Here is a 72,089-nt window from a genome sequence, read left to right on the forward strand (position 1 = left end):
CATTGCTGTCACGCCCCAAATCTAGAGCGGCGTGACCTGCACTTGGTGCCAAACTAGGCCCGAGTGAACCACTCTAAATCTAAAACTTTGCTAAGGCCTACCTGCACACCGACAATACCAATAAGCCGGCGAGGCCGTAATCTGGACATACATATATATATATAAATGCTGACTATCTCGTCTGAACTGGGCACATCCATACCCAAAATATATATACATAACTGAGCAAGCCGACAGGGCTGCTATCTAAACTGAACAACAAAACTAAGAGCCAACAAGGCTGCATAACATTCCAACTACATACAACTGGCTACAGACCTCTACGGAACATGGCTTATAGAAAAGACAGGACAAGGGCCTGTCACAGTTATATATACATGTCAAAATAGCATACCACTAAAGGGGTGACCGGTAGCCGCCGGACCAAGCGAGTGCACCGGCCGCGGGCCGAGTGGAAGGCCTCACCGAGCCGGATCGTACGTCCGACTACCCGAACCTGCGGGCATGAACGCGGCGCCCCGGACAAAAGGGACGATCGCACGAATAATGTACTGAATATATAAGGCAAGATAACAACTGAAATGAAATAATAAGCTATACTTTGGACATTTCAAGAAATCACCTTGAGGTACTCTACCTGGGTTGTCTCTCATCTGAGGCAAGATAACATCACCCTATAGGTATAGCTCCGTGACCCGAGGGTTAGGCATAGATAACTCCATGACTCATAAGCCAGGTAATAACTCCATGACTCATAGGCCAGGTAACAACTCCGTGGCTCATAGGCCACGTAATAATCAACTTCATGATCCTCAGGTCAGGTATAATCAACTCTATGACCTTTAGGTCAGGTATGCGTATCTTTGTGACCCGCCGGTCAGGCAACAACTCCATGACCCGTAGGCCAGGCGATAACTCCATGACCCGTAGGCCATGGGTATACATATAATGATAACTCGAAGGCAACATAATTGCCTATAAACAACATATACACTAGTTATACCTTTCTATCATTCTATCTTCTTATATAACTTGACTATTCTTGTACCCGTCCTTAACTTAAGAGAGTTATTGTAATAGGGTTATGGTAACCCAAGTATAATCTTCATGAATAGAACATCTTGGTGCGAATAGTCAAAGGTGGCTCCATAGTAGAAATCATGCCAATGAAAAGAAGGGATAGCCTTAACATACCTAGAAGCTTACTTCTCGACTTTTCCAACTTACTTTCTGTCTTGCAATCTACATAAAATCATTTGTAGTCTCGTAATCTACATATAAAATCATTCATACTATCATTAGGCTCAGTGTCACGTAATTGTCTTAAGCCTTCTAAATAAAATCCCTTTAGAATCTGCCGAAATTCGGGTAGCATCTCCCCTGTTTATATGCTTAGCCCGAAATCATAATATCAATAACCAACAACAACAGCAGCAATACCAACATTAACATCATCATTAATATCAAAATATTTCATAAAACATCCCATATGATACTTATCCGATTTCTCAACCAACAACTTCATTATTCGGCCGTTTAACCGCTCTACCTTCGTGAATAAACCAAAAGTAATATTAATAAGGAGAGATTCATACATTATTCTTGTTAAAATAGCAATATCTTCAATATTCACCTTGAATCCACCGCAAAACCATACTAGAATCGCATCTATGCATTATCCAAGCCTCGATTAATACTCCGCCACTTGAAAATCACTCAAACCCTCAACTTTTTATGACATAATTGCCCTTTATGTTTGCTGAGCTTTAGGGTCTATTTTGGTGAAGGAAAAATGGGGTTTTGACCCTTAAATAGATGGATAAAGTCGGTTCGGGTACTGTAGCACGTCGGTTACTTAGCACCCGTTTCTGCTATGTCAGCCTAACTTGTAACGTCCATAATTCTCTACTCCGATGTTGTATCGACAAGAGATTTGTTGCGTTGGAAACTAGACTCGACGAAATTCATTTTAGGCTTTTGTTTTACTTCAAAACTCCTCATATACCAGCAGATATCCTTTCCTCAAATTGGACCAAAATCATCATACGAAACCTTGCCCATCTTTTCTCCAAAGTCATACTACTCAATTTCTTCCACTCACTTCCTTGTAAGACCTTCCTGTAATCCTTGTATACATACTTTACTTGTAAAATATACGTAATAATGCTTCTCTCCTTATATTCCAAAGTTGTCTTACTCAACCATAGTTCAACATACCTACGCTTAAATTTGACAAGTGCATCTCCAGAAGTACGGGGTGTAACAATTGCTGAAAAGGATGAGGAGACTGGGAAGATCATGGAAAATGAGTACCAATTAACTATGATTTTCTCCCCAAATATTGCAAACAATGTAAATTACAAGGTCGCTCTGAAATAGAGTGTAGGGCTTTGCATCCAGAATTGGAAAAGCAATATAGAGAGTCATTGGGGAAAGACAATAAAAAGGAAGACAATGCAAATGAGAACTTACCAGCAACAAGCAGAAATAATTATGGGGGGGGGGAGACAAGAAATCAGGCAAAGCAGGAGTGGATGCAGAGGAGAAAAAATAAATACATTAAGGATTCTAGTGGTGTCATTTTAGGGGAAATAAGGGAAGGGGAAGAAGCACATGAATTCAATAATTTGGTGCAAACTCACAATGCTTTTGAGTTGCTAACAACTGAAGAGGAAGGAGTGCAAGAAGAGCAAGAGGAGGAACCTATCACAAAAATGAATGAAGATCAATTGGAGATTCAACAGCACCAAAGAGGTTTGGAGCAAGATCAAAGTAGTAGGAGTAATCACAAGGCAACAAGTGAGGAGATAAGTCCTACAACAAGTATTAAATCACAAAAACATGAGCAGTCAGCACAGTCAATAAGTGAAAGCAGCACAAAGATTCAGATATTGGAGGATGAAGAACTCAGCCCAGCTTGTATTACTCCCAACCAAAAGCAGTCAATGGAGAAATCGACCAATAGTATTTCAAACAATGAGGAACAAATGGAGCATCATCAATCAGCTGAGAAGAAAGTACAACGCAGTCCAGTACAATATTTAGCAAAGAGCCAATCTTCAGCAAAGAGTATATCGAATAAAGTACAAGACATTTATAATACTCTAGCACAAGCAGCAGAAAAGAGCACAAAAGGTGGAGGTGACACTCCAAACATGGCAAGTACTAATTCAAATAATAAGAAGGAGGAAAGGGTGATAAGTACAACATTGGAGGTCATAAATACTCAGCATGACCAACCAATAACAGGATTGGAAATGAAGCAGGATCTTGATAAACATTCAATGGAGCAAAACATGCAAGTAGTAGCCAGAGCAGGAGATCTTTCTCCTCAACAGGTTGATAAAGCAATGGGGAGAGGTAAAAGAAAACAGAATGTACTATCAACTGGTGGTTTTCAAACTAGAAAAATTGTACAGAAGCCTAAGTTTTCATTATGAATGCTATAATTTGGAATATCAAATCTATGAATACAATGGAAGTTTATACAAGGCTAATCAAGATGCATCACAAATTTCAATTTGGCTTTATTGGTTTACTAGAGCCTTTTCAGGAGACACACAGAATAGAGGAATATAGAAGAAGAATTGGATTGCAACATGCTTTTGTGAATTGTAAAAATAAAATTTGGGCCTTTATAGATGCTATGTTTGAAGTAAAAATTGTGGTTGATCATCCTCAACTACTAACACTAAACTTAAAGGTTAGAGGACAGACTGAGGAGATGCTGATTTCAATAGTATATGCAACATGCACTCAAACTGTCACGACCCGACTACGGGCCATGACGGGTACCTGGGGCTAACCACTGAGCACCACTCATTCTATTACTCATCATACACATCAAGCATTCATTCGTTAATCTTATACTCAAATCATAGTAAAACCATTTTTCACTTGAAACATATTTACTTTATATACATAGGCCCTTCGGCTATCAAAATAAAAATAATGTATATACATACGAGGAGAAACTGTGAGACCATACTACCCACACATACGTATCTACGAGCCTCTACTAGAGTACTAGACATATGGACGGTACAGGACCCCGTCATGCCCAAAACATATATATATACACAAAAGAATAATCAATGGCACCTCCAGAACAATGGAGTGCTCTTAAGTCAGCTAATAGCTCCTACGAGTCTGGATCACCTCCCTGTCTACCTGTGGGCATGAACACAGCGTCCAAAGAAAACGGACATCAGTACGAACATTGTAGTGAGTATGTAAGGCATAAACAGTAATAATACGTCAATGAAATAAGGAAGCATCAAATGAGGAGCAATCAGAATCGATCGTCAATTATAAAAGAAATAATGGCGTCGGCTTACTTCATAATCATCATCATATCATGTAAGCATATATGTATAAGTCGCCCGACCTTATAGGTACGGTGTGATAATCATTAGCCCGCGTCCAGGCCTCCCGCGTTCGGGGTACATCTCATGCCGCTCACTAGTGGTGTCTGCCCATGCCATTTAGACATGGTGTATATGGTGCCTGCCTTAGCGGTGTCTGTCCGGCCATATAGGTGCGGTGTAATATCATCATCATCTACTCATCATAATGTATGCATAGAAACTCAAAGACAACTATACATTATCGGGGTGACATAAGGTCGTAAACTCCCGATTCCTTTATGGAGCATTTATAAACATCATCTGCCTCACCTTGAAAGAATTAACATATAAGGTGAGTGTATCTAATAAACAACATCATATCATGGACTCTAGAATCTTTAGACTTAAGCTCATCATCATCATTATCGTGCTCATAATGTATCTCTTATCTTTGTCTCATATAACTATTCATAAACATAGACTTTTAGTTTTCCGGAGTGTAGGAAATTCATGGAGAAGGAGGAAAAATCATGCCATAAGATTCATGCCTTAGAAAGAAAGGACTAGCCTCACATAACTTTTCCTTTAGCTATTCTATCACTTGATCGTTCTCCTTCAATGCTCATGTCTTTACCTTCAAGGGAGTTCGTATCAACATTAGCTAAACGATTATAAAAACGTGCGTACTAAAGCTAGGGAAAATTGGGCAGCATTTCCTTTGTTTATACAACTTTCCCCATATTCCATATCAACTCCCAAACATCGATAACAACATTCACAATATCATCAGCAACAATCATCATTCATCTACATTATCCACATTTCACAATTTCATTTCAATTCCTCCATAACCATGGTCATAGTTCATTATTGCATTTTCTCACATATAATACTTATCCCATGTTCTAAATGTCATTCATAACATACTTACAATCACAACATATCAATAATCATGACTCAATCCAAACTACTTCTCAAAATGTCACTATTCTTACATTCATGACCCATTTCCTATTCCCTTCTACAATCCAAGTGCTTCAACTTTTCAATACCTTAAACAACATGGAAATACCATAAAACTCACCTTAGATAATGGTAGAATAAGCCTTGAGTGGAAATACTCTTCTTGCACCAAAACCCTAGATCACTTTCATTGAAATTTCTTGGCTTAAATGAACTTTAATGTGTTTCATACACTTGGTTTTGTTGGTTTGATGAAGTTGATCATCAATTTCTCTTGGGTTCTTGTGGATGAAAAGTGGAGGGGATTATAGAGGGTTCTTGAGGTGTGGAGAGGAGAAATGAAATGAAATAAATGAGAGAGAGGGTCCTTATATCATTTTAAAATCTGACCCGACACGAACATACGGACCAACATACGGTCCGTATATTTTATACTGACCATATGTCTGGACCGTATGTTTGGTCCAGTGAAGACCCTCATTCTGGGCAGAACATAAGGTTGAACATACAGCCCGTATGTTTTATACGGCCAGTATGTTTTATACGGCCAGTATGTTTGGCCGTATAATGCCCAGCTTTCCGAAGTTCGTTCTCGTCGACTCGTTTGATCTCCAATCCTTATGGAACCTTCTGAACACTTGTTTAAAACCTCATTAACAATCTAAGGGATGTTATAGCTCTTCTTCAAAACATCATTAAACTCTCATTAATTCGATGCTCGTAAATATTGCCCGACACACAACACATACCTCGCTTTCCTTAACAACTTTCTTCTCCTACCTCAAATGTCTTTGAAATCTCGATTAGGATCATCAAATGCTATTTCTTACTAATCAAAACATCATATACGTCACGCCCTTCGTTAGTCTTTTCACTGTACGTTAACGGGAAATTTCCAAGGTGTAACATTCTTCCCCCTTTTTAGAACATTCGTCCTCAAATGTTAAGCACTCGGGAATTCTATGAAAATTTCGCCAGAGTTTTCCCTGTAATATGGCACTACCATCCTATCACAACATCTCACAATAACATTGCCTCACAGGGCCATAACACATTAGCAATATACATTGGCTACACATGACCCATATGCATAAAAAGAAAACATACATACCTTATAATTTCGATGTCTCATCATGCATCTCTTCTGGGGGCTGAAATAAGTGCGGGTATGTGAATTTCATCTTCTCTTCTGCCTCCCAAGTCATTTCTTCTTGGTTGTTATTTCTCCATAAGACTTTAACTGAAGCCACTTCCTTGTTTCGAAGTCTCCGTACTTGTCTGTCTAATATGGCAATGGACACTTCTTCATAGACTAGCTTTTCTGTCACTTGAGCATCATCTATTGGAACAATCCTCGTAGAATCTCCAACACACTTATGGAGCATTGAGACATGGAAAACTGGATGGACTGATTCAAATTCTAGAGGCACGTCCAATTCATAAGCTACTTGACCCACTTTGCGGATAATCTTATAGGGTCCAATGTATCGAGGACTTAACTTTCCTTTCTTACCAAATCTCATCACACCCTTCATTGATGATGCCTTTAAGAACACCCAATCATCAACTTGAAATTCTAAGTCTCGCTGGCGGTTGTCCGCTTAAGATTTTTGGCAACTTTGGGCTATCAATAATCGATCTCGGATCACCTTGACTTTTTCTACTATTTGTTGGGTTAACTCAGGGCCTATTAGCTATACTTATCCTATTTCAAACCATCCAATTGGAGACCTGCACTTCCTTCCATATAAAGCTTCATATGGAGCCATTTGGATACTGGAATGGTAGCTATTATTATATGCAAACTCAATTAGAGGTAAGTGGTCATCCCAACTACCCCAAAATCTAGAACACATGCTCTTAGCATATCCTCCAAGGTCTGAATGGTACGTTCGGCTTGCCCATCAGTCTGCGGATGAAATGCCGTGCTGAGCTTTATTTGAGTACCTAGACCTTCTAGGAAAGATTTCCAGAACTTAGCTGTAAATTGTGCCCCTCTATCTGTGATAATGGATATCGGAATACCATGGAGTCGCACAATCTCCTTGAGATACAACCTTGCATAATCTTCTGCTGAGTATGTGGTTCTACTAGAAGGAAATGAGGTGCTTTCGTGAGTCTGTCCACGATCACCCATATGAAATCATATTTACCTAGGGAGCAGGGTAACCCCACAATGAAATCCATGTTGATCACTTCCCATTTCCAAATAGGAATCTCCATTACTTGCAATAATCCTTCTGGCTTTTGATGTTCGATTTTCACTTGCTGGCAATTTGGACATTGAGCTACAAATTCTGCTATGTCCTTCTTCATTCCATCCCACCAATAAATTAACTTGAGATCGTGATACATCTTTGTCGCTCCTGGATGAATAGAATACCGAGAATAATGAGCTTCCTCGAGGATTCGATGACATAATCCTACAACATTCGGAACACATAGCCTGCCTCGGTATCTAAGAATTCCATCTATAGAAGTTTCAAATGGAGACTTCTCTTTTTCATGAAATGTGTCTCTATAGTGGCTCAACTGAGGATCTTCATATTAACGCTCTTTCACTTCCATATTCAAGGACGAAACTGTGGGATTATTAATACCAATTCTTGCACTACCTGAATCAATTAAACGTACTCCAAGATTAGCTAGTTGGTGGGGCTCATGAATCAATTCTTTCTTCTCCGAAGGAACTTCACATAGGCTGCCCATTGATCAGCGGCTAAGCACATCAGCTACTATATTTGCCTTTCCGGGGTGGTATAAAATACTCACATCATAATCTTTCAATAATTCTAATCGCCGCCTCTGCCGCAGATTCAACTCCTTCTGTTTGAAAATATATTGGATACTCTTGTGATCTGTATAGATATCAATATGCACACCATACAAGTAATGTCTCCACATCTTTAATGCATAAATAACTGCAGCCAATTCGAGATCATGAGTTGGGTAGTTCTTTTTATATTTCCGCAGCTGTCTCGAAGCATAAGCGATGACTTCACCGTGATGCATTAACACACATCCTAACCCAACACCCAAAGCATCACAATATACAACATAACCATCTGGCCCTTCTGGGAGTGTCAAGACTGGGGCTGAAGTTAACCTATCTTTCAACTCTTGGAAGCTGCGTTCACAAGCATCATTCCACTGAAATTTGGCTGACTTCTGGGTTAGCTTCGTCAATGGGGCTGAAATAGATGAAATCCCTCTACGAACCTTCTATAGTACCCTGCCAATCCCAGAAAACTACGGACTTCTGTAGGCGTCGTCGGCCTTGGCCAAGTCTTCATAGCTTTAGTTTTCTGAGTATCAACTCGAATGCCATCATTTGAAATAACATGACCTAAGAATATCACAGAATTCAGCCAAAACTCGCACTTTGAAAATTTTGCATACAATTCCCGAGTTCGAAGAATTCTAAGAACAATACGTAAATGGTCTGCATGTTCTGATTGTGTGCGAGAGTATACCAGAATGTCGTCAATGAATACTATTACGAATAGATCCAAGAGAGGCCTGAATACATTATTTATTAAATTCATGAACACTGCCGGGGCATTAGTTAACCCGAATGACATCACCCGAAATTCATAATGGCCATATCTCATTCTAAAAGCTGTTTTGGGAATATCTTCTTCTTTAACCCTCACTTGATGATAACCTAACCTCAAGTCTATTTTAGAGAACCACTTGGCACCTTGTAATTGATCAAACAAATCATCAATCCTGGGGAAAGGATATTTGTTCTTTATCGTCACCTTATTCAACTGCCTATGATCGATGCACATTCGTAGGGAACCATCTTTCTTTCTCACGAATAGGACTGGTGTTCCCCACGGTGATGAACTGGGTCTATTAAACCCCTTCTCAAGCAAATCTTTCAACTGTGCCTTTAACTCTTTCAATTCTGCCGGAGCCATTCGGTAAGGAGGAATAGAAATAGGCTTGGTGTCTGGAAACACATCAATAGCAAAATCAATTTCTCTTTCTGGAGGAGACCTGGAAGTTCATCTGGAAATACATCCGAAAATTCATTCATTACCGGAACGGATTGAAAAGTTGGCAACTTTGCTTCGGTGTCATGAACTCGGACTGAGTGATAAATATAACCCTTAGTTATCATCTTTCTTGCATTAAGGTAGGAAATAAACCTACCTCTTGGAGATGCGGTATTACCCTTCCATTCAAACACGGGCTCTCCCAGAAATTGAAATCGAACTACTTTCATTTGGCAATCAACATTAGCATAACATGAGGCCAACCAATCCATACCCATAATCACATCGAAATCTAACATTTTTCCTCAACTAAATCAACTTTAGTCTCGGGCGGTCGCATATCACAATTACACAATTTTTGTGCACTTGTTTAGCTATCACGGGATCACCAACCAGAGTAGATACCTCAAAAGTTTTAATTGGCTCGGGTTTCACCCTAATACGACCAGTAACATACGGAGTAGTATAATATAGGGTAGAACCCGCATCTATCAATGCATACACATCATAGGAAAATACACATAATGTACCTGTAACTACATCCGGGGAGGACTCAAGATCCTGTCGTCCGGCTAAAGCATACATACCGGGCTGAGTGGCACATGAAGTAGATGCTCCCCCTCGTCCTGCTGGAATCTGGGGAGTCTGCCCTACTGGTCAGACTGAAGAAGAACCAGCGGCTGAACCCCAACTCTACCACTCACAGACGGGCAATCCCGCATCATGTGCCCAACCTGGCCACAGGCATAGCAAGTATCTGAACCTTGGTGACACTATCCGAAATGTAACCTACCGCACTGACTGCATCGTGGTATTGGGGGTCTCCTTTGACTATAATCTCCCCCAAACTGAGAACCTGATGCCCTCGAACTCTGACCCTGTCCTGAACGAAAGGAGCGATCAAATTTTCTACCCGTAAATCGTGAAGGTGTACTAGTCTCCGACTGGCCTGAGCGCCTAAGATGTGACTGCCTTGATCCCCCTCTATAATCACTACCTGCCCCCATAGATCTGGCCCTCTTGCTTTGGCCTCTATCAATATCACGATAACCCCTTTGCGGATATTGTTGTCTTTCTAAATTCTGGGCATGGGCTTGAATGCGGAAAATATCCATCCCATCTTGCAACAAAGCCGTCAAACAATCCTTAAATAAATGTGACCCTAAGCCACTCACAAACCTGTGCACCCTATCTCCCATGTCGGTCATCATAGTCGGGGCATATCTAGCCAATGAATTAAATTGAAGGCTATACTCCCGGGCACTCATATTTCCTTGCTTTAGATTTAAGAACCTATCCGCTCTAGCTCGGCGGACCTCGGGTGGCAAATAGTGGCGGATAAAGACATCTACAAATTCTTGCCAAACGGGAGGAGGCGCGTCCTCTTTTCTCAATCATATCAAATTATTGTACCATAATACCGCCACATCTCGGAGTCTATAAGATGCCAACTCCACAGATTCAGTTTTGGAGGCATGAATAATCTTCAATGTCCTCAACATTTCATCAATAAAACTTTGCGGGTCTTCGTTTTTGACCCGAAAAACTCCTGTGAGGGTTCAAACTCATGAAATCACGGGCTTTTGGTACTACCGACCGATCACTTGGGCCCGCATTCTGCCGCTGTGCCTGGGCCGCAACTAACTACGTCAATAGATGAATAGCTTCGGTCACTTGTTGACCCGAAGTAGCCGGTGGAGGAACTGGAGGCATAGGAGTTGGAGCTGAAGTCCCTTCTTGTTCTTCTATAATAGGCGGAGTGGAAGAAGCATTAGACGGAACCTCATTATGTGATTCTCCCTCTTCTACATTCATTAGTGGCTCTCTTTCTACCCGCCTTTTCATCGTAGTCTTGCCCTTCTGGGCGGCTGTAACTTTTTCTTTTGGCGGCATTTATGAAATCATAGCACACTATTAGGGAGGAGAAAATATTATAACACAGCTCTATCGCACGATCTCTTAAGATGAAAGATGGTCATTTTTCCTAAATGCCCTGTAGCCTCCTGTTTATTAGTGTGGCGCAACACACCATAAACAAGACTCTACTAGACACGGCTCGTAGACACTTCCTAGGACTGAATTGCTCTGATACCACTTTTGTCACGACCCGACTACGGGCCATGACGGCACCGGGGCTAACCACCGAGCACCACTCATTCTATTACTCATCATACACATCAAGCATTCATTCGTTAATCTTATACTCAAATCACAGTAAAACCATTTTTCACTTGAAACATATTTACTTTATATACATAAGCCCTTTGGCTATCAAAATTAAAATAATGTAAATACATACAAGGAGAAACTGTGAGACCATACTACCCAGACATATGCATCTACGAGCCTCTACTAGAGTACTAGACATATAGACGGGACAAGACCCCGTCATTCCAAAAACATATATACACACAAAGAATAATCAATGGCACCTCCGGAATAATGGAGTGCTCTCAAGTCAGCTAATAGCTCCTACGAGTCTGGATCACCTCCCTGTCTACCTGTGGGCATGAACACAGCGTCCAAAGAAAACGGATGTCATGCACGAATATATGTACCGAGTATGTAAGGCATAAACAATAATAATACGTCAATGAAATAAGGAAGCATCAAATGAGGAGCAATCAGAATCGATCGTCAATTATAAAAGAAATAATGCATGCGCTTTTCATAATCATCATCATATCATGTATGCATATACGTATGTTTCCTGCCCGACCTTATAGGTATGGTGTGATAATCATTAGCCCGCGTCCGGGGTACTATCTCATGCCGCCCACTAGTGGTGTCTGCCCATGCCATTTAGACATGGTGTATGCGCTGCCCGCCTTAGCGGTGTCTGCCCGGCCATATAGGCGCGGTGTAACATCATCATCATCTACTCATCATAATGCATGCATAGAAACTCAAAGACAACTATACATTATCGGGGTGACATAAGGTCGTAAACTCCCGATTCCTTTATGGAGCATTTATAAGCATCTGCCTCACCTTGAAAGAATTAACATATAAGGTGAGTGTATCTAATAAACAACATCATATCATGGACTCTAGAATCTTTAGACTTAAGCTCATCATCATCATTATCGTGCTCATAATGTATCTCTTATCTTTGTCTCATATAGCTATTCATGAACATAGACTCTTAGTTTTCCGGAGTGTAGGAAATTCATGGAGAAGGAGGGAAAATCATGCCATAAGATTCATGCCTTAGAAAGAAAGGACTAGCCTCACATACCTTTTCCTTTAGCTATTCTATCACTTGATCGTTCTCCTTCAATGCTCATGTCTTTACCTTCAAGGGAGTTCGTATCAACATTAGCTAAACGATTATAAAAACGTGCGTACTAAAGCTAGGGAAAATTGGGCAGCATTTCCTTTGTTTATACAACTTTCCCTATATTCCATATCAACTCCCAAACATCGATAACAACATTCACAATATCATCGAACAATCATCATTCATCTACATTATCCACATTTCACAATTTCATTTCAATTCCTCCATAACCATGGTCATAGTTCATTATTGCATTTTCTCACATATAATACTTATCCCATGTTCTAAATGTCATTCATAACATACTTACAATCACAACATATCAATAATCATGACTCAATCCAAACTACTTCTCAAAATGTCACTATTCTTAAATTCATGACCCATTTCCTATTCCCTTCTACAATCCAAGTGTTTCAACTTTTCAATACCTTAAACAACATGTAAATACCATAAAACTCACCTTAGATAATGGAAGAATAAGCCTTGATTGGAAATACTCTTCTTGCACCAAAACCCTAGATCACTTTCATTGAAATTTCTTGGCTTGGATGAACTTTAATGTGTTTCATACACTTGGTTTTGTTGGTTTGATAAAGTTGATCGTCAATTTCTCTTGGGTTATTATGGATGAAGAGTGGAGAGGATTCTAGAGGGTTCTTGAGGTGTGGAGAGGAGAAATGAAATGAAATAAATGAGAGAGAGGGTCCTTATATCTTTTTAAAATCTGACCCGACACGAACATACGACCAACATACGGTCCGTATATTTTATACTGACCGTATGTCTGAACCGTAGTTTGGTCCAGTGAAGACCCTCATTCTGGGCAGAACATACGATTGAACATACGGCCCGTATGTTTTATACGGCCAGTATGTTTGGCCGTATAATGCCCAGCTTTCCGAAGTTCGTTCTCGTCGACTCGTTTGATCTCCAATCCTTATGGAACCTTCTTAACACTTGTTTAACACCTCATTAACAATCTAAGGGATGTTATAGCTCTTCTTCAAAACATCACTAAACTCGCATTAATTTGATGCTCGTAAATATTGCCCGACACACAACACATACCTCGCTTTCCTTAACAACTTTCTTCTCCTACCTCGAATGTCTTTGAAATTTCGATTAGGATCATCAAATGCTATTTCTTACTAATCAAAACATCGTATACGTCGCGCCCTTCGTTAGTCTATTCACTGTACGTTAACAAAAAAATTCTAAGGTGTAACACAAGCAGAGAGAATGGAGTTATGGGAGGCTCTGGAAGTTCAGGCTACAACCAATAAAAGGCCATGGATGATTGGTAGGGACTTTAATGTGATCACTTCTGAAGAAGAAAAATATGGTGGATTACCAGTAACTTTGAATGAAGTGCAAGATTTTAATACTTGTATTCAGAATTGTGCTGTAACTGACTTGGGTTTTAAATGAGGGAAGTATACTTAGTGGAATGGGCAAAGTTGAGAGGATTGTATTTTTAAGAGGTTAGACAGATGTTTGGGTAACCAGGCTTTTTAAAATAAGTATGCTGGATTGGAAGTGACTCATCTGATCAGATCAGGATCAGACCATGCCCCTTTGTTAATCACTTATAATGGAGAAGCTGTAAGTTCGAACAAATCTTTTAAGTTTCTCAATTTCTGGGAAAAACATGACACCTTTGTTAATACTGTAAAACAACATGGGCAGGCTGATTTCATGGCAAACCCTTTTAACTTGTTTCATCACAAGTTAAAGAAGGTGAAAAAAGCTTTGGCAACTTGGAGTAAGACCACCTTTAGCAACATTTTCCAGAAGATTGAGATTCTAGAAGAGGTGATTAAGGTGCATGAGATTCAGTTTGAAGTACAACCAACCTCTAATAACAGGGAAAGGCTTCATAAGGCTCATGCTGATCTTAATAGATATCTACATTTGGAAGAGGAATTTTGGAAGCAGAAGGCAGGGATGAATTGATTTAAGGATGGAGATAGAAATACTACCTTTTTCATGCGTATGTTAGAGGTAGGAGGAAGAGGTTACAGTTAAAAAGAATACAGAATCAAGAGGGAAATTGGCTGGAAAATTAGGAGAAGATATCTCTAGAGGCAATTAGATATTTCTCAGCACAATTTACTAAGGATGAAGATCCAATAGATTTTGAAATCTTGGATCATGTACCTTAGATGATTTTTGAGGAGCAGAATACTTGTTTTGGAGAAATCCCATCAGAAGATGAAGTAAAAGTAGTGATATTTAGCCTTAATGGGGAAAGTGCTCCAGGACCAGATGGTTTCATTGGGATTTTCTATCAATCTTGCTGGGAGATTATCAAAGATGATATTATCAATAAGGTTGTAGCATTTTTTTTGTAGAGCTGAGTTACCTAGATTCATCACTCATACTAACTTGGTCTTATTACCTAAAACGAATATAGTCAATGATTTTTCAGACATGAGACCAATTAGTTTGAGTAACTTTAGTAACAACATCTTTTCAAGGCTAATTCATGAGAGATTGATGGGGTGTTTGACTGATATAGTATCTCTTAATTAGGCAGGTTTTGTAAAAGGGAGAAGCATAGTGGAGAATGTTCTCCTTACTCAAGAGATTGTATCAGACATCAGGCTTAGAACTAAATCTGCTAATGTTGTGATGAAACTGGATATGGCAAAGGCTTATGATAGGGTTTCATGGATTTTTCTAATGAAAGTTTTAAGAAAAATTGGTTTTTCAGAGTTGGTGATAGACATGATTTTCAGGCTGGTCAGTAGCAACTGGTATTCAGTATTGTCAATGGACAACAATATGGATTCTTTCAATCTTCTAGGGGGGTTAAACAAGGAGACCCTTTATCTCGTACTTTGTTTATTCTGACTGCAGAAGTTCTCTCCAAGAATCTGAATTCCTTAAATCTAATTCCTCATTTTAAAGGTTGTGGAATGCCTAAATGGAGTCCTAAGGTGAAACATTTGTCATATGCTGATGGCATGATAATATTCTCCTCAGCAGATGTGTTCTCTTTGCAACTTATCATGGAAGTCTTGAGAAAATATGAGAACACATCTGGGCAGAAGATTAATAGGGACAAAAGTGTTGTTTATATGCATAAAAATGTACCTGGGGACGTGAGCATTACTGTTGAAATTGTCACAGGCATTGTGAGGAAGGATTTCCCTTTGATCTATCTAGGGTGTCCTATTTATCATAGTAGGAGAAGAAAGGACTTTTTCACTCATATTCTTATGAAGATTATGAATAGGCTACAAAGCTGGAAAGGGAAACTATTGTCCTTTGGAGGAAGAACTATCTTGATGAAACATGTTTTACAGAGTTTGCCAATTCATCTATTATCTGCAGTTAACCCTCATATAGGTGTTATCAGACAAATGCATAAAATGTTTGCCCAATTTTTTTGGAGTAACACCATAGGGGGTAAAAGCAGACATTGGGCCTCTTGGAATCATTTGTGTCTACCTATAATGGAAGGAGGGATGGGTTTCAGATCACTCCATGATGTTTCTAGTGCCTTATTTTGTAAGTTGTGGTGGAACTTCAGGACTAAGCCTTCTCTATGGAGTGCTTTCATGGTTAACAAGTATTGTAGAAAGGAAAGTACTGTAACTATACAGTGGAAGCATGGTTCTCAAACTTGGAAAAACATGATCCAAGCAAGGGACTTAATAGAACACGGATCGGTGGCGAACACGGTATGGGGAATTCACAGTTTTGGTTTGATAACTGGACAGGAATGGGTGCATTGTATTTTACTGTGGATGGATTTGATGAAAACATTCAAAATATTTTAGATGTAGTGGAGAACGGAAATTGGAACATGACAAAGTTGAATAGTCTGCTTCCTCAGGACATAGTTCAACATATAGTTGATACTATCAGACCCCCGAGGGTGGATAAAGAAATGGATAGAGCATGGTGGATTTTGGACACTAAAGGAGAGTTCTGACAGAAATCGCAGATTATATTAGATTGAGAGGGCAGCCTATGGAGGTATATAGAAATATATGGATTAAAGGCTTACCTTTCAAGATCTCCTTCTTCTTGTGGAGATGCTGGAAATACAAAATCCCCCTAGATGATGTTTTGAAGAGATTGAAGTATAACATAGCATCAAAATGTTGGTGTTGTTCTAACCCCGAGGAGGAAACAGTACAACATGTGTTTGCTAATTCCTACACTGCTAATAGGATCTGGTCCTATTTCTCCTCTTTGCAGGGTTATCTATAGAAGGACTGACTTTACAGCAGATAATTGTGAAATGGTGGACTGCACCAGTTAAAGAAAGAGGGAAGCTTAGTTTTCAAGCTATTCCAGCTATCATCATGTGGGAGATATGGAAAAGAAGAAACACAATAAAACATGGAGGGAAAAGATCAGTTAGGAGAGTCATTTACTTAGTCTATGTTATTATACAAAGACTAGTAATGACAAGGAATCCTTCTATCACTCAAGTACCTCACAAATGGCCAGACTTGATTCAGATGTTAGAGGAAGGGTGTGGAAGATTGAAAGTTACGAAGGTGAGGTGGAATGTTCCTCCAACAGAGTGGCTTTTATGTAATACAGATGGGGCTTCAAGGGGAAATCCTGGTAGGAATGCATATGGATTTTGTTTGAGGAATAGTGAAGGGGGTCTGAGGTATGCTCATACTGCTGAGATTGGCATAACTACTAATATTTATGCTGAGGTAATGACAATACTGCAGGCCATGAGATTTTACAAAAATGAGAATCTTGACAATGTTATAGTTCAAACTGATTGTGAACTAGTGTGTGTACAAGATTTTACAGGAAGGGTGGAAACCTCCTTGGGTGATAGCTATTTGGATAGAGGAGATTTTGGAAATGAAAGATTCTATGATTGTTTAATTTAGTCATATTTTGAGATAAGGGAACAAACTTGCTGATGCTTTGGCTAATCAGGCACTAGATGAAGCTAATTTTGAATGCCATGGATTTCAACAGTTAAGTTCAACATGTAGAAAGATCCTCAACAGTGACAAATCTCAGATTCCTTATATGAGAGTGAGGATAAAGAAATAAAGGGAATAGATACAGACAAAGTAGGACCTAAAAGCAGACATGGAGCAGCAACAGGATTTGACCACATATTCAAGTCCTATGGGAGGAGGACATGGTGGTTTTTTGCTAACAATGTGTGTTTTATTTTGCTGGTACATATCATACAGAAGACACACAATGAAGAATTTCAAGGCACATCTTGCAAGGAAAGCCACAGGACACAAGAATATTAACAGGAAATCCACAACACAGGATAGGTATCACATATACAAGGTAAAGCTAGTGTCATACAGATACAAGAAGCTAAACAGAGGGAAAGAGTACACAATCAAATTCTAAGTCATGACCTATACCAAATGGATGTGATGGATGCCTTATTTGTGGTATTACCATCTTATGATGCTCATTCAAGTGGGCAGAAATTAAATCTACACAAGTATAAGCCATGGCTAGAAGGAAATTTGCAACAGATATAGATACACAAGATACATCAACATGGGGAACAAATAGAGTTTACAAAGGCACTACAGATACAACAGGTTCAACAGAGAGAAAGAGTACACAATAAAATTCTAATCATGTCCTATACCAAATGGATTTCATTGATGCCTTACTTGTGGTATTAGCATTTTATGATGCTCATTCAAGTAGGCAGAAATTAAATCTACATAAGTATAAGTCATGGTTAGAAGGAGATTTACAACAGGTACAGATACACAGGACACATCAAAGAGGGGAACAAATAGATGCTTACAGGAGAAATGAAGCTCAGATTCAGCTGGTTGAGTGAACATGGAGAGACATATCATCAGGAACACGACCACAACAACAGCTTGAAACCTCAACTCGTACAGAGAATGCAATTCAACAGAAAAGAGGTGGATTAATTTGTGTTCAACAGCAAGCAATTAATGGAACAACAAACACCAATGGAACAAAAGGGCCGAAATCGACTCAGAACACTTACCAGGCAAGGAACAAGGAAGAAGAGCAAGAGTATATGGGTAAATCAGAATCATCTTCACCCCATCAGCTTCAGCGAATCGCAACAATTTTCAGACACAACGGCGTGAAAGTAGGGCAACAAATTTCATATATCACCAATTTAGAAATGGGGGACAAATGTAATTTATTTGGACCGGACCCAATTTTGGGCCGGTCTTTTGCTCTTTTTTTTTTTTCTTTTTCTTTATTAGACCTTCTTTTCTTTAAATAAATAAAGAGCCCAATCGGGCATAATTAATTTTTTTTTTTTAAAAAGAGATAACCAATTTCGTGGTTTAAGTCCATTAAGGCCATAATTGCAATCCAAGTCCTTTTTATAAGTTAATTATGCCTTTAATTTAATTAGCCGGTTAATTAGTTAGTTCTTGGTCATAATTAAAGTGTCAAATTGATAGACATTTACAATTGTGGCCATTTTGTTAAGAATTTGTGATTTTTGTCCCTAAGTATACACACGTATACACACATATACATGCATATGCGTGTATACATGTGTATTGTAGCGGGCGTTGGGAATTCTAAGTTTAACCTGCTCGTACATACCTCATAAAAGGAGGGAGGTGTCCCGGGGAAATGCAGGGTTGTGAATGTCTTGGAAAAGTCAAAAAAAATCCGCCAACCACTTAATCTTTGCTCTAAAGGATACATTTTAGAGTCGCCACCTAATTTTTAAGAAATTAGGAAAATCAGTTCGAAAAGGGTTCATTTAAAACAATTATTTTATGATTATTTTAAAAGAAACCTAATCTACACAGAGTCTAGGTAAGGGTTCTGGTGATCCCCTGGGGAAGGTGTTAGGCACCTCGGTATTAAAGATCCGCTCAATCGCGGTTTACCTACGGGTTGTAATAGTGTGCCTTATGATTATAAATTATTTTTTGATAAAATTGCTTAAGTCTAGATTTTTGCAATAAAAGAGTATCATTTACATGCAAAAAATACATTTTTCAAGAAACCATCGAAGTATAATTTTGCTCAAAATTGAGCGCGGGTGTCGGACTTGAACACCTAGGCTAATACTCCAAGGATCTTAGCCTATGGAGGACTCTACGTAAGTCCACCCCAAAAAGGTTTTGAAAAAAGCGTTTTAAGTGTTGAAAAATAGTTTTATGTAAAATAGTTTTGGCATACTATAGTATTCATATATAACCGTGATTTATTTAACTAAATTATCCAATTTTATACAAGTTTTAGTCTATTTTTTACAAGTTTTATAAAAATTTCACACAAGTCTAAATTTTATTAAATCAATCCAGAAAATCCCAAAACAGTCCATATCAGTCCAGTCCCAGAAGTTCCAGGAATGTCAATTTAAGTCCATAGGTTTTCCGAAATCAGGCAGATTTAGTCCTTTAATGGTCCAAAGTAGTCCAGTTCCAATTTTTTACATTGTATTGACGTCGATTAATGTATAAAAAGTATTTTTTGCGACTCAAATACACAGTTCTAAATATAAGGGTCCCAAATTTAAAATTTAAAGCTCATATAATCATGATTTAAAGGCATAAATGTAAAAGTTTGAGGGGACTTGGGCCGACCAAACTTGAAGAGAAATAAAATGCGATTTTTAATCCAACGTATGTTCATATCCATTTGCCCCATCCGTATTTGAAGTTGACTCTATCTAGGAAAGTTGGTGGGCCTCGTTGGGGCCCACCAACGGATTTGGGGTTTACAAATAAAATGGGCATACATTGTATTAGTATTTGACTTAGAGATATAAATTAAGTTACAATGCCAAAAATTAAATTACAACAGAATTGGGCTAGGCCCATAATTTTTAAACAAATAGGGTGGGGTAGTTTATGCAAAGGAGGCATTCCTCTCAAATATATCAGCTAAAACAGCAAATAGGCCCAACTGGCCTAGCTACGATTTTTATCCCAAAATTCTCTAAGTGTCAAGACTATAATATACCGGGTATACAACTGCTATACCTACCTATTTTTCTCTCAAAATCTGTAGTGTTGAGTGTAACACCAAATATACCAACAGTGTACTTCCTAGCCCACTCTTCCAATTTTCTAACTACTGTACTTGTGATACACAGTATACTCACTTATATTTCTGAAATTTTTCTAAGTGTTAAGCTGGCAGTATACATGGTATACAACTTATATACTTCTCAATTTTCCCAAAATTTTCTAAGTGTTGAAACTTTTATATACCAAGACACACATGGTGATATACCACATAGTGGAGAGAGCAAAACCACCCCAAAGGGGCATACCCTCCACACGCCTCAATTTAAGCTCTTAATGCTCAAGTGATCACACAAAACAACATAAGGCAACTCCCAGTAAAACTGCAGCTTATAAGCTTATAAATGGGAGCAAGATCAAAACAACATGGTCACAGAGAAAGATAATATAGCTATAATATCAAATATGGAAAGACTTGGGCAAATAAATGGACGACACATGATCATGACAAAGGCACACAAGCTGTGATACTCGGGGGGGGGGGATCAGTACCAAACATGCCACCATGAGATAACTAGAGCATCTTTGCTTCTTACAAATAAGAAGAGCATATAGAATCAAACAAAGATAGGGCTATGGAAGGGAAAGGGGGCAACTAATGTACTCTCAGGGATAAGTAAACAAAACCAGATAAAGGGAAAGCAAGCAAAATGTGCATCTTTACCTATCCTTCTATCTCTGCCTCTTATTTTTTTTTAACTCATATGCACAACTACTCTTTATTTAGGTCAAAGCCAGAATCAACCATACTAGTTCAATGCTAACTCTAAGCTAGGGGAGGGGAGTCTCACTAATCCTAGGGGGTAGGATCTAGGTGGTTTCCAGAATTCTTGGCAATGAACCTCAGGCCCACAGACCACAGGAGTGCCATGGGGCCTCTTATTTGAAAGAGATTGTTGTGAACTAGGTTGGGACTGACTTTCTTCTTCTCTTTTCCCTAAGGCCCCTTTAAAAGGTCTTTCTTAAGTCATGTGGCTTGGTTCATTTCTAGCCTTCTCTATGGTCACATGGAGTTTTGTTTCTCTCCAGACTTACCTAGCCTAGGACTTGTTATAAAAGGGTTCCAAAATGCACATAATCAAACAGACAGACCTATCCATTTATTAAGGTCCAACCATTTCCCAGAGAAAAATAAGGCATGGTCAAACTAGTTCAAGTGATAGCATACATCTCATCTCAACTAACCTCAAAGGCACACATGACCAAACCAATATCAAAACAAGCACAACATTCTCACAGAAAAGGGCCTAGGGAAGGTCTTACAAACAATCAAGGCTCATGACAGCATTTAGAACTTTAGAGCACATATTCAAAAGCTGGCATCTTTTAAAACTTACCTCTCTTTTATCAACTCAAGCATATAATAGACTGGTCCATTAGTCAGAGTTACTATTTAACAAATAAATGAGCTTTGAAAACCTTTGTTAAGGAAAAGAGATTCCCATAAGGGTAAGTCATATGGGAACTTAGTCAAAAAGCCTTAAAACAATTTTGAATCTTAGAAATGACCTTTCAACATACTTAGACTAACCAGAAGTTTTTCTCAAAAAACAAAAGGAAAGGAACAGAAGGCAAGAATAGATTTATGGCATGATCATAGTTTGGCAAACAAGGGATTCAATCATCACATGCAGGAGCAAGTTTCAATCAATAAACCAAAGTGGAAAAGTCTCAGACATTAGTCATGGATAAACAAGCTAAGAAAAGATGAAAAAAAGACACATGGCCAACAACAAAAGCAAATGGCAAGTAACACAGTTGACATATAGTTTTCTCATGGTCTGGACTCATACTAATATAATACACTCATCAGTCCCACTTTCTTGCACAAAACCAGTTTAAGCAATAGGACTCAAAAAAAAAAAAAAAAAAAAACTCCCCAGATAAAGGAAGTCACACTTTCAAGGGACATGGCAGAAATCACACATACTTGGACTTTTCAGACATTAACATCAGTTCATTTGATTCTAGGTGTATCTTCCCCCATTCCTCCTTTTAGACATAGCTAGGCTATTCTTCCCTACCTAAAGCCTTTGTGAGTCCCACGATCATGAGGAGTAGGTCAAAAAGATAAAAGAAACAGTTTCAGGCCCCTGAAAGGGAAACAGGATAGGGTGGGTTCATCACCTCCCCATCTTTTTTTCCTAAGTCTCCTTTCAGCAAAAAGGAATCCCGGGCCCCACTGATCACTACCTCCAGTTCATGCCCAAGCTCGCCTTTTCCTCTCCTAAAACTCTTTCCCCCATCCTATGGCCTCATCCTAATCTTCCAGTGACAACACTAGAGGTCCTAGGTAGGTTCAAAACTACCTAACTCTATTACAACTCCTACAATAAACCCATGAAACTATGTCCAACTTTTAAAGACTTTTTTTGCCAAATTCAAACATGAAGCACTAGGAACAGACCCACCACGAACATGTAGCAAACAATGACCAACTAGTGTTCCTAAACACTTCAAACCAAAATATAATCAGGAAAGGACCTTTGCCCTTAACCATATTGCATTTTAAATGAAAACACACATTTCCTTTGCCATCGGGATCAAATCTCACAAAGAGAAACAACAACAGACTTCAATCCATTATTCTGGCCTTATCGTCACTCCTTTTAAAAGAACTTAGTTCACAACATCCGAAAGGAAATACAAAAGCATCCAGGGAAGCCACACAAAGACAAAATAAGCAAAAACTTATGTTCAGGTTCCCATTAACCCTTTTCCCTTTTTATCCTTTATCTTTACAGTTATCATAACTAGGTGATCAATCCCAAAGACAAGATTTTTCTATACACCACACATTCATGGCTATTCCCACACATGGTGGGCCAAAGTAGACTCCCACATAAGCACATACTCCTTGTCAAACTATCAATCTTTAAACCCCTTGCCATTTTTCAGATTAGATACATCTCATTATTAGGTTAAGGAAAAACATGACAATTATCTTCTTGACAAGCCTGTTAAACTAAGTGGTTGCCCATTTTAACCAGACATAGACCATCTTAGAGCTGCTCTGAACTCAGTTTATTATAGCAACATTAGAGACCTTTTAGGCTCAACCCAAGCACCTACATATTCCACAAGTTCTACTCAGAGGTAGGTTCAGCAAGTTCCCATACTTACCATAAGCACAACAATCAGTCAAATGCAAGCCAAATAAATACTTTGATCAAGTTTAAATCCCTTCCCCCCAGAATCATTATTCAAGACCTCTATCTTAACATATACCAATGTGATCCAAAATACCAAGTTTCCAGCCAAATAGATTTTACTTAAATAAGACAAACAAAGATCAGACCAACCAAAGCACTTAATCCACTTGTAGCCACCAACACCCCCAAGGCCAAACATATCACCAAGTAGAACAAATAGAATCCCACAAAAAGCTCACAGTATACCTTCAATCTTTAAAACCAAAACACATTATTAAATAGGACAGACATGATCAGACTAGGTCCAATGCATATCAAAACTCCAACGGATGTGATTCTTCGAGTTAACAAAGAACCAATCGACCAGGATCTTGTTCTTGAAGCGATTGATGGACAGAATTCAAGAAACGAACGTAAATTGGGCTATACTTCTCGGAATTATGTGATTTCAAGACGAGGAGAAAGATGACGATTTGAACTATAAAAATGGCTCTTGAATCATTTAAAACAAGTAAATATTGAGGGTACAATGATGGAAAGAAAATTAGGGTTCTAGGTATGAAATAGAACGAAATTGTTTTCAAGAGACGTGTTCTTGAATGATCAAGAGCCAACAAAGTTCCTAAGTCACCACTTGAAATCAACTTACGTGGTAAATAAACACCACACACTATTGAAAGCAAGATAAAGACTATCACCACCTTGTTTAGAACCAAAAACAAGGATAAAGAGCAAGAAATAAAGAAAATAACTCTATTGCAAAATTTAGGTTTATGCTTAAAATGTGAATAGTGTTTAACAAAGAATAAGAACCCTTTATATAGGCCTAGGGTCTCTTCTTTGATGATTACAAATCCCTATTCTACTCTAGAAAGGAAATAGCTAAAAACAAGGAAAGTAAAATCCCTATTCTACAAGGAAAGGGGAAAGTAAAACCTACTAGAAAAAGGAAAACAACTAATCCTAATTTAAGAAGGAAATAATTTTAACTTGGCTTCTTGGGCTTGAAATCATCCTTGGGCTTCTTGAATTTGAAGACAAGTCCACATACCAATTCTTGGGTTCACAAGAGCTTGTTCTTGACGCCCTAAATAACAAAAGCCCAATATAACTTCTTGATTTTCATCACCAACTTCCAAACAAACACAGGATTAAACAGGACAAACCATGATCAGACTAGGTCCAATTCATATCAGACTTTCAACTTCAAAACAAACACATGATTAAGTAGGACAAGTAATGGTCAGACCAGGTCTAATTCATATTAGACTTTCAACATCCAAACAAACATATTACCAAATAAATTAGTCAGCACCAGATCAGACACCTCACTTTAATAAGCCTTTAACCCCTCGCCTTTTTGAGTTAACCTTCAAACCAAGACACATATCCAAATGGACACAACCAAGAATGTAAGTCAAGTAAATCACTTAAAGACCCTGTAACTTCAAAACCAACCCCTGAACCAAACCTATCACATGGGACACATGGGACTAAACCCATCATGATACTGGACAGACCCTTTTGACTCTAATTCAAAGCACAAAACTCATTACATCAGACAAACATCTTAACTTAGGCTACATTCTAGACCCCACATAAAACACTTAGTTATATTTAAACAAGCATGATAAGACAAAAACCTAAATGGAAATCCAAATCAAACAAACATCATCAACTTAAATTGTAGTTTAAGCCACACTTAATACTCTTAATCACAATTAAACAAGCATGATCTAGACAAAAAATCTAAATGGAAATGCCAAATAAAAACAACATATCAACTCAGACTTTATTCCAAACCACACACAGTACAGTTCATCACATTAGACAAACATGATCTAGACAGAAATCCAAGTGAGAAGACCAAATCAAACCAGCATATCAGCTTGAAGCTATATCCTAAACCACACATAAAAAAACCTAATCATATTAAACAAACATGACATAAACAGAAATTCTAAATGGAAATCTAAATCAAAACAAGCCTGTCAGCTTAAACTATATTCTAAGCCCACATAATCCCATTAGATAAGCATAATATAGACAGAAATCTAAATGGAAGCCTCATCAAACAAGCACATTAGCTTAAACTCCATTCTAGACTACATAATCACATAACAAGCATGATACAAACAGAAGTCTAAAAGGGAAGCCACATCAAACAAGCACATTAGCTTCAACTTCATTCTAAACCACACATAATCACATAAATAAGCATAATATAAACAGATCCAAATACAAAGGCAATAAACAAAAAGGTCTTTACCTTTTGCGAGTGCAACTGGGGGCAAACGATGGACTTAGATACTTATATGCTTCCAATGCCCATACTCAAGCCACCAACACCACAAAGCAAATAAAAGACCGAAACTTTAGAACTAAAAAACTAAACCCTTAGGATAAACTTAAAATTTTGACTGATGGAACTCTTAAAACTTTGAACATTGTAATTTTCAAGCCTTTCTCGGTTTCCAACTCTTTTTCTTTGAACAAATGGGGTTCTATTTATAGAACCCCTAAAATACATCTCAGAATTGCAACAAATGATATGGGACTTGCAAATTATACAAGTCTTTACTCACAAATCCAACACACGATCCAGATTCGAGGTAAAAATGAAATCAATGGCTCAAAATGCTTCAGCACTAACAATAATGACGGAAAATATAAAGAAAAGGGGGTTTGTACCTTTAGGGGGCTGTTTGGCCGGGTTTTGTGGAGAGAAGGACGAAACCATTAATGCTTCATCCTCTCCCTCACACTATACACCCACTACGATGGGACACGACCAAAAAAACAAGCGGGTGGTTGAAGGAGCAGTGGGGCGGCCCTAGGGTTTTACCCCTAGCCGCCTCCCCCTCTTCTCTTTTACAAAACGACCCCTAGAGTCTGTAAATGAAATGAGGGGAGGAGTATATTATCCACCCCCCCCCCCCCTTTAATCGATATTGGACCGGGTCTGGTCCTTTTTTGGACTGGCCTGGTCCTTTTTTTTTTAAATTAAAACGATTGGTCCATGGACATATATACATATATGCACCATGTATATTGGTATATACATGATGTGTATATATATATGTAAGGAGGGTCGAGGATAAATATCCCAAATAAAAAATAAATTATTAGCCTATTAGGACTTAATTAATTTAAAACATGACTCATTAAAAATCATTTTGCAGATACTGGTTCTAAATTAATCAATCAGATAATTTACTAATTAAGAAACTACGCAAACACACACGGAATCGAGGTTTAAAGAGTAAAACGGTCAATTCTTTTAATTACTTAAAGTTCCTTGGACAATAAAATGAAATAAATTACTCATTAATATAATTTTTATTGATTTAATTAATTAAGTAAATAATTATTCAGAAGGGTTTTTCCTTTGATTAGTTTTAATAAAAATATTCCTTGAATGTTATAAAAACCCTAATTAATTTCCAAAAAATTTAAAAATATCCTGGAGATTTCTTTATTAATTTAAAGGGGTGAAATATTATCCCAAATAATTTCATGAAAAATTACCTAGACCCTTTAGGGGGCGCATCTGGTTTTATTTATTGTCCAAGGGCTCCGAGCACTTAAAATGAATCGCGGGAGGTCAAAAATTAGGTGTCAACATACACTTTCTTTGTTTTGGGTGTTGACAGAGAAAAATATTGTTTTCACTTCTTAAACTTTCACTAAGCTAAGGGAAAAAGAAGATATTTATATATATAATTCCTCCCCATAGCTGAAACGTGAGATCTACATATATGCCCCTTTAATTTTGCACTTATTTTTACTTCTCAATAGATATACTTCAACCAAAGTGAGACAAGAATCATTTTTTTTTTTTACTATATTAGAAGCATGAGTTGGGGGTGGTTTCGTCGTCCACCTCCAACTCATGTTCTTTTAAAAAAAAAAAAAGTGGACCCCATATTAAAAAAAATCAAGCAATATCAACAAAAAAAAAAAAAACGTGCACTCCATATTAAAAAATCAAACAATATTCATGGAATTCCCAAAGTATCCCCATTCAGTCAATAATGGTGGATTCATTGCCACATGCGTATCAACCCATTAGTGGGAGCAATTAAAATTATTGTACAGCAAAAAACGTGGACCCCATATTATTGCTTTTCTTTAAAAGGTTAAGTAACCAAACCATACAATTTCCTTTCTTTTCTTATATTAGCCTGAGATCTAATCTAGATATTTAAGCGTTGTATTTCCTATTCCGCCATGTCATTTATTTGTTATGTTTACTAAAATAAATATACTTAAAATATTTATATTTTAAAATAAGATAGAATTTAATTACTTTTTCATTTTTATTCTTACTCTAATAAATGTAAAAAGAGATTAATGTCGTAAAAGAAAAAATAATATTAAATGGCGATCAAATAATAAATAAGGTAAATTAGTCAAATTATAATTCTAATTGGCGTTTCCTTAAAAAACGTGCAAAAGACAACATGACAAGTAAAATGACCTAAACCAAGAATATTCACCAAAAATTGAAAAATAGTAGTTCTTCATTTAAATAGAAAATCAAACTTCTACTTTGTTTCGTTTTAAACATGTAAAATTAATTTATAATTTGAATTAGAATTATCCAAATCAAAATTTGATAAAAAAATAATAAGTATTATTTAGGTCCAATCTACATACATTAACAGTAAAATATTTTACACCTTTAAATTAATCGAATTAAAATTCAAAGTATCAACTGATTCTTAAATATTGCTATTGTTTTGTCTCAAAGAGAGGAAAATAGTTTCCTTTTAAACAAGTCTCCTCTTTTAAAAAGTATTAATAAATTTTTGTAAACTTTGTATTCATAGCAAACACTAATATGATAAAGTTTTGGATACGGAGCACAAACTACAATGTTATATTAATCGTGTTTTGAACATAGTATATATATATATATGCATAAAAACAGTGTAAACTTATGTATGTTTATTAGCAATATAAAATATATATATTATCACTATCCAAACACAACTACATATACATAGATACACTATAATCCAAAGTGTGCGGACGGGCATACGCTAGCATGAGTTTGGACGTGGTTTCGTCGTCCAACTCCAACTCATGTAAAAAAAAAATACTACTCATGTGGAAAAAAAATAAGGTGGGGATCCACATGTGTCATGTGGGTGACAAAATATTTACTGAAATGACTCATATTTTTAGTATTACCCAAAATTACCCTTTTATGCATTATTATACACTTTTATATAAGATTGACACATTATTTACAGTAAATGTATAATGTTGTATATCGTGCGTATAAACACTATTGTAAAAAAAAGTTGGCTATACAGATGTATATTTAAAATATAACTACGTGGATGTAATATTTTATGTTGGATTGTATATTATTGAAATATTTAACTATATTACTTTATTACTACTATATTAGAAGCATGAGTTTGGAGGTGGTTTGGTCGTCCACCTCCAACTCATGTAAAAAAAAAAAAAAAAAAAAAAAAAAAGGACCCCATATTAAAAAATCAATTAATATCTAAAAAAAAAAGTGAACCCCATATTAAAAAATCAAGTAATATAAAAAAAAAAGTGGACCCCATATTAAAAAATCAAGTAATATCAAAAAAAGTGGACCCTATATTAAAAAAATCAAGCAATATCCATGTAATTCCCAAAGTATCCCCCATTAAGTCAATAATGGTGGATTCATTCAGTTGGATTTCTATACCACGCGCTGCATTTGCAGCATTTTTGAATGACTGTCCAAAAAAAGTGGCCCCCATTAAACATTAATGTGGCAGGCTCTTACTTATCTCTCCTTCTAATCTTCATAGCTTTTTAGTACTCCTGTAGTACTAATATTCAATAGACAGAGAAAGTACAGGTAAGGATTACTTTTTCAAAAGTATTTCTGAATATATTATTATCAAGCTTCATTTTTTAAAAGTTACTATTACAACTTATTACATTTTGTAGTTCCATGAGTGATATCTTACCTCACCAACTGTAATTCTATAATCAAATTAATTGAATATTGTTACAACTGATAAAATAAATTATTAGGATATTTATTGCAGTACTGTTTAATATCCTAAAATGAAACTAGGATGGGTATTACATTCTCAAAAGACATTTTCCAATGTCTTAAGTTTCTAATTATATATGGAGTACCATAATAGCCAAAATAATTTATTAGTACATACTTATGATAGGTTAAGTAAAAAAAGGGATATAAATCTTATATCGCATCTATGCCCATGTTATATGACACAATATACATAATCACCATATGTATAAAAAGTTTCATGTTTTAGCCTAGGGGAATGGTAGTTCAAATGACGTTTTCGTATTTAGAAGTAGTTAAAAATTCAATAAGTTTTGAAATTCTGATTCAAATTTGATTAACGCGTAGTTTAAAAAGTGTCTATTAGCCTTTTTCTTAAATAAAGTCATATAAACTGAAACAAATAAATAATATCATGGCACAAATTATTGAACTCGTGCTCCCAAAATTTCTATCTTTACATACGTGACTTTCAAAAAATATTGTAAAATATATCAATTCTTTTTATAATTACATAAAAATAAAATTATAAATATATGTTGGGCCCGTGTTGGCACGGGCTCTGGTATCTAGTATAATAAATAGATAGTGGACAGTGGGGTCCTCTCTAGAATAATTATGACTTGCCACCTCACCTTTACAATCTTTAGTCACTAACTTCCCTTACTCCCATGGAAGCCACGTGGAAAGATAACTCTATTTGTTACCTTTCTACTAATTAATGTAGTAGCTTTATCTCTACTGCACTTAACAATAATATTTTTATTTAACACACTTCATATACTCGTTATCATAATCATGTGGTATAATTCTAGTCCATAACCTCTTTATACACATATCAAATATTATTCCCAACCACCATTATCACACTTTTAAGTGCTAAATCATTTCGAGACTTTATCTTTTTATACATCGACCTCTTTGTTTGCATACTTGAATATGACCAACATTCTCCGGGACTCGGGTCTACTCACATATATCGAGCGGTTAAAATCATAGCCCAAAAGTCTGGGGTATTACCTTGATGAACTGATACTCTCCGATTCATTTAACCTCTAACCTTCACGACACTTACTTATCACTTGTTTAACATTACACAAGTACTTATAACCTAAAAAATAATCTTGTCCTTGAACTTATGTCTATTAACTTACAAAAAATCCAACATACAAAAGTACGGGATGTAACATGAGGGATCCTGAACAAATGGCCCCCACCCCTAGAAGACGAACCCCTGAAACTTCCAAACTAACGCATCCTCTTGTTGCTACCCCTACCATGAACCTGGATCCTTACATAATCTACCTCAGTAACATGATCAACCATAGACTGGAATGATGACTCAGAAGCCACTAGCTGCAAGCTAGCCAGCTTCAACGGAAGCACCAACCCATTGACGAACCTCCTCACTCTCTCTACCTCGATGGGAAGTAATTGAACTGCATTACGGGCCAAGGAATAAAATTTGGACTCATATTAAGCGACCGACATCCATCGCTACTCTAGACTGTTGAACTCATCTCTGTGTGTGTCCCTCAAAGTCTGAGGGACGTACTTCTCTAGAAATACCTGATAGAACTGGGTCCAAGTCAAGGGAGGTGACCCAGCTGGTCGACACTCAATAAAGGACCTCCACCACATCTTTGCATCCCCATGCAACTGAAAGGAAACATAACTAACCCCATGAGACTCCACTAAACCCAACTCGTGCAGCCTCTCATGCCTTTCAACAATGAACTAATAAGCAGCCTCTCCAAGGGTACCTTAAAACTCTTGAGGCTTCATCTTGGTAAACCCTGTAAATAGATCGTGCTCCTCATGATTCATAGTCAGGACAACAATGGGCCTAGGAGCAAATACGGGTGTTGGAATATCATCAATACAAGGTGCCATAGCTATGGCAGGCTATGCCCCGTGGGTTCGGTATTGCTCTGAGGTCTGTCCCCCAGCTCTTGTCTGAGACCTATCTGGTGTAGCTGGATGCATGCCCACTTGGGTCAACCTCTCAAGGAAACTCAAGATGCGAGCCATGGCATCTTGAAGAACGAGTGTGGAAATAACCTCTGGCTGAGCCTAGGCTGGTCCCAGCTCATCCTCCTCCATCCGCTAATCATCATGCTGAAACTCTAACTCGAGCGATAGGGATCTAGCTCGGGCCTGGCTAGCCACGGGTGCTCTACCCTAGACCGGTGCTGCCCCACGGCCTCTACCTCTACTATGACCTCTAGCTCGGCCACGAGGTCAGCCTTTAGCGGCCGGTTCTGGTACCTCGTCTCTCGCGACCGTTGTACGTGTCTTCACTATATGTGGGATAATAGGAATAAAAGTCAGATACCAATTTGAATAAAGTAGCATGAAAGGCGTAAATGAAATGGAAATTTCATAAATGTCTTATAGCCTTTCGCAGATAAGTATGGAGCTCGTCGTACCAATTATCAAGACTCTACTAAACATTGTTCTTGTACTTGTAAGACTGATGAACTTAAGGCTCTGATACCAACTTCTCACGACCCAACTCGTAGCTCATGTTGGCACCCACACTATCCCCCTGGTGGGTGAACCCTTCCCTTAAAGCTACCTTATTTTAGTCAACATTCAACAATACAGAAATAAACAAGTATCATACTAACAATCTCAATATATATAAATAGTCTCAGTGTGGAAGTACTAATACATATACCCCAAAACCTGTTCTGAACTCATACAAGAGCTATTAATAATAAATACATAGTCTGACAAAATAATACAAGTCTCAAATACTAAGAATACTGTCTCAGAGTAAGAAAGGATAGATATGTGAAAGAGGAGTCTTCGGGCTACAGATTAGGCAAGTTGCTCACCCTGGAATCCCTGACAAGGGGGCCTCGGATCACTCACGATGTCGGGAAGATGAACCAACGATGAACTTTGCACTCAAGGAAGAGTGCACCAAGAGCAGTATGTGTTGACACCTAATTTTCAACTCATAAGACGCGTATTTTAATTTTTCAAAATTCTCGAGTCAAAGACGGAGTAAGGATGCACACTTAAAAAATTAAAATTTTAAAACTCCCAAGAAAATTGCAAAACTGACGTTTAATTATTATTTCATAAAAATTGACAATTACAAGAAAATTACGAGTTATTTACTTTCAAAAATATGATTTGAAAAGAAGATAAATATTCCGCTCCGTCTAAATCGGGGAAATTATTAATTAAACCAACGTATAAATTACGGCTCATTTTGACCGCATTTTTCACATTTTTAAATATTTCTCGGAACTATGTCAATATTGGGCTCGTATTAAAGCTCGTATTTTAAGACTACATATTATAAATCTTGTTTTCGTCAAAAGTTATTTTACGAGGGAGTTTTAAACGAATACATTTTAAGAGTATGCATTTTTAATTTTTAAAATGGGGTTGTATTCGTCCCTAGGGTTGAGATTTTCACTCTATAAATTGAGAATGTTTGTCATATTTTCAGGGGTCCGAATTTTTTTGAAAATAGCTGGGTTTGGATAATCACATTGATTCTTCCAAATTTTGGTATTATATCTAAAATATACTATATAATATACAAATACTATCACTAATATATTATTATTACTTCAAAAAATACTATACTATACTACAAAATCAAGAACAAAAGGGCTACTTTGAGGATTTGAGTGTTGGTGTTGATTTGTTGACCTAATCCCACATTTTGATCTTTAGATTGCCTTATAAAAAGGTAATATCTCTATTCTATCCTATTTATATCCTACTCTAGTTTAATTCTCTCTCCTCTCTCTGCTTTCTCTCTCCTCTCTCCAACGGTAACATCTCCTCCCTCCTCCCACTCGCCATCCCGTCACCAGCGACGGACCCCGCACCACCGCCGGGTAACTGCGGCGACCGTGTAACGCCGGCCACTTTTCCTAGATCTACTTTTTCCTCTCTCTTTCCTTTTCTTCTTCTCCTCTTCCTCTTCTCTACTCCTTTTCCCCTTTTTTAGTCGCTCCTCGGCTGCCGCGTAACACAATGCGCCATCGCCGGAGATTTTTTTTTTTTCCGGGAGCATTTTTAAACTCTCTCCCTCTCTTCTCTCTCCTTTTTTTCTTTTTTCTTTCTTTTCTTGTTCCCCTCTTTCTGCTCCCCTGTTTCAGTGTCTGCGAGAGAATAATTCGGCAGGAACAAAGGAATAAGAATAACTCCGACAAGGGAACGAGTAAATCCGGCGGTGAACGGTGAATGTACTCGAACGTTGAACGGTGTTTTCGGCGGCGATCGAGGTTCATTTCAAGCTCGGAGTTGGTACCTCCGGTTGCCATATCCATTATTTGTCCATACACTTGTAGTTACATTTTTTGCTACCTTTAGACTTTTGAATAGTTTATTAGTTCATACTCATTTTCGTGGCTTTGCTTAGTGATGGTAGACTAGGGTCATGTTCTCGTTGGGGGACGGGGCGAGGGTTAGGAGGGGGTAAGTGGGTGAAAGGAGCGTCTAGGTTGAGTAGGATCTTGGAACATTGGAACGTTAACGGGGAAGTCCATAGAGCTAGTTAAGATTCTTAAGAAGAGGAAGATTAATATAGCTTGTATCCAAGAGACCAAATGGGTAAGTCCTAAAGCTAAGGAGGTAGACGGGTATAAGCTGTGGCTCTCTGGTAGGTCGAAGTATAGAAACGGGTGGGCATTTTAGTAGATAGTGAATTGAGAGATCAGGTGGTAGAGGTTAGGAGAGTCACTGATAGGATGATGTCGATTAAGGTGGTCGTTGAAGGACTCACTTTGAACATTATTAGTGTATATGCGCCGCAAGCGGGCTTAGGCAATGAGGAGAAGAGGCGCTTTTGGGAGGATTTGGACGAATTAGTGGGAGGCATACCGCCTACTGAGAAGCTATTCGTGGGAGGTGATTTCAATGGACACATCGGACCTATTTCGGGAGGTTATGACGATGTGCATGGAGGCTTTGGCTTAGGAAACAGGAATGGAGGAGGAGTCTCACTTTTGGATTTTGCAAGAGATTTTGGGTTGGTGATAGCCAATTCGAGTTTCTCAAAGAAGGAGGAACACTTGGTAACCTTTCGTAGTTCGGTGGCTAAGACTCAAATAGACTTTTTACTCCTTAGGAAGGATGATAAAGGTCTGTGCAAGGATTGTAAGGTCATACCGAGCGAATATCTTACAACCAGACATAAGCTCTTGGTGATGGATTTAGCGATCAAGATGACGAGGAAGAAGAGGGTCGTGGAGGACCGACCTAGGATCAGATGGGGGAGTTTGACCACTATTAGTGCCCTGGAGATGGGAGAGAAATTGAAGGATATGGGGGCCTGGGATAGTAGTGGGGATGCGAGCAGTATGTGGGATAAGACGGCTAGTTGCATTAGGGTGGTAGCAAGGGAAGTGTTGGGGGTCTCGACGGAGTAGTCGTGGTCAGCATCGAGGGGACTGGTGGTGGAATGGAGAAGTTCAAGGGAAGGTGGAAGCAAAGAAGGTGGCGTATGCGAAGTTGATAGAAAGCAAGGATGAGGTGGAGAAGTGGACGAATACAGAACTTTATAAGATGGCGAGGAAGGAGGCGAAGTTGGCAGTTTCGACGGCAACGGCGGCCCCCGAACGTATGTGTATGTGAACTAGGAAGAGAAAGGAGGGGACCGAAAATTGTTCAGGCTAGCCAAGGCGAGGAGAGAAAGGCACGTGATGTGGATCAAGTAAAAAATGCATCAAGGACGAGCATGGCAAAGTATTGTTAGAGAGACTCATTAGACGGAGATGGCGGTCATACTTCTCCAAACTCTTGAATGAAGAAGGGGACAGAGACATTGTGTTGGGTGATTTAGAACATACAGGAAGGCGTCGCGATTTTGGCTATTGCAGGAGTATTAAGGTTGACGAGGTTAAGGGGGCTGTTCGTAGGATGCGCAGGGGAAGAGCGACCGGACCTGACGAGATTCCGGGGGAATTCTGGAAGAGCGCGGGCCGACAGGTCGGAAAGTGGGCGACTAGGTTGTTTAATGTCATCTTTAAGACGGCATTGATGCCGAAGAATGGAGGGCGAGTGTAATGATCCCTCTATACAAGAATAAGGGAGATATCGAGTTGCAACAACTATAGAGGTATCAAGCTGCTAAGCCATACTATGAAAGTGTGGGAGAGGGTGGTGGAGATGAGGGTGAGGAGAGGTGTGTCTATTTCAGAAAACCAGTTCGGATTCATGCCGGGACGTTCAACTACAGAAGCCATCCATCTTATGAGAAGGATGGTGGAGCAGTATAGGGAGAGGAAGAGGGACTTACACATGGTGTTCATCGACCTAGAAAAGGCTTATGACAAAGTTCCAAGACAGATCCTATGGAAATGCTTGGAGGCTAAAAGTGTACCTGTGGCGTACATTAGGGTGATCAAGGACATGTATGAGGGAGCCAAAACCAGGGTGAGGACAGTAGGAGGAGACTCAGAGCACTTTCCAGTTGTGATGGGGTTGCATCAAGGATCAGCTCTTAGTCCGTTTTTATTTTCCTTGGTGATGGATGGATTGACACGGCAAATTCAAGGTGAGGTGCCATGGTGTATGCTTTTCGCGGACGACATAGTCCTGATTGACGAGACTCGTAGCGGAGTTAACGCTAAGCTGGAGTGTTGGAGACATACTCTGGAGTCTAAAGGGTTTAAGCTGAGTAGGACCAAGACAGTAGTACTTGGAGTGTAAGTTCGGTGAAAGCGCCTCGGGAGGCCGACTTGGAAGTAAGGCTTGGTACCCCGTGCCATCCGGAAGAAAAGTAGTTTCAAGTACCTTGGGTCTATTATGCAAGGCAGCGGGGAGATTGATGATGATGTCACACATCGTATTGGGGCAGGGTGGATGAAATGGAGGCTTGCTTCCGGAGTGCTATGTGACAAGAAGGTGCCACCAAAACTTAAGGGCAAGTTCTACAAAGTAGTGGTTAGGCCGACTATGCTGTATGGGGCGGAGTGTTGGCCAGTTAAGATCTCTCACGTTCAAAAGATGAAAGTTGCCGAGATGAGAATGTTGAGATGGATGTGTGGCCACACCAGGAGTGACAGGATTAGGAATGAGGATATTCGGGATAAGGTGGGGGTGGCCTCGGTGGAAGACAAGATGCGAGAAGCGAGATTGAGATGGTTTGGGCATGTGAAGAGGAGAGACACAGATGCCCCAGTGCGGAGGTGTGAGAGGTTGGCCATGGATGGTTTCGACGACGAGGTAGGGGTAGGCCGAAGAAGTATTGGGAGAGGTAATTAGACACGACATGGCGCAACTACACTACCGGGGACATGACCTTAGATAGGAGGGTTTGGAGGACCCAAATTAAGGTAGAAGGCTAGTAGATAGTCTCGTTATCCGTTCTTATTAGTAGTCGCATTATTGCAATATAATTGTTTGTGCTCCGATTTCGTTATTATACGTTATTTCCTATCTTTGATTATCCCGTGTTCTCTGCTCCGATTTACGCTATTATCTCCGTTATTTCCGTGTTGTGATTATCCCGTGTTATTGTCTTGCTTGCATTATTTCTTCCATATCGCTTTGAATCTCTTTTCCGAATCTCTTAACCTTATCTTACTTCTTTTTATGCTTTTATTGAGCCGAGGGTCTTTCGGAAATGTACCGTCCTACCTTGGTAGGAGTAAGGTCTGCGTACACTCTACCCTCCCCAGACCCCACGATGTGGGATTTCACTGGGTTGTTGTTGTTGTTGTTGTTGATATGTGTTTATGATTGTTTGAAGTTTTTTTGGTTACTATTTTATACAGATATTAAGGCTGATTATGATGTTATGTTGTTGATATTATGAAGATTCAGGGGATTCCGGTGTTGATTAGTTGATGTTATTATTTGAAAATGGTTAAAGAATATAGGAAATGGTTTGTCTTATGTCCACAGTAGACTGTTCCATTGGTTACAACCTGCTTATGAACTGTTGAGTAAGCTATTTGTGTTATAATGTTGTTATTTTGTAGTTTCTAGTGTTAATTGGATGGAATTGATGTTTAAATGATCAAAAGCTGTAAAGAAGGGTCTATTTTAGTTTGTAGATCACTATTACATTGAAATTTCTAAGATAAAAACTGGATATGTGACTTTCTGTTAAGATCTGTGTTTTATTGAAAGTTGTTGAGATATGGTTCTCTCTAGTTCTAGTCACGTTGTTATTGTTTCATTGAATTTTAAAGACTTCTGGTTAGTTGTAGCTCCTTTTGATTTCTTGAAGTTGATTATCTTAGTTGTTTGGACCCTGGTATAAAGAATATGAGTTAAGACCAGCTTGTCATGGTTCAGAGTTTATGAAACGTGTTTCAAAGGTTCTCAAGTTTTTTTTTATTTTTTTTATTTTAAAAATGGTTCTAAAAGTGGTTGTTTTCATTTCTTGCCTAAAACCGTTCTGAGATTAAAATGAGATGGTTTTCCTTTCACTTGTTTCTAGTGATTAAAATAAGGCCAAGGATGGCTTAAAATATTCTGAAATGTGTCTTGTTTGATTCTGTGTAGTCTACCTATCTTAAACTAGAAGATGTCTAAGGTTAATATTTGCTTGTGTTGTTTATGATAAACCTGTTATCACACCTTTAAGACTGCTATATTTAAAACCTGTCAAGTAGTCTTGTAGAAAAATGATTTTTTCAAACTCCCTTAAAACTGGCTTATTGAAGATCTTTCTTTAAAGGATTTGTTAGTTGGATTTTGTTTGCTATGGAAATAGTGAACTTTGCTAATTCTGAAAACCTTTAAAATGAATCTTGGTTTCCTGTTTTGGCTATATAACTTTTAAAACCATAAGAGGAATTCTTGTGTGTTTTATGACTATTTTTCTTTGACTGGTGCCTTGTTTTGTCACTTCTGAATCTTGCAAAGTATATGAAGATAAAAATGATTTTCTTGAACTTGTTTAGTGAGTTCTGAGACTGTCTAGATTGAGAATTTGCTAAAAATAAGAACCTGAAAGACTTGTAGCTTATCTTGTTGATCTTTGAAGAGTTTAAGTATTCTAAACCTTGTGTACATTGTGTGCATTTGTTGATCTTGTTTTTGGGAACTATTAAGAGAGATAGAAGATAGGAAAGTGTAAGGAACTTGGTTTCTTGTCTTAAAATTGGAATAAGAGGGACTGGGAATGGCTAATAAGTTGATTGCTTTAATCTTGTCTCTGAATGCTTGATAATTCTCCTGTGTTCTACTTGCTTGTAGTATTCATGAAGTCTGCTCTTTGTGACATCTGCTCTTTACACTAGTGTAAAGTCACGCTTTTTTTTGGGGATTCTTGTTTCACATAGGTCACTATAACTAAGTATGGGAAGGATATGACAAGATTAAAACTGCTTTAGAGAGACTAAGTATGATACTTATTTTGCGATATCTCATCCCTTTACTGTTTGCCTAATTAATTTGAATACTGTCTCATGTGTTGTTTGTCCCTATTTGCTCATTGAAACTGAACCATGTCTATTGTTTCCATTGTTGAGCCTAGGATTGAGTATCATGACCCTTGTAGCTCAGAACTAGCTTGGTCCTTCACTTTGCCTTACTGGTTTTTGATTTCTAAAACTGGGAACCAGAATAGGATCTATGCCCTGTCTTGGCTTGGTTTGACATGACCTTACCCCAATTTTTCCCTGTATTGTTATTGTTTGCCCCTATCACCATGAATCCTCTATTGTTTCTATGTTCCTGCTGTTGTGGCTTCTGCGTTACTTGCAACTTTCTACTACCTTGCCTTACTTGACTTGGTAACTTGACACCTCTCTAGACCTCTGTTTGCATCCTGGGATTAGTGTTGAGACCCTAAATTGAATCTAAATGAATTATAGTAGCTCCTTTGGGTGTTGTGGATCACTGATCTTGTTGACATTCAGAAACCTCTTATGCCTTTAAAACTAATTAGAAATCTAAAGTTTTGGTTAAAAGTGAAATTTTTGGGGGTCCTGTTCTAGTTTTCGTTTCCAGGAACTAAAGTGATTAAGTTGAGGTGTATATTGAGTGTATATGGAGGGTATGCCACTATGGTTTTGCTCTCCATTAGGTGTATATTGGGTATATATAATGTATATAATGACTTTTGACACTTAGAAAATTTTAGGTATTTCCTCTTGGGCCATTGTCATTACTGTTTTGGGCCTGCATCTCATTTCTCACATCTGGGCCATCTCATTATTTCTCTTAGTTGATGCTGTTAGTTATTATCTATGGGCTTGGCCCAATAATGTTATAATTTAATTTTTGGCATTGTAATAATTATTGTAGCTTTTTAATTCTTGTACTTAGTTTAATATATGGATGTATTCTAAGGTCTTGTATACCCGTTTGCATCTTTGTCCACCCAAACCCGTTAGGGCCCACTAACGTAGCTAGAACGAGTCTACCCACCTTGGAGCAAAAATGGAGCATACGTATTTGGATTGGATGTCACCCTGAATGCATACCTTCTTATTGGGCTTGGTCGGCCCAATTCCTTACGTTTTATTTGTGTATTTAAATTCTATACTTGTGTATTTATTTATAAATTGGACCCTTAAAGATTATCACGTAATTAGCGTCGCCAAACTTGATTTTTAACAACTAATAAAATTGATTTTTTTTTTGGGATTAAAATGACTTGTAAATCTTTTAGATTAATTGGACTGTTTCGGTGAATTTGGACAAAAAATGATCAATTTTCATACATTATGGGACTGATTTGAACATTTTTGAAACCTATAGACTGATATGAACCTATGGACTATATGGACTGATTTAAGACTTGTGGACTGATTTGGACTTCCCAAAAACTTAGACTATCTAAAAAAAGACTAAAATTGGATTAAAATTGATAAAAATGTAAATATAGTTGACAAATGGACAATAATAGTATGCCTTAAACTATTTTCTACACTTAAATAAAAACTCTTTAAAAACTTAAACTAAAAACCTTTTTCTAAACTCGGGTGGGCTTACGTGGTGTTCTACTTAGGTTAACGCCTTCAGGTTTTAACCTAGGTGTTCTAGTCCGAAATCCTTTTTTTTTCCAGCGTTCTAGTCCGAAATCCAAAACGCCCAATTTTGGGCAAAACTCTAACATTTTTATTTCTTGAAAATGAGTAGTTTTTGCATGAATGACTAACCTTTATTTGCGGAAATATAAAACAAAAGCAGTTTTTTATCAAAAATAATTTATATCTACAAGGCATACTATTAGAACCCGTAGGTCAACCGTATTTTGTGGATCCTTAATACCGTGGTGCCTAACACCTTCCCCGGAGGATCACCAGAACCCTTACCTAGGCTTTGGTATATATTGGTTTCTTTTAAAACTTAGTCGTTTTGAATGAACCCTTTTGAACTGGTTTTCCTAACTTACCTATAAGTTAGGTGGCGACTCTAAAACGATGTCCATTTAGAGCACCATCCACGTAGAAGTATATTTTTTTCCTTTTTCCCGATACAATTGAGAACCGTACTTCCCCGGGACACTTTTCTTTTTAATGAGGCAAGTGCAAATACGAATTGGAAAAAATATGACCCGTTACAGTATGAGTAAAAACACACGTACTCGTAGGTATCATAGGCCGACAACGATTATTTCACACATATATATGAACGAAAACTAACAGAAAGAGTAGATAAGCAATCCAATACAATGATGAAACATATTCGAACACATATGAGATCAGGTAAAGTGTATAAAGTGCAAAGTAAGCAACCAAGAATAAATGAATGAATATAGATGTATGCAATGCAATGCACTGGCCAACATTTCATATCTGTACACACATGATAAGGGCAATGCCTTAAAGCCATGACCCATGGTGGAACCGCGAAGTCCATGTACCCTCGTTCTGGCAAATGACCTCGGACACGAGCACTCTCTCGCTCTGGTAAATGACCTCAAATTACGAGCACTCATCTCGCTCTGATAAAGACCTCGGATCACGAGCTCTCGTCTCTCTTTTATGCTCTCCGCCAAAGACCTCGGAGGCTACACTCTCTCACTTTTATCATTTCTGTCACCATTATATCAGATCACATTAAGCAATAAAGAATGCATGCCATGTATGAATCAACCCCAAACAACATCACATATCATGGGATCAATAGAAACTTTCCACGAAACACACATCACAATTCGATTCATTCACATTTTCTTTCCTTTCCAGATGATAACTGAGATATCAAGAGATAGAGATGAAGCAGTCAAGTTTCACAAATATCACAAATCATGGCAACAAGCCCACATAACATCTATCAATACCAACCTAGTTGGAGTCACCTTCACACCATGCCCGAAGGCCTATCATGCTTTCCCCGTCAATAACTATCATCTACATATGCTTCGCTAATTGGAGTCTTACCAATAGGTAAGGCGTAACCTACCTCAAAAGCTGAACCGGTGCCACGAACTAGTCTGCTAGAGCCTTTCCCTTCCGAATAGATTTCGAACAATCAAAGTCTGTCAAGTAATTAATCTATGCTAGATTACGGAACTAACGATAGCCGTATTACCATAATCCCTAAATTGAAATCAAAAGTGACCTTAATAGGAACCCCAGGCCCACAAAGGAAAAATCAAAATTTTATGCTGAAAAAGGTTTCCCAAAGTATAGGGGATTAAAATACCAAGATTCATCACAAACTAGTCGCAATAGAGCATCAATTTCACTATTTAATCAAAATCCCCAATTTAGAAAAAACCCCTTATTTTCCATATCCCAAAATCTTGAGTAAAAGAAGTATTCAAGCTTAGGAACTACTTAACCATTGATTAGATGTTTAGAAACTAGGAATTCCGCAACAAAACTTGAATCTTTAGATAGTAAATGGTTCAAAAATCATTTTAGGATTCATGACCCAAAATCCCCAATAGAATTCATGATTTCTACCATAGATTCTTTAGATAAAGCATGACAAAACCAATAAAAGAGAGTAAGGAACTTACCCCAAGGATGAATCTCAAAATTTTCCACAAAATCGCCCCACAAAACCCTCTAGGTCTCCAATTTAGTGAATGAAAAGAAATGGCTTCGAATTGGGAATTTAAGGTTCTAATTCTCAGCGATTCCGTACCTGCAGACCGTTTTCCGCAGGTGCGGCCTTGTATCTGTGGAGAAATTCTTGCAGTTGCAACCTCACTTAAACTTACAATTCACGAACCTGCGGGCCTATAGGTGTGAACCCAAGTTTGTAGATTCGGCACACCAGACACTAGAAAAATCTGATTTTTCACCAAGTCGAACCCAAAACCCAAAACCCAAAACTTATCCGAGACCTCTCATAATACAAAGAAAACAAGCAACCCACTATAAAAACACGCTACAAACCCATCCGCACCCTGAAAATTCCAAAAAGAGGTCATCTTAACCCGGTCAACCCCCAAACATCCAAAGACAAGGTTTCTAACCCAAGGACTAAAACCAATCATCCTACCAAGTTATAATCAACCTTCCGGACCTAATGGAACCGACAAAAATCCTAAAAAGACTCATTTATCCAAAAGTCAACTATTGTCAACACTTTTCCACTTATTCAACTTAAAGGCTTCTAAAATCCTCAAAACCAACGTGATCACCTTGGGAACCGCGCTACCCATCCTCACGAATCAAAAATACTCTAACGAGACTAGAGGGACGGTCAATAGGGGCATAAAGGGTAAACTTTCATAAACGACTGAATGGGTCATTACATGGCATCAATCTTGACTTGAGTTAATATTATATGATCCATGATGTATATGCATTCATTCCCTATCTCAAAACTCTATTGACACTTGTTATCATGCATTTGGTACTTATCCATGCATACATACACATGTCCATTGTGATAAGATAATTATGAGATACGAGATGGCCCATCGTGATCGGAAAAAAGGTAAAATTGACGTGTTTACGCTTGAAGGGAAATGGTTCTAGGTATGGCGATATGATTTGCGCAGATATGGTATGCTATGGTATGATTGATATGGCTCTACCCAATCTAAGGGTACATAGATGAAGGCGTTAAGAGGTATATGGACCTCGCGAATCCCCCATTGGTCATGACTATACGACCTGACCTGTAGCATGTGTGTACTAGCTATGAGATTTAGCCAGTGCATTGCATTCATGCATTCACTCATTTGATCCATTGCATTCTTACATGATTATTGGTTACCGTCGTTTTGGGTGGAACCTGACTAAGGGTTAAGAGAGGTATGGTTCTACTTATGTGTTTCTTTCAATCTACACTTGTTGCACTGTTTTCTAGTGCAGATACAGACTCGTGCTCCAGTTCCATCGCTCGTGGCTGACTCCGATGCTATCATTTCCAGATTCTAGGGTGAGCGACAACTAGACGTACAACCCTGGATTCTTCTCTTTATGTTCCTGCCCTTTCCTTTTGAGACATATTTCTATTTAATTATTATCTAAGACTTGTATTCTATTTAGAAGCTCTTATGGGAGTTAGACCAGGTTTTGAGTTGTATTCGACTAAGTTATTTTCCCCATTTATTTATATATGTATCTTAAGACTGTTTAGACAATGTTGTTGGTGTAAACGATTTTCTTACTTGTTTTTTATGATTCACTATTTTGGGAATGGTATGCCTACCAGTGGGAGGGTGTAGGTGTCATCATGACCCAGAAATTTAGTTCGTGACATAATCTTTCCCCCTCGACAATTCTTCATTAATTGTGGCAACTTTTTCAGAGACTGTACCCAGTTTAAGAAGCCCTTTACAACTGAAAACAACACCTATTACAATTTCTCTATGAATATAAAAAGTTACAAATTTAAGAACAAATAATCATGTAGGGATCTAGTAGCTCAGTTGGTTGGCTACCTGAACTCTCACCTTATTGGCGAGGGTTCGAATCCCCACATTGTAATTCCCTTCCCCTACCCCTATGTAATAAAAACAATTAAAATAATAATAATAATAATAATAATCTAACTATTACAACTCAAAGAACTGTATGAATAGATCTTGATATAAATAGGTTTTTTTTCGTTGCAGTTGATTCTCTCTCACTTGAAGACACTCTGAATAAATTTCTCTTTATTTGCTCTAGTGTCTCTTTATTTTGTGGTGTCTTCAACAACATCAATATGATGATTTATGTAGTAGTAGGAATAGTCATTTCTTGCATCTTCACCTCATGGCTTGCTTGTCAACATGGGCATCAAAACAATATATCTATATGATGCAATTTAAATAAATCATGAAAATATAATTTGCGGAATAAAGTCTTGAAATTATCTCATAGCATGAAAATTCATGAAAACGTAATAGTACGCAAACATGAAAGCATAACCGACTCGTGAACTAATATCTCGTCTATGAAACCTCTAAAACATGTCGAATACTAACTACAAGACATGGCCCCGGACTACCATAAACCGCATACTAATATAGACTCCATGTTGAACCCCGAGAGGAGTGGGGCTCACCAATAAGCCGATAACCGAGGTGATCCTACCGCGTTGTGTGTATGCTCCCGAAAATCGGTATCCGCACCGCGAAGTGTGCCCCGGCAAAAGGGACGTTAGTACATGGTGAATAGTACTAGTATGTAAAACTTCCGAAATGAAGAACATGGCACAACATAGGTATAGGACATGAACTGAAACTGAATGTAACTTGAACATGAGCATGAAACGTGAGTAAAGTCCGAAAACAGTAAATCAATGAAAATACATGTATATAAAACTTCTTGTAACGTGGGGAATGCTATAGTGTAACCGACAACATGATCTGGTACTTGCGTCCTACCAGGAGAACACTCACACCTTGCCAGGGGATATGAGATTTAAGTAATAATAAGCATGTAAGGATCCAAACCGCATAATGAAGGTGTTGCCTCCTTGTCGACAACCCTTATCCTACGGTGGCGACGTAGTTTCGGGCTATCCGAGCCTTCTCGGTTAACTAAGCAATCCCAAAAACATGAACATGATATAGTTGGCTAAGAAGCCCATGATTTTCGTGAAATAACTTGTAAATAACTTGTAATCATGATTTCACGAAATAACTTGTAACATGGTTTCATGAAATATCTTGTAATATGGTTTCATGAGATAACTTGTCATAGTCTTGCAAACATGTTCTTGATTCATGAGTAATAACAATAGTTCATAATTATATATATAATTGACTTGAAAACATGCTTGTAACTTGCTACATAAAATCATAAAATTTCATATAAACATAATGAGAACACATGAGGAAGAATTCATGATTCATGGATTAAGCTAGGGTTCCTAATAACCGTAATGGAAGATTAGGAATACAATAACGAATATAGATACAAAAATTCATGTACATAAATACATAACTATGGGCTACCAATATGTTGGGTTTAATGCCCTAGGGTTTGAACTTCATGGATATCAAGAAACGGAGCATGGGGAAGAACGTAGAGATTCCCACATGTGGATGGAAGTTCTACATACCTTAGTCGCTCCAAAACTTGAATTAAAGACTTGAGCTTTGAAGAGGATTTCCAAAATCTTGAATTCTTGAACCTTGAGATGGGTTTTCTTGAAAACCCTAGTTTTAGGAATGATGATTTCTTGTTTAGATCATTAGAGTATATGTTAGAATTGAGTTGGAATAATTAGAGTAGGCTTACCTTGGTGTTCTTGATGATGGAAGAGGGTAGGAGGTCGTTCTAGGGCTTGAAGGAATGAAAAATAATGATTTGAACTGATATGGACGAATATATACTGTTCTGGAAAATTGCAGTTTACGTCCAGCACAGTACTGGCCGTATTTTGAAATACTGGCCGTATTTTGAAATACGGTCCGTATTCCGAATGGACTGCACTGCGTCTCTTCAGTAAAATGGCCATAACTCTTTGCACAGATGTCCGTTTGACCCCCATAATATACCGTTGGAAAGGTATTTCAAAGCTCTACAACTTTCATCAAGGAAGTTTTCCCAAATTCCAAATACGTTTTGAAATACGGGCTGTATTGAAATACGGTCCGTATTTAACAATGTAAAATTCAAATGTCAAATTCCTTGGTTTCAGTTTACGTTTTCGTAAATCCTTGGCATCGAAATACGGTCCGTATTTACGACTTGGTTTACGGCCCGTATACTTGAAATACGGTCGAAATATCGTTCATGGGCGTAAACCCCCATCTTACAACTGAACAGGGAAATTTCAATTCTCACATCCTTTATCTACTTCTCTAAGTCTAGGATCATGGTCAAAGCTTAGGTTAAAGATACGAGGTGTTACAATATCTCCCCCTTAGGATCATTCGTCCTCGAATGATGGGTCATGGTTAAGAATATGGCTGGGCATGGCTTGAATACACGATGTGAAGAAAACATGACATGAAACATGAGGCATGAAATGATGTGATTACATGAAAACATGGATACTCTGGCATGAGACATGAAACATGAGCGCTGGATAAATGACATGAGCGTGAAACATGAGACATAACATGACATGGGTTATGGAAAGTTACCTTGAGAGTTCTCTGCTTGCTGTTCAAACAAAAATGGGTACTTGGATTTCATATCCTCCTCGGCTTCCCATGTAGCTTCCTCAACCTTCTGACTCCTCCACAGGACTTTCACTGAGGCTACTTCCTTAGTTCTCAACTTGCGAACCTGACGGTCAAGAATGGCTACGGGGATCTCCTCATAAGTCAAACCATCCTTAATTGTTATAGTATCAATAGGAACAACCAACGACGGGTCCCCTACACACTTCCTCAACATGGACACATGAAACACGGGATGTACAACAGCCAAATCTTGTGGCAACTCAAGTTCATAGGCTACTAGACCGACCTTTCGCAGAATTCTGTAAGGTCCAATATATCTGGGACTGAGCTTCCCTTTCTTGCCAAATCTCATAACACCCTTCATGGGTGAGACTTTAAGGAACACCCAATCATCAACTGAAAATTCTAAGTCCCTTCGCCTCACATCTGTATAAGACTTCTGGCGACTCTGAGCCGTTTTCAAACGCTCCTGTATTAACTTGACTTTCTCCATAGCTTGATAAACCAAATCTGGTCCTAACAACTCTGCTTCACCAACTTCGAACCAACCAATTGGTGATCTACACCTTCGCCCATACAGAGCTTCAAACGGTGCCATCCCAATGCTAGCATGATAACTGTTATTATAGGAAAACTCGATGAGAGGCAAGTGATCATCCCAATTACCTTTGAAATCCAAGACGCATGCTCTCAACATATCCTCCGGGTCCGAATAGTACGCTCCGCCCGGCCATCCGTCCGCGGATGAAAAGCCGTGCCGAGGTTCACCTTGGTACCCAATCCTTTCGAAAGGATTTCCGAAATTCACCGTGAACCGAGCACCACGATCCGAAATAATGGACACCGGGGTCCCATGCAATCCGACAATTTCATTAACATACACGGCTTGGCATAATCTTCTCGCTCGAATCGTGGTCTTGACCGGTAAAAAGTGCGCCGACTTAGTAAGCCCGTCAACGATCACCCAAATAGAGTCATGTCTCCTAGCCGAACGAGGTAGACCTCGATACAAAGTCCATATTGATCATTTCCCATTTCCGCACCGGAATATCGATATTCTCGAGCCAAGCCACTGTGCCTCCGGTGTTCGGCTTTCACTTGCCGACAATTCGGACACTTAGCTACAAAGTCGCTACATTCTTCTTCATATCATTCCACCAATAAATCTCCTTAAGATCATGGTACATCTTAGTAGAACCCGGGTGAATGGAATACCGGAATTGTGAGCTTCTGACATGATTCTCTCTCTGAGCCCATCTACATCTGGAACACACAATCTACCTCGGTACCTCAAGGTACCATCATCTCCCCCTTGTTCGAAAGCCGTCGTCTTATGCTTGTGAATCCCCTCTTTCAGCTGCAACAAGTAGGGATCATTAAACTGTTTCTCCTTGACTTCAACGACTAAAGAGGAAAGAGCCCTATTTTGAACAACCACACCACCATCCTCGGAGTCCAAAAGTCGAACTCCAAGATTGGCCAAACGGTGAACTTCCTTTGTCATAACTCTCTTATCTACGTCCACGTGGGCTAAACTTCCCATGGAACGCCGACTAAGAGCATCCGCTACAACATTCGCTTTCCTCGGATGGTAAAGAATATCCACATCGTAATCCTTTAGCAATTCGAGCCATCTCCTTTGCCTAAGATTCAGCTCCCTTTGCTTGAAGATATATCTGCAGCTTTTATGATCCGTGAAAATATCAACATGCACTCCATACAAATAATGACGCCATATCTTAAGTGCAAAAACTACAAACCGCCAACTCTAGGTCATGAGTCGGATAATTCTTTTCGTGAACCTTGAGCTGACGAGATGCATAAGCTACAACCTTACCATGCTGCATTAAGACACATCCGAGACCAACTCCCGAAGCATCACAATAAACCACGAACCCTTCGGTTCCCTCTGGTAGAGTCAAAACTGGCGCAGAAGTCAATCTCGTTTTCAATTCCTCGAAACTGCGCTCACAGGCATCTGACCACTGAAATTTAACTTCCTTCTTCATCAGCTTTGTCAATGGTGCTGAAATAGACGAAAACCCCTCTACGAAACGTCTGTAATAGCCTGCTAGACCCAAGAAACTGCGGATATCTGAAACTGATGTGGGTCTGGGCCAATTCTTAACGGCCTCAATCTTCTGAGAGTCAACCTGAACACCCTCACCATAAATCACATGACCTAAGAAGGCTACTGACTTGAGCCAAAATTCACACTTAGAGAATTTTGCATACAACTTGCGGTCCCCGAGAATCAAGAACTATACGAAGGTGTTCTCGCATGCTCGGCCTCACTACGGGAGTAAATGAGGATATCATCTATGAAAACAATGACAAAAAGGCCGAGATATGGCTTGAAGACTCTATTCATGAGGTCCGGGGCATTGGTCAAACCGAAGGACATGACACAGAATTCGAAATGACCATATCTGGTTCTAAAGGCTGTCTTAGGAATATCTTGTCCCCTAACCTTAAGCTGATGGTAACCTGATCGGAGATCTATCTTGGAGTAACATTGGGCACCCTGAAGCTGATCAAATAAGTCATCTATTCGTGGAAGAGGGTATTTATTCTTGATCGTGACTTTATTGAGCTGGCGATAGTCAATGCACATACGCAAAGAACCATCTTTCTTGCGCACAAAAAGGACTGGGGCACCCCATGGAGAGACACTGGGTCGGATAAAACCCTTGTCTAGAAGATCTTTGAGTTGAGCCTTAAGCTCTCGTAATTCAGCTGGAGCCATCCTATAAGGTGGAATAGATATAGGTTTCGTACCAGGGAGTAGGTCAATTGCGAAATCAATTTCCCTATCAGGAGGGATTCCGGGAAGATCCTCGGGAAAGACTTCTGGAAACTCATTAACAACAGACTGATCGAAGAGTTGGGGTCTGGGAAGCTGAATCCCTAACCCGAACGAGATGATAGATATAACCCTTAGACACCATTTTTCTTGCCTTGAGGTAAGAGATAAACCTACCCTTAGGGCTTACTGAATCACCCTTCCACTCTAAGACTGGCTCATTAGGAAACTTGAAATTTACAGCTTTGGTTCTACAATCAACTGACGCATAACATGAATATAACCAGTCCATGCCCATGATTACATCAAAATCTACCATTTCTAACTCACATAGGTCAGCTGGAACAACATGGTGATAGACTCTGACTGGACAGCCCTTATAGACACGTCGGGCTATGACTGACTCACCAACTGGAGTTGACACTTCAAAAGGTTCCTTTAGCTTTTCAGGTTCAATACCAAATTTCCTAGCAACATAAGGGGTGACATAGGATAGGGTGGATCCAGGGTCCATGAGAGCATAAACATCGAAACTGAAAACGGTGAGTATACCTGTGACAACATCAGTACGAGCATCGATATCCTGACGCCCGGTCAAAGCATACAAACGGTTTGGGCCACCGCTTGTGTTGCCGGATCTAGCTGGTGCACGTCCTGCCTGAGTTTGGTTATTATGAGGAACCGACGAATTTATTGACTGAGTCCGATTACCTCCTGTGCCCTGTCTGATTGAAGGGCAATTTCGCTGAACATGGCCCGGCTGGCCACACCCATAGCAAATATTCGATCCAGAGCGGCACTCCCCAGGATGCCTCTTCCCACACTTAGCACAAATCGGATTGGTGAAGTTACTCTGAGTCACACTGGCCTGAGACTGGGAGCCTGGCGACCTGAAATTCTGCTGACGGTTATCTTTCCTGAACTTGAAAACTGGAGCACTTGCTGTGGACGGAGCAGGTCCTGCTGACCTGTTCTTAAAGAATTTCCTGTTTCCGTTCCCGCTGAACTGTCCGGTAGACTTGACCCTCTTGTTGAACTCCTTGTCTTTCTCTTTCTGCAAGGCTTCCTCCTCCTTTAGCCTTGTCTCATTGCCCTGTACGAAAGCAACCATCTTGGAGATGGTCATTCCCCCATTCTGTGCAGCAATGTTGGCCCCATCATACAAATGGGAATCAAGTCCTCCAACAAACCTTCTCACTCTCGCCCTCATATCCGGTACCATATGTGGAGCATGCTTAGCCAGACTGACAAATTCCAAATAGTAGTCCTGAACCGACCTGCCATTCTGCTTAAGCTTTAGGAATTGCTCAGCCTTAGCTTCCCTGACCTCTACTGGCATGAAGTGGTCTAGGAATGCACTTGCAAACTCATCCCATGTAGCATCGGGTGCATCCTCACCTCGGGACAATTCCCAAGATTCATACCATGTGTTAGCAATGCTCGCTATGACCCTTATGGATTTGTAAATAGCCTGATGAGCTCCAAAAGTAGCGCTTCGACATTCCGCTTAGACTTCAGAATCGTCATAATCCCGAAGATTTTTTGAAGAGCATCAATGTAGTCCTGAGGGTCTTCGTCTTTCTTTGTCCCCGTGAAGACTGGGGGATTCATTCTGAGGAAATCCTTAGTCTTAGAAGACTCTCCATTATTTCCTGAACTTGACCCAGATTCCTGACGTTGGGCCTGAGCTGCTACCAGTTGTGTGAGCATATTGATAGCACTCCTAACATCCCCATCCGAATCACAGGAGGTGTAACAAGGAGCGGAGCGGGGGGCCGCCGTCCGAGTCGGAACGGTCTCTTCGCGAGTTGCTTCCGCAAAGAGCCCCTTGGCTAGTGGCCGTAGCCTTTTCGGTGTATTTCCTTTTCGCAGCATTTTCTCGAAAATACGTACACGCACGAATTAGAAAGACATCCTAAAAGTATCGCTCTAATCGCACGATCTAGAATATGAAAGAAGTGAGACAATCCGAATGTCTTGGTGGTCAATCCGTTTATATGCATGGGGCCCTCACACATATAAAAGTGACCCCACTGGACACGGTTTCATAGACTCCCTAAAGACACTTGAACCTAGGCTCTGATACCAAGCTTTGTCACGCCCCGAACCATGGCCTGGGCGTAACACGGCACTCGGGCCTTGCTTACATGTGTCCGAGCGAACCTCATGGCTTGCTTGTCAACATGGGCATCAAAACAATATATCTATATGATGCAATTTAAATAAATCATGAAAATATAATTTGCGGAATAAAGTCTTGAAATTATCTCATAGCATGAAAATTCATGAAAACGTAATAGTCTGCAAACATGAAAGCATAACTGACTCGTGAACTAATATCTGTCTATGAAACCTCTAAAACATGTCTGAATACTAACTACCAGGACATGGCCCTGGACTACCATAAACTGCATACTAATATAGACTCCATGTTGAACCCCGAGAGGAGTGGGGCTCACCAATAAGCTGATAACTGAGGTGATCCTCGCGCGTGTATGCTCCCGAAAATCGGTATCCGCACCGTGAAGTGTGCCCCGGCAAAAGGGACGTTAGTACATGGTGAATAGTACTAGTATGTAAAACCTGCTGAAATGAAGAACATGGCACAACATAGGTATAGGACATGAACTGAAACTGAATGTAACTTGAACATGAGCATGAAACGTGAGTAAAGTCTGAAAACAGTAAATCAATGAAAATACATATATATAAAACTTCTTGTAACGTGGGGAATGCTATAGTGTAACCGACAACATGATCTGGTACTTGCGTCCTACCAGGAGAACACTCACACCTTGCCAGGGGATATGAGATTTAAGTAATAATAAGCATGTAAGGATCCAAACTGCATAATGAAGGTGTTGCCTCCTTGCTGACAACCCTTATCCTACGGTGGCGACGTAGTTTCAGGCTATCTGAGCCTTCTCGGTTAACTAAGCAATCCCAAAAACATGAACATGATATAGTTGGCTAAGAAGCCCATGATTTTCGTGAAATAACTTGTAAATAACTTGTAAATATCTTGTAATCATGATTTCACGAAATAACTTGTAACATGGTTCCATGAAATATCTTGTAATATGGTTTCATGAGATAACTTGTCGTAGTCTTGCAAACATGTTCTTGATTCATGAGTAATAACAATAGTTCATAATTATATATATAATTGACTTGAAAACATGGTTGTAACTTGCTACATAAAATCATAAAATTTCATATAAACATAATGAGAACACATGAGGAAGAATTCATGATTCATGGATTAAGCTAGGGTTCCTAATAACCGTAATGGAAGATTAGGAATACAATAACGAATATAGATACAAAATTCATATACATAAATACATAACTATGGGCTACCAATATGTTGGGTTTAATGCCCTAGGGTTTGAACTTCATGGATATCAAGAAACGGAGCATGGGGAAGAACGTAGAGATTCCCACATGTGGATGGAAGTTCTACATACCTTAGTCGCTCCAAAACTTGAATTAAAGACTTGAGCTTTGAAGAGGATTTCCAAAATCTTGAATTCTTGAACCTTGAGATGGGTTTTCTTAAAAACCCTAGTTTAGGAATGATGATTTCTTGTTTAGATCATTAGAGTATATGTTAGAATTGAGTTGGAATAATTAGAGTAGGCTTACCTTGGTGTTCTTGATGATGGGAGAGGGTAGGAGGTCGTTCTAGGGCTTGAAGGAATGAAAAATAATGATTTGAACTGATATGGACGAATATATACTGTTCTGGAAAATTGCAGTTTACGTCCAGCACAGTACTGGCCGTATTTTGAAATACTGGCCGTATTTTGAAATACGGTCCGTATTCCGAAAGGACTGCACTGCGTCTCTTCAGTAAAATGGTCATAACTCTTTGCACAGATGTCCGTTTGACCCCCATAATATACCGTTGGAAAGGTATTTCAAAGCTCTACAACTTTCATTGAGGAAGTTTTCCCAAATTCCAAATACATTTTGAAATACGGGACATATTTTGAAATACGGTCCGTATTTAACAATGTAAAATTCAAATGTCAAATTCCAGAATGCTCAGAAATCCTTGGCATCAGTTTACGACTTGGTTTACGGCCCGTATACTGAAAAATACGTATTTAACCCAATGTAACATCCAAATCATGGGCGTAAACCCCCATCTTACAACTTGATTTACGTCCCGGGAAATTTCAATTCTTACATCCTTTATCTACTTCTCTAAGTCTAGGATCATGGTCAAAGCTTAGGTTAAAGATACGAGGTGTTACATCAATTATGATAATATTTTCATGTCTTGAACTTGTATTCCTTGTAGAATTGGATTAAGCCTTAGTCCATATTCTTCAAGGATTCCTTTTTTACACGTGGAACAACTATTCTTGCTTGCACCAAACAATCTCTAGTTCTTATGTAAAGAATTTGGTTCTTCTAGTGTTTGTGCAATCCTGTTTCCACCATTACCAGTTTCTTTAAGAGATGTGTTAAGGACCTGGTTCTTATGTATGTTTGTCCATTCTTCTTGAACGTTAATTTCCAATTATATATTATTTGTCAATCATCAAAACTTCATAAGATATTGAATTGTAATTCAGATCAAAGAAGCTCAATAAATTCCCCATTTTTGATGATGACAAACTCACAATAGCTTTATAACTCTTCATGTGCACTCAAGAAGCTTCATAGCTCTTCATTTTCAGTCAACTGCATCTTTCTCCGAAGGACCAACTTCTATATTGATAATTCCTTCTTAGAACCAGCTCCATGTTGATCCAACTTTTGACTTAGCAAGATATGATCTCACTTAAGTCTGTGTAGGGCCTTACCTTCCATTCCTTGCAATACTCTAAATGACTAGGTTTAAGAACCTGAGCATTACCCTTTATTTATTTGCAACTTAAGCATAACCATTTATTTGTTTGTTGTAAAATATCATTATTGAAAGTACAAGGATCAAGTTTTTTCTTTAGGATATTTTTGAAATTTTCAAATCAATGCATATATCTCTATTTTTCTTACTTCCCTATTTTCCCCCTTTTATCATCATCGAAAAGACAACAACATTACTTGAATCAAGTATGAGAATTAACAAATGTCCAACTCATGGTCACTGAGGCTACACTAACATGAACACATGACAAGTCTTAAGAGAATCAGGTTATTGCATGATAGCATCATTAGATCTTACCCAAATTTACTTGGTCATGCCATGCGTGCATACCTATTGCAGTATAAGACTGAGTTAGAAATTCATCTCACCTTAATCTACTTATTACGATCATTAAAACCTAGCCAATCATAGAAGGAATCAAAGAGATTTTTAATCCATCTTAAGTTGTCCAAGCTGAAGCGGTTATTTTCAAAGTGATCTCTACTTAGATTTTTTTGTAAATATGTGCAATCTACTCCTCAGCTTGCAAAATTCCATAGAGATATGTCCCTTCTCCACATTATCTCTTAAAAATTGGTGCCTAATATCAATTTGTTTTTTCCTCTTGTGTTGGATAGAGTTCTTTGCCATATTCATAGCACTTGTATTATCACAAAAGATTGAAACCCTTTCAATTTTGACACCATAATCTTCTCATTGCTATTTGATCCATAATAGTTGTGCATAACATGAAGCAGCAACTACATATTTAGCTTCTATAATAGATAATGCCACACGATTTTATTCTTTATTGCCGAAGAGATCAAACATGATCCAAGGAAATGAGCCCCCCCATATGTGCTATTCCTATCCACCAAATATCTAGTATAATCAGCATATCCTATTAATTCAAAGGAACCTCCGGTACTATACCAAAGGACCAGCACCTGTGTACTTTTGAGATACCTTAGTATCCTCTTCACAACTTTCATGTGAGACTCCTTTGGAAGAGATTGAAATCTAGCACAAAGTTCAATACTAAACACAAGGAGCTAATCATACCCTATACTTCTTTTCTTCAACCAAAGGACCAGATTCGGCTTTGTCAAGTCTAGTGGCAGTGGCTATATTGGAGTACCAATGGTCTTCGCATTATCCATGTCAAATCGTTTCAGCAGCTCCTTGATGTACTTTTGTTGGTGAATCATTGTCTCATCCTTGGTTTGTTTCCCTTGCGGTCCCTGGGAGAAGTTTAGTTATTCCAACATATTCATCTCATTTTCAGTCTCCATAAGTTAGCAAACTCATTATACAAAGTCTCTTTTGTGACACCAAAGATGATATCATCGACATATACTTGAATAATTAGTAGACTTGTGTTTTGCTTCATAAAAAATACGATATTATTAATCTTACCTCTTGTAAAACCATTCTTAAAAAAACATAATTGAGTGAACAAACATTGTCATCTACAGCTATAGAATGAGTTAGATGGGCCCAAAAAGTTCAGTGGAGATGTTGATAACCCAACAACATGCTTATTAGTAATTCCATATTATACGAAAAATTATTACTCCTACGTGAAATTTCATCGGATACCCTTTTTTAAGGTTTGTGTTAAATTTTATTCCATCATTTAAAGAATTAGTGCAAAAATCGATTCAACAACATAAATTCTCCTTCTTCCCTCCTTCTTCTCCCTCATCCTCCTCCTTTACTTCCTCCTCGTTACCTAATAGTAAGAGTTAGGGCACCAAGTTGTGCTGTTCTAAATGGTGAGAGAGTTTTCTCTTCGTTTGATGTAAATTAATATGCAGAAGAAATAATATGTAGCCTCCTTACACTGCTCCAAGCTGGTGTTGATCTCTTATTTATCATGTTTAAACTAGATACAATTAAGTGTAGATGATTAAAGAGACGTTGTTTGATTGACAATAGGTGCTTAATAGAAAATGATCTAATTAGAGATATGAGTAATTGAAAAAGACAAATAACTTTACAAATCCAGCAAAACTTATATAATAAGTAGAATGAACATGGTACCGGTTCTTGTCAGTCCGACAAAACTTGTGAATAATTAAACAACACAGGTAAATTTTGTCAGTCTGCCAAATTTGCGAATAGTTAAACAACACAGATAAATTGTGTCATCTGACGAGAGCACTAACAATTTAACAAGACAGGAAGAAAAAAATTGTATTAAAGTTGTGTTCAGCAACATAATTTGTGAATAGTGTAAACTTTGCCCAGGACTTGTGAACAATTTGTATCAAAGTAATGCTTTCACTTGGCATAACTTCGTGGAAGTTATAACAGACGAGACTATTTTTGCACAAATTCATTAACTAGGGACAAAATCTAAATAATTTCCATTAATGACCATATTTTTGCAAATCACCCTTACTCATATTAGATAGGCTCACACATTGATTTGGATTAATCAAATTTAGGAAATTGAAAAAAATTATTGTTGTAGAATACGATGCTTAGCTTGAAAGACATTCCTAAAATTGTTGAAAACCATATTTTTAATTTCTTTGTCAATCATTCTGCTTTATCAACCGATTATAGGTAAAATTTAAAAATGATTATATAACTAAGATTTATTTTCCACCAAAGTTCACAACTTTAATTTTGTTTTCATCAAAAAGTCGCATAATTATATTTTTTAACAGAAAAGTCATAAAAATTTTACCCTACTAACACAAAAGTTACAATTGCTGAAAAATCAATCTTCCAATGGATGATAATTTTTTACTCTACATTTTATTTTTAATCTAATGAACACATACCCAACTAAAAGAGGACTGACCTGATGCAATTTTTAATTTTCCGATGAGCGATAATCCACCATTTTTTTACCATCTCAAATGTATCGAATTCTTTACCCCCAATTTTGGATCCCCATTTTCAAGATTTTCATCCAAATTAATATTCCATCCATCCCAGTTCATGTGACCATCTTTCCTTTTCAGGCATTCCAAGAAGAACAACATATTTTCATACTTAGTAATAATTTAATCTTAAACTTCTCATTTTACCCTTACTGAAATAATTTTTTGCCACAGAAATTTATATGACTTATTTGAGATCAAAAATTTCAAAAACCTACCTTTTTCTCTTAAATTCCATGCCCAGTCAAGCACCTTCACATAAATTGGGACGGAGAGAATAGTGACTAAAATTTAGAGATTTCATATTTTCCCATGAAAATCGGTAGGAAATTTCTGCAGAAAATATCTAAGGTAAAACTCCCCGGTAATTCACACTCCAGAAAAAACATCTCTAACCAATTAAACAACTAAAAGGATCAATGAATTAGAAAGAATTTATCACAAAATTATTATTTTCGATTCACTGATAACTAGCAGTAGTAGTTATTGCTTCATAAAGTTTAATTTCGTACTATCCAACAAAATATAATACTTTCCAATATATACTACGTGTTTCAAAAATTGCGTCGGGTCGGTCTTCTTTTAATTGAGTCTACACTTATATGATTAAAAAACTAAAAAGAGATTAAAATTAAAAAAAATTATCACTCATCGAAAGATTGGACTTTCTGGTAATTGTGATTTTTGTGTTAGTAGGATTAAAGTTTACCTCTCGATCGTAATATAAGAGATCTCTTTAGAAGTTTAGATGTGTCAAAAGTTAAATAACTCTGACATAATTATAGAAACACTTTCGTTAAACATTTCTAAAGGCATGAAAAGAGTAGTCATGATGTTATCATTTATGTCCTATCAGTTCGTTATTCAGTTATTCATTCTATAAATTAAAGCAGGCTTGCAGAAAAACAATCCAGCAAATGATTATGGAATGTTCAAGCAATTTCAAAAGAGTGATAACTTCCAAGTATGTAAATATCTTGTTTGCTTTAAAATTACAAAATCATTCCTTCAGTAATTGTGATTCAACGTTTTACACTAGATTGATATTTTTTATTTCGATCGGCAGTCCTCCGGTTGTTTTCATACAATTACGACCAAAGTATAACTCAATATACACATTTTACACTCTTTTTCTTTTATATTTGATTCTCATAAGACGAAATTGACTTTCGCTTCATGAAGCAATAAATACAGATATTCAAACGTGGGAAGAGTGAATAATTAAGTTTATTACCGAAAGAACATTCTAACACTTAAGCTTTATAAAAATAAAAAATAAAAAGAGTTCCACATGAGAAAAAAATTAAGCTGTTAAGTGGAGGACATCATGTGATAAACCTTGTTTGAAATTTTCCTGGGTGATGTAAAGTTAGAACAAAGAAATGCCTCAGCCAACATATTGCCGACTCGAATTTGTGATGCAGTTGTGAGATGAATGCCATCAGGATTCAATGATAGTCCGTTAGCATCTACCTTCACTGCATTTGGGATTTCAACTTCTATCTGAGCTTGTCTAACTATATCTGCAAATTTCCCTTTAAACCACGGATCTGGAATATGCAGAACAACCTATAAAATCAAACAACTATGATGATCACCATATGCAGAATTACTTGAATCAGAATACTCCTCCAATATGTTCAAACAATTAATCTAATTAAATCACTTGCTGAAAAGAATACACAACATTGGTGACATATGAGATTCCTAGGCTCCTTGTAAGACTTGGACAATCATCCTCCCTTTGAGCTAACTTTTGGAGTGTGAGTTAGGCTAATGCCTAATTTGACATGGTATCAGAGCCAGACTCAAGCCCGATTTGACGTGGGCCTTGGTTGCCCCCCCCCCCCCCCCTCGGACCGATGGAGGTTGGAAATGCCCAGGGTGCACGTTCCAGACTGGAGAGTGGAACTCCGGATAAAAGTATGTTCAGATCTGGATGTGACGGGGGAGGGGGTTGAATAGAATATACCACTTGGTGACGGATGAGATCCCTGCGCTCCTTATAAGGCTTGGGCAATCAACCTCCCTTTGAGCTAGCTTTTCAGTTTGAGTTAGGCTCAAGACCCATTTCTCCCAGCCCATGAATGAATCCCACATCGATGAAGAACGAGAGCCCTGGGTTTCTTGTAACACTTGAACAATCCTCCTCCTTTTGAGCTAGCTTTTGGGGTGTGAGTTAGACTCAAATTTTTTTTTCTGACAAGTATTTTCGAGGCCACTTCTTTAAGTAGATATGGACCCCAATTTTGAGTGAACAGATGTTAGAATAATGTTGCACCCACTAATTGTTTGTGTTATTAGAGTGAAACTTTTGTATAAATATGTATTTCAAAATGGTCAACCACTTACATGTCAATTGATGAAAATCCACTAGATTTGCCCTATTCTACACCCACATAAAATATGAGAGTTGTTTAACAAACCAACAAAAATAGTCGAAGACGAATGATGGATCTTTTAAATTGGAAAAAATGGAGATGACTAGTTAATACATTTATGATTCATATGACTATTTGCAAGACCATTCGTATTGATCATTCATAGGAAGTTACTCCATCCGTTTCACAACGTTTGTCTTACTTTACTTTTTAGTCCATTTAATAAAGAACGCCTCTTTCCTCTTTTGACAACTCTTTAATTTCAACTTTCCACATGACATGTTTAAAACCATTATAAGATTAAAGGATGTTTTTTTACATTCCACATATCTTTAGTTAACAACTACAAGATTCAAAAGTCTTCTTTACATTCTTAAATTTTGTGTTAAGGCAAAACCAGACAAACATTTTAAAACGGAGGAAGTATAATTTATTCTTTCATGTATAATGCTTATTTCAATATTTATTTTAATAATATTATTAATATTCAATAAAGCGTGCATGACTCAACATACAAGTGCAATGCACGTACAGAGAAACTAGTATATATATAGAGAGAGAGAGAGAGACTAATGTTTGAACGATGGACTTTGGAAAGAAACTGAGAACGGACCAAGCAATTAGAATCCTAAAAGATTTTGGTTTATTATAAGAGACTAACTTAACCAAATTAATGTATGAAAAGTACTTTGTAGTTATTGAAAATTATTTATGCAGCTGCAAATTATGGAACTTACCACCCAAGCAATCAAACTTGGTTGGACTTAGTTAAGGAAAGAAAAAGAATGATTTTTATGATGAGTAAGATTGTCTTTCTTGTTGGAAAAGATTCCTACTCACAATTTATTTCCTTGTTTAAGAAACCTAATTGGGTTATGATAGTTTTAATGTGTTTTACTTACAAAAGAGTCCAGGTTTCATTAAAGATGAATGCACTTCCAAATCATATATATATATATATATATATATATATATATATATAAAGTTGGGAATGAGCAAGGTGATGTGGCATGCCTAATTGGCCAAACTCAAGATATAAATGTTGTAATATTTTATTTTAAAAAGTATAATCTATTACCTATTTTCTTGCCACATAATTAACAATTCAGCGGCATGTTAAGTATGTATTATTGATAAGTCTTCATTATTATTAATGCTCTTCAGTTAATTTATTAGATCATTTTAAGAGAAAAATTATATATGAGAAAGGAAGGTTGGCAGAAAAATTATCAAATACCAAAGGACACAAGAGACTCAACGTTTGGAAAGTAACATATTTTAATTATGTAAAATAATTACCACTCGGTGAAAATCATTAATTGAAAAATATTGACATTTTTATGAATCTGTGAGCATATAATTTTGTATTTATAGATAGAAGTAGATTTTCTTGGTATTTATAATTTTTAAGTTTACTCATAATATTTCATGTAACAATAGTTTATGCTAGCTAAATGTCGTGATTTAATATTAGTTTTAGACAAAATTAAGAAAAGAATTAGTATCATTAAATGAACGTCAAGAATCAATTTAGTTCTTCATATATAGTTTATGCTTAAAAATATTAATTCTAAGTTAACATTGCAATTTATAGTACTTTTTGTAATTTTTAATAGCTAAATTTTAATTTTAAAATATTAAGTTGATCTAATTCAATTTAGCTTTTATAATTTAGTCAAATTAATTCGGGGAAGATGAAAAATGTCACAAAAATTAATATGGGGGCAAGAGTAATTAGTAAGATGTAGTAAATCTCCATTTCAAAACGATAATGTGGCTCTGTAATTTTAATTTCTAAATTTTAATTATGAGATATTAAGTTGATCTAATTCAATTTAGCTTTATAATTTAGTCAAATTAATTCCGGAAAGATGAAGATGTCACATAAATTAATACGGGGGCAAGAGTAGTTAGTAAGATGTAGTAAATCTCCAGTTCAAAATGATAATGCGCCTCCATAATTGCTAATTTTTTGCAAATATGTATAATAACAAACAATGTAAAAGGTAATTTAATAATCCTTTCAGTTTATATTATATGGTGTTTTTAAATTGGGCTAGAAAGTAAGAAGCATATAACTAAGATACCTTAATTAAATAGTACCTATTTAATATGGTCTTTTGGTTATGTAAAAATTCATTTATCTAAATAACGGAAAATTTGGTATAAAGAAAAAGAAAAGATTCCCAAAAAGTTACTGCACTACAATTCAATATACACTAATTACATAAGCCCATATAAAAATTGATTTAAGATAAAGAATGAGTCAAAAAAAAAAAATGAGTATAAGCTAGGAAAAGAAGAAACAAAGCCACGTCTAGCAACACAATAGGGATAACATTCTTGTGAGAACTACAGATTGCATCCTCCCTTATATATAGTTACAATTTTTTGGTTATGTAAAAATTCGCTTATCTAAATAATGAAAATTTTGGTATAAAAAACTATTAATACCTTCTCAATTATATAAAAAATGATTCGAATTAAATATAAAAGCTAAGAATACCATATAATATGAACTGAAGGAAGTAAAGAGCAAGAAAAGATTCACAAAAAGTTATTACAATTCAATATACACCAATTACATATGCCCACATAAAAATTGACTTAAGATAAATAATGAATCCAAAAATGTTAATAGGCAAGGAAAAGACAAAACAAAGCCATGTGTAGCAACACCATAGGATTAAAATTCTTGTGAAGACTGCAAAATTTGGGATCCTCTCTTATATATAGTAGTAATATAATTTGATACCATCTGCAATTTAGTTTTGTCATTTTGATTACAATGGGATTCTTCTAACAAATTCAATTTTTTTAGTCAAGAAGACAACATGAGAAAGTGAAAGTGCAACCGTGAGAACTAAAGAGTCAAGTTTAAAATGATTTTTGGTATTTCATTTACAAATATTTGGGTATTTTATTTTTCTGTACCGAAGACGTTAACAATATTAGTAGTAATATACACCACTTGATAATAATACAATTTTAGATAATGTTGATTTAACTATTTTTAACAATTCAATCCATATGTGTAGAAAATTTAACTGCCTTAAACAACTGGAAGATAAATTATTTGTTCTTCCCATGAAAATCGATGTATGTAAAAATGTCATTTAATTTAGGAATACTACAGTTTCTTTCTATAAATGCATTTACAATTTTTTTCATTTGAGTAAATGATTAGTACAAATTATGTTGTCGAAAGCAGTCATATGTTTTATTGCCTTTTCAGGTCTTTACATGTTGACGATTTCTTTATATATACCCGAGGTAATTAAACATATTTATGGAGGATTGGAATACCATATCTTGCCCATTTGACAACTTTGATTATTTGAATGAACACCTAGTTTTAAAAGGAGAAAATTAAATTGCAAACATCCAACTCTCTGATTTGGTATTGACGATTTCAGGAGCAGGGAAAAAACTCTTGACAAATTGCATAGCATTTGAGCAGATTATACTAAGATGAGACGACTTTTATAGCATAGAAGAAATTCTTGACAAATTGCATAGCATGTTCTGAGAAGAATGATCAGATTGTACCACAAAAATAAGATAAGCAGAGAGATCAGGCAGCTTTAAAGTTATATACGACATACATGAGTTTTTAACCTATCGACCTCTCTCAGTAGGACTTTATGTGATTCTTTTTATTTCTATTTGAATTTTAGGCATTTTAGTGCACTTTAGGTTTTCTTAATTAAATAAAACTTCTTAATTAAATAAAACTCAAAATAAACTTCATATATTGAAAATAAATATCTTCTCTAAATTAACAAACTTTAATAATTAATTGAAATATATGTTATTATAAATGATTCTTTCTCATAAAAAGAGGGATAATTTCTAAATTATTTAGTAGCATGTGGATTTTTGGAAAAGTGGTTTATATTTTATAACCGTGCGAAGCGCGGAAAAATTCACTAGTCTTTGGCATAAAAGGGAGACAACATAGTGAGCATTCAAGTGTGAAGATCTGAAGTAAGGAATGCGCAGAAGAACCAAAGCAAACAGAATGCGCAGAAGAACCAAAGCAAACAAGTATTCCTTCATCAACTTACATCGAGTGTTGAGTCCAGTCCTAGTCCATGTACTAGGTTATCGAGTTGTAATATCTATTCACTTCTCAGAAGCATATTTTGAGATTGTAATCCGGTGTAAATATAGATTCAACCTTGAGATGGCTTGAAAAGGTAATTAAAGGGCTTAGAGTTAAATTAGTTTTGCTTCAAGTCGGAGTAGACTTGAAGGAGGTGCAACAATCTTAGTGTTTGTTGAGAAAGGCATAGGGTTAAGTCTTGGGTTACAAATTGTCGTAATTTGAATTTAAGGCTCATTTATTTTTAGTAGAGTTGGAGTTAAATTCCACTAGAATAGGTCATGATTTTTACACCTTTTTAATGGGGTGGTTTTCCACATAAAAGATTTGTATTTTTACTTTGTTGGACTTTATCGTTTCCACGAAACACATAAAAGAGCCATGTCCGTTCAAAAACATAAAGTTAGGAAAACTATAAAAGTTTACAAGAATTCGGACAACCGATTGACCCCCTCTTGAGTTTTATAGGTGCACCAGAATTAACACGTAGATGCTGCTACTAAAGCTCTACCTTCACAAGTGCTAAAGTATAGCCTGTGATGATATCAGAAGCAACAATATCACGGGAAATTATGTTAGCCCAGTTAAAGTCAATTTCCTAACTTGTAATCTCCTCCTCCCCGGTATATGTATAGTACAAAATATAAAGGATAAATGATAAATGCTAAGATGGAGATTAAGTGGGACAAAAGTGTACCATTAGAAGTGGAAGCAGAGGAGAGTTTAAGTCAGTGCGCAAATCTTGAATGAATTTCTGGAGTTTGGGTTTGTAACGAGTTGCATCGAACTTGGTGATTGTATCACTCTCACCATGAAACCACAAGAGTCCTCGAAGTTCTCCTCCCTGTCTAAGAGAACTCCTCACTTTTTCCAGCAACCGGTCATATGGAATATTCCCACGCGACCACCAGTTAATTCCTTTTCCAGACACAGAACAAGGTACTAAACCTATTACACCAAAATTTGGATCCTTCTTAAGAATTGCATTCGCAAATGCCATTCCAGGGCCAATTCCACAATTCCTAGCACAATCAACCCCATAATTTAGAGGCTCCTTAGCTATTTCCCAACGCAAACTCACACTAAGCTTTAGAATATCTGGATTAGATTGGCACTCAGGTGGTACAATGCCATCCCAATGACCGCAACATACTCCTCCTTGACCTGCCATATTGCTCTGCCCTGCTAATATGAATATCTGTTTGTTCAATTTGTAGGTGCTCCTATTCGTTGTTATATCTTTTTTAGGATTCTTCATCATCACCATCCATAAATAGGGTATAAGCAAAACAAACAGAGAGATTAGTACTATTTCTTCACTTTTTATTGACAGTCTATTCCACTTGAAAACCATCCTTGTCACCCTCCTATTTTCTCTTTTTCTAAATCATCACAAGTTACGCTGAACTCGTACAAAAAGGAATAGTTTGGAGAAATTCTAAATGCTACCAACAAGGAAATATCAAAAATCAAACTCTAATTGATCACATATACATGCATGTTGGTCTGTTTCATTGAATTTTTCTGTTTCTAAAGTAAAAGTCATTTTGTTTCAATGTACCTATGATAAGTTTCCATATAAACCTTCCCCACATTATTGGCATTGCGAAAAGATTGTTTATAAAAGGTATACCTATTAATTACTACTGACTTGATTTCTCCAACAAGGTTGAAAACTAATTTTAAACAATTAAATTCTCCATTAAGCAATATTAGAAAAATTTATATATAGGAAACATCGAGGACCTTTTATTAATAATTAACAACACCAATATGTAAATGTTTCATGCTATATAATAGCTTGTTTGACCAAACTTCTAAAATCAGCTTATTTTGAAAAGTGTTTTTTTCAAAATACTTTTGGTGAGAAATGGTCTGTGTTTGCCCAAGCTTTTAAAAAATGCTTCAAGTGTATTTTTCTCAAAAGTGATTTTCAAAACGAAAAAGGGCCTAAAATACCCTCGAACTATGGGATTTGGTACAAAAATGTCCTCCATTTACCTTTGCAGTATAAAATGGCCCTGTCATCAACCTATTGGGCCTAAATTGCCGTTATTTTAACGGGGGGGGGGGGGAGGACAATTTATATATATATATATATTTTTGCCTAATAGATGGGCGGAGGGCAATATTATACGAAATCTCATAGTTCAGGGCATTTTAGGCCCTTTTCCCAAAAAATAATTAAATTTTTTATTTATTACGTGGCACGTTTTTATTGGTTAGTTTTAAAATTAACCTAAACTAATTGTATCCCAACATAAAATTATTCACCTAACCCCCCCCCCCCCCTACTTAAAATGGTGACTGTAGCAACATTCGTCCCCGCCGGTGGGCCATCATTAATCTCCATCGTGCTTTCCTCTATTGAAACAACCCAAAACCTCCATTAAAATCACCACCATAACATCGCTCATCCAAACGGCCCATTGAGCCACCATTAAATAGTCAATATTCTTGACAGTGTTACAGCTGTGGTTTTATTTATCCTTAATTTCACTTGAAAACCAGTAACTATATAAGGGAAATTAATGGGAATGTTCATGTGGTAAAAATGATTACCCTTAATTTCACTTGAAACCCGGTAACTACATAAGAGAAATTAATGGGAATGTTCATGTGACAAAATTGATTACCCTTAATTTCACTTGAAACCCAGTAGCTATATAAGAGAAATTAATGAGAATGTTCATGTGACAGAAATGGTTATCTGGAAATGTTTATTTAAAAAAATATTACACTTCATAACTGCATGAGATTACCATCCATGCAGTTCAATTAATAATCCGTTCTTTTAACAGATTAGATTGTAGAACCACCAGCCAAGAATATTGGCTAGTTACTGGTGGATCGATGGGCCGTTTGGATGAGCGGTGCTACGGTGACGGTTTTAATGGAGGTTTTGGATTGTTTCAATAGAGGAAAGGATGGTGGAGATTAATGGTGGCTCACCGGCGGGGACAAATGTTGCTACAATCACCATGTTAAGTAAGGGTGTGTTAGGTGGATCCGAATTTTGTGTTGGATATAATTAGTTTAGGTTAATTTTAAATCTAACCAATTAAAACGTGCCACATAATAAATAAAATTTTAATTATTTTTTCAGAAAAGGGCCTAAAATGCCCCTGCACTATGTGATTTGGTACAATATTACCCTCCGTCCATCTATTAGGCCAAAAATACCCCTTCTGTTAAAAATAAGGGCAATTTAGGCCCAATAGATTGACTGCAGGGGCATTTTAGAGCACAATGGTAAGCGGGGGACTTTTTTGTACCAAATCCCATAGTTCGAGGGCATTTAGGCCCTTTTCCGTTTTCAAAAAGTACTTTTCGGGAAAAGCTACTTTTATAGGTTATGAAAAATAACTTTTGCTACTCCTTGAAAGCACTTATTTTCTCCCAAAATATTGACTAAACGCCTCACTTTATAAAAATAAGCACTTTTTTAAAAAAACTAATCACTTATTATGGCCTTCCAAAAGCTTGGCCAAACAGGCTATAAATATTGATTGTACAGTTATAGATTCTAAGCAACCACTAACAATGAGTACACTGATGTGGAGAAAATCATTTTTCTTTCTGAATTATCAAAGTACACCATTACAAGAAGAGGCGAACCCACGAGGTGAGGAGGGAGGGCACATGCCCCCGTTAACTTCAGGAAAAATTCTGTATATATATATGTGTATATAGCTTGCCAAAGTAAACCTATATATTTAACTGTGCACTCTCATAAACAAAAGTAAACTTGATACTTTGGCTAAAGCCATGGCTTCTTACAGCATTGACCCACGATCGAATCGTAATGCTATCCATGTTATTGTACCTTTGCTGGATCACTTGCTTTAAAAATAATAAAGAATAGGTGACGTAGTTTCTTTTTATGTTTGTGGCAGTTTCATGATTGCATTGCAGTTGAACTCTTCTATGTTGTACGTAGTTTCTTTTACTAGGGTTATATTAGTTGTAGTATTGCCTAGATTTTGGGTACATTCAAATTTGTAGTGGACTCACATTGGTTCAAGGTGGTCAATTCTATTCCTTTGCAATTTAAAAAAATTCTACACTATACATGCATTACTGAAATTCATTTTTTGTACTGTATAAGACTGTTCAAAATTGAACTATAATCGATAACTCAAATGCAAAATAAGTTTATTGGCTTATTCGTATTGGTTATCAGATTAACGGTTGGTAAACGGATACAAATTTATAGTGAACGACTTAACGGTGCGGGGTACAGATTACTCAATTTTCTTATCGGATAAACCGTTAACCTGTTAACAATGGTTAAATTTACATTTATACCCTTTGCATATGTAAGTAGTTTAGAAGTATGGAAACTTAGAAACCTTTAAATGTTAAAATCTTAAGAGTAAATAGCAGAAGCACTTGAATTTCAAATGTTCCTAATAACCTATATGAATTTCAAATGTTCCTTGATGTGTACTTATGTGTTCTTTTTTTTCTTTTTTTTTTGACTTTCTGCTTCACTTATATTTTGTTTATGTATTTTGGTTTTGCTAGTGATATGTGGTTAAAAAGTGCTTGAATTTAATGCTTCAGTTATATTAGAAACTGATAAGGAAGTTCTTGAATTTCATGCTTCACTTTATCAGATTCAACAATGAGTCTTTGGGGTTTTGTATTTTCTTTTGACTTTGTTGATTAACCGTTAAGCCGGACTAGCTGATAACCATTAAATCCAAACCAAGCTAGCCAATATCTAATTGTTTTTTTTTTCAACCAACCCATCTCATCAGTGACTATTTTATTAATATACTTCTAAGGACAAAACAGAGCAGTACTATCTCCTTGCACCTACCTTGTATGGACATGTTCCTTACAAAAAATGGTAGGATTTCCAAATTAGCTTACAAAAATTGTGATCATAAGAAGAATTAGAACTCTTCTTCTATATAGAGTTTGAAATAAAAGAACATCAAAAGAGTAATTTTTATACAACTTCCTTTTAACATAACAGGAATTCTTAATGAGATTATTCTGGAATGTTGGCATTTGCATTCTATCCATATTCATCTCACCCTTAACATCTTTTGGTAGTAGAAGGAAGTCAGTCATCCAACTTGTTGCATTGCATTCTAAGCCCTAATTGGACAAACCGTTAGCCACTCTATTATCTTTCCTACAACAATGCTCAATTCTCCAGCTATCTACTTGTTCAAGCAAGTTCATGACCTTCAGAACAAAATCCATGATGCTCCATGAAGGACTGCTTTTATCCACAATCCAATCCATTCGAAGCTTGGAGTCACTTCTAACTCCAAGTTCTTGTAGCCTTTCTGCACACACCATTCCATCCCTTGAGCCTCAGCCCTATTATTACCACCTGAGCCTCAACCATAATGTTAGTATTGATACCAAAGTTTACACCAAAAACAACAACCAGATATCCTTTATAATCTCTTATAGTACCACCTCCACTACTGATACCCGGATTCCCTTTAGAACATCCATAAATATTCAAATTTCACGCAATTTTGAGATAGAAAAGACCATTTAACGGGAAAGGCTCTGGAAAAATACTTGGTTTGCTCCATGATCTGTATAAATTAGATCAATACATAAAAGGACCTACCATGGGGAACTGTTTATGGATAACCATAACCAGCTGTTGATAGATTCGTAATTCTTTAAATTGACATTTTCATGTCCTCAAATCTTACTTTGCATCTATCTTTCCAAACTTGCCAAATAATAATCCCAGGAAGTACTTGTAAAGCCATGTCATGACCCAATTTCTCTAAGTCGTGCGGGCACCTACCTTTCCCACCTCGATAGGCGAACCCTCATCCCAACAATCATAAACATAAGAAAAGCAGAAGACAATAGAAATAATGTAAGTCTCATAATAATAATATAAAGTGCGGAAAGTAGTGAAATACAATCCCGGTATAGTGGCCTAGTCATACAAGAGCTCTGCTAAACTATAAGTCTGAATAATATATAAAAGTCTCAATTCATGTCCCGGAATAGGAAGTAAGACAAAGCAATAAAGAGGAGTCTTTGGGCAGTGAACGTCATCATGCTCACCCTGAATAGACTCAACAGCAAACTCGGAAATCAACCATAAGGAGATGAAGTGAAACCTGGCAAGTACTCTGCATCCATAAAAGAATGCAGCAAATGTAGGTCAGTACAAACAACAAGTACTGGTAGGTATAATAGGCTGACTAAGACTAGCTAACGTATATGAAGACAATAAAGTAAAAATAACACGTAAACAGTAGAGTACAAGTCATTACTAGACAAGCATCCACAATACCAATCACAACCTAGCATCTAAGCCCAAATGTTCCAAGCTTTCGAATAATCACCCAAGACTAAACTATGACTACAGTATCTCATCCCCATTTAGTCACATACAAGGATCCCAATTTAATCCATATCAAATCCAACAACAATCCAAATCACGCTCAACACACAAGAGAGACAACAAAATGCAATAGAAATATATGCCAAGTCTCAGTATATTAACTCTGAATCCATCAATCACAACTATATCACACATCTAAACCCAATTGTGCCAAGTCTAAGAGATTTCAATCACAAGTCCATATCATAATCAACCAAGAGAGATGATAAGATGCAATGCAAGATGCATATGATATGTATGCAATGCATATACTCATACACATGTACTCCGATGACGGAATATCACGTCTCGGCAGCACAACCTATGGTGGACCCGCGAAGTTCATGTACTGGTCACTCCGCACACAACCCAGAGATGACTCAACGTGGAATACCAGTCACTCCGCACATAGCCCAGAGATGACTCAACGTGCAATACCAGTCACTCTGCACACAGCCCAGAGATGAATCAACATCCAATACCAGCCACTCCTCACACAGCCCAGAGATGGCTCAATATCCAATATGGGTCAGATAAGTGTTTCCGTATTAGTCACTCCGCACATCCCAGAGATGAATCAATATCCAATATGAGTCAGATAGATAAGTGTTTCCATAGCAGTCACTCTGTACACAGCCTAGAGATGACTCGCATCAATATGTCTCATTTCCTTCTCATTTCCATCATCAGTACCATATCAAGGCAATATCAATATATCATGAAAATAAGTATGAAAACAATGCAAGTGTAATATCAATAAATTAAATCAATCCCAAACAGTACCACACATGAGCATACAAGCAATATTATCAATAAGGCTACACAATAAGCCACAACAGATTCACAGTGCTTATCTCAATATCAACAAAGTAAGGTACCACAGTATCATAATCATGATATATAAATAACCACCAATATCCTATATCTTAACGTGGCAACGAGCCAGCAAGTACATAGAATAGATAAATTAACAACACAACGGGGTAGCTAGCCCCCAAATCATACAACAAGGCCCAACCTAAGGCAATATCCATCCCAAACTTCATACCCGAAGGTTCACATGCATTCTCCGACAGTATCATCTAAACATACGCTTCGCTAATCGAAGTCTTACCATAAGGTAAACCGTAACCTACCTGGAAAGCCGAGCAATAAACTCGAACGATCAAACCTTAGTCTTCCCCTTCTTTTGTGCCTCGTGATATTGAAAGTCTAATCAGATTCGAATAGGAAATTAGAATCAAGAAGAATGAATACTCACAACCTGATTTCTATTCAAGTCCTAAATCCTTACTCATGGAATGGAAAAACGAGCCTTTCAAGGGTTAAATAGGAAATTCGAAGGCTAAATATGAAATTCATACTCTAGGTGATCAATTCTCACCAAACATTAGGTAGATTAACTCATAGA

At 37.4% G+C, this 72,089-nt stretch overlaps 4 protein-coding genes across 4 annotated transcripts; 2 read left to right on the forward strand and 2 right to left on the reverse strand.

The window, feature by feature from the left end:
• The first annotated feature begins 14,755 nt into the window (after window positions 1-14,755).
• LOC132061337 (uncharacterized) lies at window positions 14,756-17,630 on the forward strand. Its single transcript, XM_059454174.1, has 6 exons — window positions 14,756-14,923; window positions 15,126-15,349; window positions 15,400-16,211; window positions 16,319-16,420; window positions 16,803-17,399; window positions 17,479-17,630. The coding sequence occupies exons 1-6, from the start codon at window positions 14,756-14,758 to the stop codon at window positions 17,628-17,630; spliced, it is 2,055 nt and encodes a 684-aa protein (XP_059310157.1).
• Window positions 17,631-34,518: 16,888 nt separating this feature from the next.
• Window positions 34,519-35,196, forward strand: LOC132061338 (uncharacterized). Its single transcript, XM_059454175.1, has one exon. The coding sequence runs from the start codon at window positions 34,519-34,521 to the stop codon at window positions 35,194-35,196; it is 678 nt and encodes a 225-aa protein (XP_059310158.1).
• A 9,188-nt stretch (window positions 35,197-44,384) lies between these two features.
• On the reverse strand, window positions 44,385-51,403 carry LOC132061340 (uncharacterized). The gene is made up of 5 exons (XM_059454176.1): window positions 51,164-51,403; window positions 50,473-51,118; window positions 49,878-50,168; window positions 49,158-49,455; window positions 44,385-44,505 (listed from the first exon to the last, which is right to left on the reverse strand). Exons 1-5 carry the CDS (start codon window positions 51,401-51,403, stop codon window positions 44,385-44,387), a joined length of 1,596 nt encoding a protein of 531 aa, XP_059310159.1.
• Window positions 51,404-59,127: 7,724 nt separating this feature from the next.
• On the reverse strand, window positions 59,128-65,645 carry LOC132061341 (probable carbohydrate esterase At4g34215). The gene is made up of 2 exons (XM_059454177.1): window positions 65,000-65,645; window positions 59,128-59,385 (listed from the first exon to the last, which is right to left on the reverse strand). Exons 1-2 carry the CDS (start codon window positions 65,567-65,569, stop codon window positions 59,128-59,130), a joined length of 828 nt encoding a protein of 275 aa, XP_059310160.1. The 5' UTR covers window positions 65,570-65,645.
• Window positions 65,646-72,089: the final 6,444 nt, after the last annotated feature.

This window comes from Lycium ferocissimum, chromosome 6 (assembly GCF_029784015.1).
Source record: "Lycium ferocissimum isolate CSIRO_LF1 chromosome 6, AGI_CSIRO_Lferr_CH_V1, whole genome shotgun sequence".
Classification (NCBI taxonomy): domain Eukaryota; kingdom Viridiplantae; phylum Streptophyta; class Magnoliopsida; order Solanales; family Solanaceae; genus Lycium; species Lycium ferocissimum.

Coding starts and splice junctions, on each gene's coding strand:
- LOC132061337 (XM_059454174.1), top strand. CDS start 14,756: ATGATTTTTGAGGAGCAGAATACTTGTTTTGGAGAAATCCCATCAGAA. Junction 14,924..15,125: donor AAGATGATATTATCAATAAG/GTTGTAGCATTT, acceptor TCTCTTAATTAG/GCAGGTTTTGTAAAAGGGAG. Junction 15,350..15,399: donor AGGCTGGTCAGTAGCAACTG/GTATTCAGTATT, acceptor TCAATCTTCTAG/GGGGGTTAAACAAGGAGACC.
- LOC132061338 (XM_059454175.1), top strand. CDS start 34,519: ATGTCGATTAAGGTGGTCGTTGAAGGACTCACTTTGAACATTATTAGT.
- LOC132061340 (XM_059454176.1), bottom strand. CDS start 51,403: ATGCCAGTAGAGGTCAGGGAAGCTAAGGCTGAGCAATTCCTAAAGCTT. Junction 50,169..50,472: donor TGAAGTGTCAACTCCAGTTG/GTGAGTCAGTCA, acceptor CGTTCGGGTTAG/GGATTCAGCTTCCCAGACCC. Junction 44,506..49,157: donor CTACCAGAGGGAACCGAAGG/GTTCGTGGTTTA, acceptor TTATATTCATAG/AGAAATTGTAATAGGTGTTG.
- LOC132061341 (XM_059454177.1), bottom strand. CDS start 65,569: ATGGTGATGATGAAGAATCCTAAAAAAGATATAACAACGAATAGGAGC. Junction 59,386..64,999: donor CTCTGCTTCCACTTCTAATG/GTACACTTTTGT, acceptor TTGATTTTATAG/GTTGTTCTGCATATTCCAGA.